The sequence below is a fragment of the Amphiprion ocellaris genome, chromosome 15 (genome assembly GCF_022539595.1).
Source record: "Amphiprion ocellaris isolate individual 3 ecotype Okinawa chromosome 15, ASM2253959v1, whole genome shotgun sequence".
In the NCBI taxonomy this organism is placed as follows: Eukaryota; Metazoa; Chordata; class Actinopteri; family Pomacentridae; genus Amphiprion; species Amphiprion ocellaris.
This window is the reverse complement of record NC_072780.1, coordinates 16729417-16801505: the sequence shown is the minus strand read 5'-3', so window position 1 is coordinate 16801505 and position 72089 is coordinate 16729417. Positions and strand designations below refer to the sequence as shown.

The 72089-nt window shown below is 41.0% G+C and overlaps 1 protein-coding gene and 1 long non-coding RNA gene across 2 annotated transcripts; one reads left to right on the top strand and one right to left on the bottom strand.

Annotated features, from left to right (window-relative positions):
* Positions 1–26566: 26566 nt before the first annotated feature.
* LOC118471300 (uncharacterized) lies at positions 26567–56471 on the bottom strand. Its single transcript, XR_008604161.1, has 6 exons — positions 56345–56471; positions 55121–55250; positions 53345–53422; positions 34249–40482; positions 31789–34154; positions 26567–27004 (listed from the first exon to the last, which is right to left on the bottom strand). It is a non-coding gene; the product is annotated as an uncharacterized LOC118471300 (long non-coding RNA).
* On the top strand, positions 51683–61021 carry nrsn1l (neurensin 1-like). Its single transcript, XM_023285251.3, has 4 exons — positions 51683–51833; positions 55398–55473; positions 56361–56513; positions 59383–61021. The coding sequence occupies exons 2-4, from the start codon at positions 55414–55416 to the stop codon at positions 59794–59796; spliced, it is 627 nt and encodes a 208-aa protein (XP_023141019.2). The 5' UTR covers positions 51683–51833; positions 55398–55413; the 3' UTR covers positions 59797–61021.
* Positions 61022–72089: the final 11068 nt, after the last annotated feature.

Sequence of the window (72089 nt, the reverse complement as noted above, 5' to 3'; positions counted from 1 at the left end):
TTGCTCCTCCTGTCGACAGTTGCAGCAGTGGCGGGACTCCTGATGAGGCGGTTGGGTCACTGCTGGTCCCGTGGCAGTGGCCCTCCGTCGTTTCCCTGCAGCAGACGTGAAGCACGGCATCCTCTGGAGATGTGACCCGACTGGCCACACTTGAAGCAGTGGGTGCAGCTGTCTCCCTCACCGTTGTTCTGGCAGGTCCTGCAGCCTCTCCTCCTCCGGGCGCGGGCGTCCTCTGGAAGCTTCTTTGGTGGCTGGGACTTGCTTGCATTCAGAGAAGCGAGAACCATCTGCTTCACTTCGGCCACCTCAGCTTTAAGTTCTGATACAAGGGCATGTACTTCTGGGGGAGCCCGAGCAGTCTTTGTGTTCTCTTTGGCTGGGGCTGAAGCTGTGGTGGTTTGTGGGTTGCTGCGAGGCTCATCTGGTGTCTGCAGTTCATTTATCTTTGTAGTTTTATTGTTGTTCCGCTTTAACTTGTTCAGCCTTTCTGTCTCAAGATTGGCCGCTTCATTTAGTCTCTCTATTAAAGCTTCATCAGTCACATCCGGTGTGTCGAGAAGTGGTTTCAGCTGAAACTTGATGTTGTCATTCAAAAGTCCTGTACCAACTGACCTCAAAAATTTCCTCTTGATCAGGTCTGCTCCGTAGTGCTCCGTTTCTTTTCCCTTTGAAGCATACAGCAGCCTATCTTTAAGCTCAATAGCCCTGAAGAGAAAATCTTGTGGGGACTCTTTGTGATCCTGAGAAATGTTGATCAGCTTTTGATACAAGTCTGATGTATCATCTTCTCTGTAATGTCCTTTCAATATTGTCCTTAGCTGGGTTAGAGTCAAATCAGTTTTTAGTTCAAGCATGTCTCTGAGTTTGAGTCCAGGACTGATGGCTCTAATCACTGCCTCAATCACTTCTGACTCACTGTGGCCTTTGCGGAGTCCGCTTTCCGTTTGGTGGAGCAGGTTAGTGTAAGACAGTTTATCACGCTGCCCGCCTTCACCTATTTGCCCACTGATGCGAAACTCTCTACGAATACTCACTTCAGGGACGCTCCCAAGCTGAGAGCTTTGGGTCGGGACCGCTGCGCCCGCCATTTTGAGCTTCTCCTCTAGCGCTCTGATCTCCTGCTGCAGCTCCTCACATTTTTCTGAAGAGCGGGAAAAGTCGCGCCCCTCACTAGCATCGCCTTTTGGTCCTGTCACCGTTGAACCCAAAGCTGATAAAAGATCCCTCACATACTGGACAGTGTCTTCAGGCTTATAACTTTCCTCCACTTCATCCAGTTTGTGCTCAATCACTTTCATTAGCTCACGACGGTTAGCTTTCTTCAGTGATTCTTCTGTCTCTTCATCAGTATTACATTTCAACAGAAAACTGACCTCCACAAGCCGATCCTTGTTCTGGCGGCACAGGGCAGTAGTAACTTGGTCCCTCAGTTCTTCCAAATCCATTTTTGTACTCACAAGTTGTTTTATTTGATAGTCCGGTTCCAGGTTTGTTGTAGGAGAAGGGGTATCCTCCGGCGCGAGAGCTACCGTTAGCCGCTAACGTTGCTAACAGGCTAACTGAAAAACTTTTTCTCTCGCTCATTAAAAGTCACTTTTTACCCGATCTCCTGGCTGGCTCGCCAAGATGTTGCAGCTGCTCCGAGGCACAGAGAGCAAAACGGGGTGAATTGCATCAAAGTCTTTATTTGGCCAACAATGATCAAAATTAGCCTCTCCTTCTGGCCCGTGCCTCCGCTGCAGAGAATCTGCTGCGTCTCCGGTCTAGCTCCACTACAAACTCTGTGAGGCGTTCAGGGGCACTCAGTAAATTACAACACCACAATATTAACATTCACAATAATAACAATGGCACCAAAGACAATACAAAAAAATGTTGTGGGGTGTCTGTGAACCATTTATAATTAATTAACTCTTACTTAAACTGTACATTTGTCTAATTGGAAACTACTAAACCTCAAAATTGTCAAATTCTCTCACATATGGCTATGTTGTTAATCTCAATGAGCATGCATCACATAGCTCATCTGGCTTCAGGACATATGACATCTGGATTTGAGGTCTTGTGTTTGGTTCAAGGTTAAACTACAGAGTTTTTAATTGAAAAACAAAATCTTTGAATTAGAAGCATGGCAGCGGGTGTGGTTGCAGTAAAGGCAATCAGTCACATAATAAATGAGTTTTAATGTGTAAGCATATATACACGCATTCATGCTGATATTATAAAGTCTTTTTATATCACTTAATCAAGCAGTCATGTTAATTGTGTAATAGGCTTGTATATTTCCATGCTGTCTCATCTCATTTACATATTTACGCCCGTGTTAATGAGGACGGCTAGATTAAAGAGGGGGAGGAGGGGTACGTAAGTGGCTCCTCCCTCAATATCACTGATTTATTTATGCTCATTAAGCTGCGCTGCACAGATCGACATTCCTCTCTGTAAAAAGGAAAGAATTGTACTGAAGCACATGATGCCAAGCTGTACTGTCACAAACGATATAAGTGGCCTTTGTGCATACTTGAAATTAATAAATTATCAAAACAGATGGAGATGGAATGAGTGGGTTCTTGGAAATTATAAACGGATGGAGTAAAGTCTCCTTTATTGGGACGTCATTGCCACAGGGCCGCCAGTAGTAGCGAGCCTGTTCTCTCCAGGCTGTAGCAGCGATGCAGAATAATGAAAATAAGTGTGTCCATTAGACCAGTTAATCTTATTTGGCCTGTAACATTGGTCTATGTTTTCATCCCAGACTATAGTACCCTTGTTCTCTGCTCTTTTTATACGCATGTGTACTGTAGAGGGTCACACACACCACGCACACACACACACACGCATGCACGCACACACATAGAAACGCACGCACAATCCCAGCCTTCATGCAGACACAGTGATTTAGCGGTCGCACACAGACAGTGGCTTCACTCCTCTGTTCTCTTGCCTCTCCGCTCCTCCCTTCTCCTCCTCCTGCTTTTCACAAAACAACACAGGACTCTTCTGAGCCCCCGAGGAGAAAGAGCAAAATTTACAAGAGGAGCACAGGGGATCAGTGGTGCCGTTGTATGCTGGTGAACAGCACCCCTTTGACTGGGAACCAGAGGTCAGGGCATGGCTCCCAAAGCCTGCTGGGTTTCTTTGGTGCCCGTGTGTGTGTCCGTGCGCAAGTGTTTGTGCATGCATGCATTTGTGTTCTTTGAATGTGTGTGTTGGCATTTGAATGTGTGCTAGCCTTAGGGTGCATGAAAGCCCGCCTGCTAATGTTACGGGAAAGTCACAAACTGTTTTTGTGGCAAACTGAAGTCACATGACAGCGCAGCATGTGCGTAATCTTTTTATACACACTGTAAACTATAGTATTTGGCTTGTGTTGATGTGTGATGTGCGAGCACGGCACTGGGATGAACAGTGTGCTTATGTATGGTGAGTGACATTGAGAGATATTCCCACTACCGAGTCTGACTTTATTCCCCACTACTCCGTAAGTAGCTTATCCTCTTTAACACCAGTAAATAGTGGCAACACTCAGAGTTTAATAAGATTAGACCCATAATTTTCTCCAAAGTGCCCCCTGAAGACTGGGTATTTTTGGACTTTTTTTTAACATCCCACACAATTATTTTCTTATGGAGGATTGGTTCTTTTTGGAGAGCATTCGACTACAGTGGTGGTGTGCTTTATGGTGGCAAAAACTGTAGGTAGAAGGCAAAAACAGTCTACTTCCTACATATGGGGATTGCACTCAGATGTAAGGGCAAAATATGTACTGTAGATCATCCATCCGCTTGTGATATGAAATACAGGATGTAATATGTAGAAAGCACGATCCAGATTGTCACTCGTGGGATTTGTGAGTGGCAGGATGAAGGATCTCTAGATATTGTGTGCAGAGTGAACAATGGAGGATGAAGACTTTAGGGTAGAGATAAGATGTCTCACATTGGGCGTAGTGGAGAATATAGAAGATAGTTTTTGTAACTGTGTAGGATATAGGATGAACATTGGTCAGGAAGTATATGTTCATGTAGGACAATTGGAGGATATAAACTGAACACACCTCGCCAAATGTACCAGATAAGACATTTGATGCAAGGATGTAAAGCAAGGGGGCTATGGAGCTCCCCATAGGATGTATGTTTAATCATAAGGGGATGTTGAAGCATAAGATATAAGGTCATTTTTTTGGATTTCGCTAATTTTGCATTCAGTATAGAGCACACAGCAGAGCCTTTGTGCATAGAGTGAGGGCCTTGGGATGGAGCATGAATAGCTGAGTTTCCATAATATATTTTTGTGTGCATTTTGAACTATCACAACAGAAAGGATAATGGAAATAGCACAATTCCAAGAAACTTCAATTATTTTCAAAAAGATTTTAACCTGAGTTTGGTTTTTGACCTTTTTGAATGAGAGATTCAAACGCATTTTTCTGATATCGGGACAGCATGAAACACCTCCAGTACCAGCCTACATGAAAGAATAAGGACTACTTCCCAGTTTGAAAACTGTTCCTAAAGAGCTAGCTAAAGACTTATTAGTGTCTTCTTCTTGTTTGAGTTTTTTTTTTTTTTGTTTGTTTTGTTTTTTTTTTTAAGTATTTGCAAACTAATGGTCTGCACTCCACGGTACTACACAGTACACCAGAAAAACATTTAATGTGTCCCAATACATAGCATGTCAAATGCAGTACACCAAAATGACCAGAATGTTTGACAACATCCGGTCAGATTTTGCAATATGCAAGCCAGCATGCTTCCCTTGCCATTCTGACCTCCAATCCTCTGTGCAGTTACGTCACATACCACCATGTCTCCAATCAGTATAAACAGTGTGAGCCACAGAGAGCGCACAGATAACAGCTCATTCTGCAGTACAGACTGCAACAGTCAAAGTTTAAGGCGAAAAACTGTGACGAAGTTGTGGCTGCCAGTTGTACGCATATTGCATAAAACAGTATGTTCTTTGTAAGGAAAGCTGCATTACGTACTTAGAGTAACAAGAATTTGGAACACAGCCCTGGCGTGTTTTTGGATTCTTATGCTGTTTTTGTTACGGTCATGTGTAACGCAGTCTAAACCAACAGCTTAGCTTAATTGCTCAGAAGAAGTTAATAGAAACAAGCTTAATTTGCATTCTCATTTCAAATTTTCTTCAAAAGTATGTATAGATTCAGTTGAGAAGTATATGGAAAGTACTGCATGTGTCATAAACAATCTATAACACATGATGTATTTCACATAAAATAACTTATAGAGAACTTTAGAGATTAGTTTTGGACATCGTAATTGAATTTGGGATACAGAAAACAGGGTTTCAAAAGTAAATCTGACAGAACTGATTGGTGCTGGTGTTACGGTTTAGTGGAATTTTAGCGAACCCAAAGTGAGAATTCACAGAGAGGTACACAGGTAAGTATAATCAGATCTCCTCTGTTCTTAAACGATAAACCAATAATTAGCCACTAAGGCCAGGAACTCACTAAAGCAGAGCTGGGGGAGGAAGGCAGACAGGCTCCAGAGGCTCGGCAGCGGGGCAGAGCCGGTCGGTGCAGTCCAGGGGGGCAAGTGCAGATCCAGGACCTCTATCTGGAGGTCCTCCTGGAGAAGGCAGGCCACTCCATCATTCAGTTCCCAAACAAGCTCAAGTCACTCACGGTGCACTCCGTGACTTGTAACAGTCCTCATTCAGAGCCACAGAGCAAACGGTGTTCAAACAGTATGATCCCGCACTACATGCAGTGTGGGACTCCTTCTTAAAGCCCTGGTAATGATGGTGATCATCCACAGGTGAGGACAGCCACAGCTGCTCTCACTCTGTGCTGATCACCAACCAAGCAGGGAGATGAGGGCAAAAGCTGATGAGCCAACCACAGGAAGTGGGGGTGGGGGGTCACACGCTGTCCATGACAGCTGGGCTTCAGGATCTATTACAGAATACTGTTTACTTACACAAGGAATGAACAAAATGGATCAGTGAGAGGATATCAATAAAGACGATGCTTCCATCAGGTCCCCAAATGATGAGGGAGACTGACGATTTCAAAATGCATCAACACAGGGTGGAGAGGACATCAGAACTCCATTTAGAGTCTCAGCTAGGACTTAAAGCAGGGGGAAAACCTCCATAACGGCTCAGTGGATGAAGGGATGGATGAGGCAGCGGAGTATCAGTGCGTGGAAGTGTTTCATCTCCTGCCTGTACTCCAGAAGGTGTAAGTAAGTAATGGGTGCTAGCTGCCTTCTAACATCCCCATCATCACTGTAGTCAACACCTGCTCTTGAGATCGCACAACATACACACCCTCACCTGCACGCACACACACGCAAGCCTAAAAGCACTTTCATGACACAAGGAGGCAAGTGTTAAAGGCAAGAGCCTGTGGGGTCAGATGTCAACAGCTAAGGGGCCCGAAATCATGTCAGAATGCACTTATCCTATTCCAAACCCTCACAGCACATATCTCAAACAGATGTGCAGGCCTCTTTCTTTTTTTTATTACTCTCGACGTGCCTCAGAAATGGTATTCAGGAAACTCTCACTGATATATGCCCAGTGGCAAGGTGATAGTCCCTGTCCCTGCTTAATTCAGTCCTCGCAGCCATACTGGTTGCTTGAGTGCCACCAGCCGAGCAGTGATGGATGACGCAAGGCTCATTAGGATAAGACAACAAAATCAATAGACCGAGCGCCGAGGTGTCAGCGCCTCACACATGCCAGTAAGAACCACACTGATAGTCTATTCGCCGGCAGTGAAGTGTGTCTGAGTTTTGGTGTTTGGGTGTGCGTGTGCGCACCTGAGCATGTGTGGAGCTGTGGACGGGGAGCAGTTATGGGCTGAGTGATTGATGCTGATGGATATGGATAATGGATAAACTCAAATATAAGAGCTCTCGATGGGGGGTTTGTGTGTCCGTGTTTGTGTGTGAGATGAAAAGCAGGAAAGAGCCCCATTAAGGCAGATAAAAGACAGGTTTGGTGCCTCGCGTTGCCACACAAACAATATCTTCTTTTTTAAAACCGTGATATTAAAAAAGTTAGTGAAGTCATTGTTGCTGTTCTGGATATAGATACGGTGCCATCAACAGCCCATTGTCTCAAATCTACATCAGCTCTTATCTGTGACAGAAACTGTCTTCTCCCCTGTCTGGGAACTTCCTTTATGCTCCAAGGTATATTACCATACTGCATACTGCAAGAAATATCCACCGACACAAGTCATTTTGTCTACCCTAGCTTTCATAAAAATGTCTACACATTTAATTTGTAAGGTGTGTAAACCTTGTACAGGTCTGTGAAAGACCAGGGAAATCTGTGCAAGCCCCTGTAAAAAATGTGACTTAATTTGCAGTTAATTATAGGCAAAATGTGATCAACTGGTTCATTAATTAACTGCATTTAATTTCTAATGTAACCCAGAAGGTCTTTCAGTCAGTGCAGCAATTTACTTGAACGTGCAAAAATATAAATTTGCTCTACAGACGTCCAATTTAGCTTCTATGACATCTCCCATTAATGATTCTTTTTTTTTCCTTGAAAGCAGCTCTTTTGATTGCTTACAGGTTTTTCCTTTTTTTTTTGTAATTGGTACTAAATTATACAGTTATTTCAGGATACTGGAAGGAAACTGCAATTTTTTGTTCTTTTTTTTTTTTTTTTTTACAAAAAGCTGTGGCCTTCAGGCTAAAATTAAGACAAAACACAAGGTTATGAGATTCCACATTTTTTGCAGTGGACATGAAGCGATAGCGGCCTCTTATCTTCAGGAGGTAGTAATTTATGGTTGCACACGCTGCCACCAAGATGCGTTAGAGCTTATCTGTTGTTCTTGCAGTCGCAGGGCTGCGCACACATGTGCAGATATACACACACACACAGTGAGGGAGGTTGTGGGGGTAGATGGTTGTTGACAGTTTGCTGTTTGTGGTCTCACATGCAGCAGATGTCTTCCTGTGTGAGGCTCTGCAGTTTCTGTTCAACCAGAGCCTTAATGATTTCCCTGTTTGACTAGAAGCCTCGCTGCGGCAGGCAGCACGCTGTGGACGGTTACTACTCCGCTTCATTCCGAGGGAAATGGCGAGGGTTAATATCAACCTCTCCTCTACTACCCTATTCCCATCCAGATTATGGACTTGAATGACTTTCTCAGTAGTAATGGAATTCCCAAGTAAAGTTCATTCAATGGATCTCCACTCTACTCCCCTAACAGTCCAGTAATTGAATTGAAATCAAACCTAATTGGATTGCTGCAGGAATGCCACTGAACAGTGTGTCTTTTCCTGGGAAGAAGTTGTACAGCGCAGGACGCTGTGTGTGCGTCTCTGTGAATGAGGACAGAGATGGAGATGAGGCGGCGCTCGGACGATGAATTAGATTAGACTAATCATTTTCACTACGAGAGCTCAGATTTGGTGGTTTGGCGCAGAGGATGGTTCTCAGCGTGCCGGTAACATGCTGACAGTCAGCAGAAGCCAGAGCTCACTCCACCCTGCCGTCACATCACACAAACAAATGAACTGAACATCCTGTACAAGACACAGTGTGTGCAGCAGCACTTTTATACACTGTGCTATGAAAACACAGCCTGCCTCTGATCTGCTGCACAACATGTCTACTGTACTCTGATCTGCTGGACAGCTTATTGTAGTCTTCTCCTCTGGACTCAGTTTTAGTCCACTCCTCCAAACTCTAACACAATCTATTCTAATTCCCTGCACTTTACAGTGTTTTACTCTAGCATCTTCTAAACTCTCCTCTCAGCTCTGTACCTCACTACTAGTTTCTTCGCTGTTCTACTTTTCTGTTTTTTTCTACACTGCACTCTTCTGCTCTGCTCCAGTCTACTATACTTTACCCATTTGTACCACAGTATAGTCTACTCTAGTTCTCCCTCCACTCCTTTGTACGTGACTCATTTATTCCATACTCAGATCTTCCCAAATTCTATTCTTCACTCCACGCTATTACTCTCTACTTTACTCTTTTCTACTCTACTGTAACCAAGCCTCTGTGCTTGTATCACTCTGCACTTTTCTCTGCTTGACTTCTCTTTAAGCCCAGCTCAGCTTTCCTCCATTACTCCTTTTTAACTTTACTGTAATTTACACCATTCAGTTCTATTTGATTTCTCTATACTCTGGTCTGCTGCTCTCTACCTAACTCCAGTCTCTCTACAGCCATTCATTTAAACCCTGAAAAACTCTTTTCTGTGAATCAAAATTACACATTTAGAAGTTTTTTGCTTTTTTCATGAAAGTAATCTCCTCCTTCTGTGAAATGGCTTGAATGTGCCTTTACACTGTCAGTTGGTCTATAATGTACTTATCTACAGGGATTCTTAAAATGGTTCTTGGCCTCACCTGGAAGCAAGGGCTCTAACTTCCACTCTGGGACATAACTGTATACTACATGGCCTTATATCACTGTCCACAAAGACTCAGATGGTCATGGATGACAGACGAATTACTGTCCAGCACATAGTGGACGCCATGGACATCAGTGTTGTCCCAGTTCCTGCTGTTTTGACTGACATCCTGGGTGTGAATGAACTGTCTGCAAGATGGGTGCTTTGAATGTTGACACCAAATCATAAGTTGAAAACAATTCAAATTTCAGTGATACTTTTGGCTTGTTTTCATTCCCATCCAGCCAAATTCTTCAGGAGATTTGTGACCCAGCATGAGTGTTGTGTCAATCAAGCATGTGAAAGTTAGACTCTGTTCAAAAATAATGAAAGAACAATCATTCTCCTGTGATGTTTTCAGGTGAGGCTGAGAACTTTGCAAAGTATCTTCATATGAAGTCCCCACCAGCTCACCTACAACTCTGCTCAAACACTGTCAAACTGCTGTAGATGACATAATGGCAAGTCGTAAGATTAGAGTCATTTAACCACACATGTTCGAACTGGAAACCCATTCTGATGAAAAATCACAATACCCGAAGTCCCAGGTGGCAGGATTAGTTCCTTGCATTTGTTACATATGAAACCCTGGAAGTCTGTGCAGTTTGTATGTCAAAGGTACACTGTTGTTTTAAGGTGGACATGCTCAGCCATGACACTGAGCGCTTCCTTCACTCCTGATGTGCCTTCCAGCATATAAAAAACACCATATGGACAATTTAACAAGGTCAAAAACTTGGTTTTCACTGGAGGGGATCTTTAATAATTCTCTCCTCGACGCAACCCTCCTCTATTGTACTTTAATATCTCCTCCTTTCCTTCACACAGTTGTCTTGTTTATTTGGTTGTGCTTGTTTTCCTTGTTCAGCTCAGTTTCCTTTAATTTGTGGTCTGGCTTTTGGGTTTGATCACAGCCATAATGAAAGACAAAGCCTTGATGCACTGATGCCATTATAACCAGAGTCGCCTATGATGCCACATTTGTTATGACTGAGACTTTGGGGTGGGGCTCTGATATGCATCCAGGGAAATTGTAATTACCCCAAAATGCATGTTTGTGCCTCTCTTTTGCTTATCTCTACCTCACGTAACAAGGATTTTATAGCTGTGCAAAGATTTATCTTGAAATGTATCTCTACTCTTTAATGAAACAAACTTTATTATTCATTTAAGGTAAATCTTCTTCTTTCTTTTGTTCTTCAACAGGAAGGTCAGAGTGTTAGATGCAGAACTATATACATGCTGCCTCCTTTTCTTGCTTTAATACTCTGACATAATTTCCTGCACTGAACATTTCCATGTGTAGACTTTTAATGCAAAAAGCAGCGTGATGGTGTATTTGCGATGAAAATCCCTTTATATCTTCTGCTTCACTTCAGTTTGAAAGATTAGAAAGTTCAGGTAGGCTTCTAGTCTCATTATTTAGAATGAATGCCATCCAGTTTTAATCCAACCGAGGGAGTTTGGGGCGTCCCAAGGGTGTGTATTGTACATGAAGTCTTGATTTTGCCCAAGGTTGTTCTCTAGATATGAGTAGCTCCAACTTTTTCCCCCCTCACATCTTTTTTTTTTTTTCTTTCTCATTAGAACTCGTTTCGGACTTCATTTTAGCTGTAGGGTCCAACAGGGCTCCAATTAGATGGACGACAGAATTAATGAAGTCTATCTCCATCTCTCTATCTCTCTCACTCTTCCTCTCTCTCTTTCACTCCTCCTCCTCCTTTTCCCTTGCTCTATTTATCCCAGTGCTCAGGGGGACACTCGGTCTGGATTCAGTCAGTGTGGCGGCGTTTCTTCTCTTACTAAATTAAATATGTGTAATTGATGGTTTCATAAACAGAGCTAACCTTGCCAGCAGCGATCGGGAGCTGCTGCTGAGGAGGTCCATGTGAATATGCATTGTGTCAGCGAAGAGCCCGCAACTACATCCACAAGTCCTCAGGTTCTTCACTCACAGTCAGGGAGAGAAAGAGAGAGCGGAATGCACGCAGCGAGATATTGACTACAACAGTTTCTCGCCTTCGCAGGCGTAACACATGACATAATGTCTCCTGCAGACAGCCTCAGCTGAAGGCAGACAGCATTGTTCTTGGGTAAACTCTCACTTACAGGATGTTCTCTCTTTCTTTCTCACTCTTTCTGCCTCTCTCTCGTTCTTTATCTTGCCTTTTACCACCATGAAACTAGACAGATGAAAGTAAGGTGAACTACACAGACAGGCAGATAAAGGCTGCTCAACATAAATGTCAGTTACAGTGAAGTACAGTGAAAAGCATGTATGTACAGTCGCTTTGTGCAAACACAGTCTGACAACATGAACAAGGAGGAATGTGCCACTACAGTAGTGCTTGTTAAAGGACACCGCCAGCTTCAGCTTTTGACTTGAATAGAAAACACATGTACTCTACAGTTTTGTTATTTTACAGCTGTGTGCATTAACACACTGGTGAGATGAGCAAACATCTGTGCTTGCATGTCAGAAAACTAAATACTCATTTTAGCAACATCTGTGTCTCTTACATTTTGTCTTTTGGGTCTGAAACTACAGAACATAAATGCAACACGGTTTCACACATACCACAGGAACACGCCTCAGTTTCTGTACATTTCTGGTAAATGTGTATAATCTTACAATTATTCAACACAGAAAACAAAAATGACTTCAGTTAACATTACCTAACATTTACTGATTTTTTTGGCCACATGAAGGCAGCAACACGGGCGATAAACACAACATTGGCCCAGTAAACTCAAACACTTTGGCTAGCACTTAATTAAACATGCATCATACAAGGAGTGACATTACAGCTCATTTGGAGTAATGTTTTTGGTCACCAATTAAATTAAAGTCCAATTTTCAATATTCATTTAACTCTGTTTCGGTCCCCACTAACTGACTCGCTCTTTGCTAAATGCTCAACCATGTTCACCGGCTATTTGTTAACTTTTTTTCTGTCATTTGGTGCTTTACAGGTAGCATACATTGAGTTTGTCAGATGTAACTGGAAATGTGAACAACCAGAAGAGAGTTGTTGCAGACTTGAACATCAAAACTCAGCTCAAAGACAATTCAACACTCTGTGGACCCAAGAAGAACTACAAATTCAGTTTGTGATAATTCTCTATAGGATCATCATTATGAGCACCGCATCACATGCAATTATTCGATCAATTAATTTCATACAAATAATGAGTAGAGCACCTTTAATGTCCTCCTTTTAGTGGCAGATGTGCCTGAGATGAGGCTTTGACACATTGGGATTGATGTGTATGTCTTTTCCTGTTGGTATAAAAGATTTCCTGCCAGTGTTCACACCTGAAACTACAGTTTCATTCGGTTGCATTTGGTCAAGTCTTAAAGGGGATTTGAAACTCTCCTCTGGTGCAGCCCAACCGTCTGCTTGAGGATGATATTATGGGTTTACTTTTCATAAATTTCCAACTAACAGTAGTTTTAGTGTAGACCAGAATTTAACATCTCTTTTCATGCTACAACTGTAAGCTATGATACAAAGATCTCACCTACAAGGGCAACGAGATGTCACCCTTTATGGCCACAATATAATGAATGCATAAAAAAGCTTAAATACATTTTTTTTCTACAGTCCTACTATCAATAACGCAGACATATCCATTAGTGCGAGAGAGGCTAGTCCGGGGCAAACACTCCCTCTAGCATTTAAACAAACCTCCACTGGGACTCATTCTCCCAGACTCCCCTGGGGCTGGGACACACCAGTGCCAGACCATACCGTACTGCTGGGATCTGTCTCCTTCGCGCCTGCAGTGCTTATAGCAGCAGAGAAGGAGGCTGACACACAAAGACAGAGAGAAAGAGAGAAAAACACACATCAGGGAGCACGCTCCTTTCTGCTGCTACTGTTGTGTTTGCCTGGAACCGCTCGGCTGGGGTTGGGATATTCAAATTAATGAATGAGAGTGAGGAAAGTGAAAGATGAAAAATGTGCTTGGAGAGACTCTGACTTTGAGTAATGCTGGTAATTGGAGGGAAACATATAGAAATGCAGTGGGCATGTATTAGCAAATGAATGTAGGGAGGAAAAAAAAAAACCTTTCCGAGTGTGTGTCTCATTACTTATTGCATCTTTGTAGTCGGGACAAAGAAAGTTGCAGTGCAAACACAAAATTGTCCCCACAATCCAATGCTTTTGGAATTGGGAAAGGAGCCAGCTGCTTATAGCTTACTGCTGTATTGTCAATTTATCAAGTGAGTTAAAGCTGCACTGCAGCTGATATCTTCTGTTAGAGTGTTACGATCTTATAGCCTTGTCTGATTTATCTGCTGTCTGGATTCAGCACTCTCCTGTGTGTTTAGGTGCTAATTAGAGTACAACACACACACTCTGTGGCTCACACACACACAGACAGACCACAGACCACAGTCTTATTGGTGATATAGACAGTGTTTTATCACAAGAGAAAGGTGGGTGTTGCACCAAAAGAGAGCCTTAAATTACTAGTGACATCCCAAGAAAGGCTCACCCACACACACACACACACACATAACCACACACACAACCACACACACACACACACACACACATAACCACACACATAGGGGCACCTATATACTGTACATTCTGGGAGAAATAAAATCTTCCTGTATTGGCCAAAAACAATCTTGATTCTTCATGCGATCTTCCCATCCTCCATCTGTCTTTTCATCACTCATTTATAGATTTAAAGATCCTCCTGTCCTCCCCTCTTTCAACTGGCAGCCCCCTCCTCCTTCAACCTCCGATGCCCCTCCACACCCCGAACCCCCCCGACTCTGCTCGCCACAGTTCAGTATGTGCAGTAATCCTGGATGCCTTGGAGGGAGAACTGCACCGAATCACTCCATAAATGTATGAGTGTCCAAAATGAAGAGGAGCTGAGAAATGTGTGGGCAGCGGGCTGGGAAGCATGTCCAAGCTTACTAACAGGATGGGGGGAGGTGGGTGGAGCTGCAAGTGGGCGGTTGTGGGGTGTTGCAGGGACGGGGAGATAGAAGGATGCTGGTGTTGAATGTCTGAGGGGAGGCTCAGCAGCAGGAATACTTTTTTTTTTGCAATATTTATTTTGAGATGTGGACCAAATGTGAACAAGATTTTGGCCTTCATCAGTATTTTTTCCTTAAATTTTCATCCATCCAGCCTCAGCACCATATTGTCTTTCAGCTGAGTGTTTCAGTCAGGGCAGCAGTTGGGATTGAGTGGTCTTGTCTTGCTTAAATTCTCCTTCTCCAAGTCAAAAGGATGTTGCACACATTTATTGTAAATTCACTTGGATGTATAACCTTCACTGTACAGAATGAATGGTGTTCAGGGTTTCACTCTTGAAGGCTGCTTTCACTCTTCAAGGAAAAGTTTCTCTGCACTATTTTAAATTAAACTGGTACACGTGAGAAAAATTTTGTAACTTCGCAACTGCTCTGCAACAATATTGAAAACGTCTACCTACCTATGACCCTTGGAGGTGTCATGTGGTGTCTGGAACTGGGACATTGTCAGTTGATCATTTGCCTTCATGGATGAGGCTTGTTCCAGTACATCCAATGGACACTTATTAAGATTAGGATCTAGGGAGGTTGTTCCTTTGAGCCCTGTGTTCCTCAAGCTCTTCCTGAGCAGTTTTTATGCTATGATGAGATGGATTTACCTGCTGAGGAAGGCCGCTGCAGCTGCCATGATAAGGGTGCACTTGGTCTTCAACAATGTTTTGGTACCTATCAAAGTATTATCTACACAAATGCCAAGATCTAAGGTTTCCCAGAAGAACATTGTGATGAGGTGATTAATGTCATTCACATCACCTGTCAGCAGTTTTAGTGTTGTGTCTAATCAGTGTAGTTTGTAACGATCTAGTATGAAACTTTCACCCCTCCATCCATCATTTATGTATCGCTTAATCGTCTGTCAAGTTGCGGCGGGGGGCTGGAGTCTATCCCAGCTGACTTAGGGTAAAGGCAGGGGATACCCTGGACAGGTCACCAGTCTATCATAGGGCTACACATAGCACAAGCTCAAGCACACTCACATTTACACCTACGGACAATTTAGAATCCCCAATTAACCTCAGCTTGTTTCTGGACTGTGAGAGGAAGCTGGAGAACCCAGTGAGAACCCACAATGCACAGGGAGAACATGCAAACTCGACACAGAAGGATCCCAGGCCCAGGCCGGGATCTTCTAGCTGTGACGTGACAGTGATAACCACCAATCCACTGTGCAGCCTGTTTTTCCACAGACAGAAAAAGTTCAATTATCTTGCCAAAAACTAAAATTACAACTGGTCGTTCTATTCATATTATGAACTTGGAGTTAATTTTTGCCTTAAAAATTTAATTATGTGATGTCTTCTGTGTCACTGCAAAATCTGTCCTCAGCATATTTGCACTGGAAACTTCGATTACTTCGTCACATATGTGTAAGTTGCATATTTGATCCATGATGGCTTGTGGCTGTGAGGCGATAGCAAACGTGCTGCCCCAGTATGCAACGTGCACAAGAATAATGTGAAAACTTCCTACTTTTATCACAAATAATATACACTGAAAACAGACTATTTCCAGTGAAGTAGGAGGCATCTTAGTTAAAGTTAAATAAGCATATTCATAGATTTTGCATTTTTCCACACAGGACAAGAAGTAAATGTAGTTTAAACTTTTCTTCGTTGCAAGTTTATTAGAAATATTTTCAGTCCACTCATTTTTGGCTTTAAGTCAGAGCCAGCTGATGATATGGCTTGTTTACACTTGTCTGATCAGTAGTTTTTGTTGCCATGTTTTACAAGAATATCAATTTAGACAGTAATGCAAAATCTGGAATTACATCACATAATCTAATGCAGGTCTCAGCCCCTCAACCCTACACACCCTTACATACCATGCAAGTACATAAATGACACACCATTTACTGCACTGAAGTAGTTTAATGTTCTTGGCAGTGGAAGTACCAAGAACATTAAAACCATTGACAGGTGAAGCACACAATACTGATCATCTTGCACAAGCATAAACAGTGTAATAGTCTTCTGGGAAACCTGGGCTCCTGTCATCTATGTTGACATTACTTTGGCAAGTAGCACCTGACAAGTACACCCCAATGGCAGCAGCCACACCCCCAAAACTGATCAGGAATGGCTCAAAGAACGTAACAAAGAGCCCGAGGCATTTGGCCAGCCTCCCCAAGTCTCAGTCAGTCATCATCTTAGTCAATCATCAGCGTGATGCACTGGAACAAGCCAGATTCACAAGGCCCCACCCCGACACCCACAGGACCAGAACGAACCGCTGCCAACATCCCAGTTCCAGAAACCACAGGACACCCCCAGAGGTCTCGTGTCGACAGTTCAGAGCTGTTTTGGCCTCAAAAAGGGAACCTACACTTTACTGGACAGGTGGTTTAAACGTTGTGGCTGATCGGTAGAACTTGTTGAATATAGACGCTATTTCCAGGCGCTCCAGGCTCAGTAGTGGAGCTTAGTGGATGTTGATAGCTGTTGGGCAAATAGAGAGCACTACATATTTACTCACAACAACTATTTTCTGCACTGATCCAGGCATTTGACCCGACAACCTTTCAGTCCCAAGCCTACTCTATCACATCTACACCTCCACTTCCCCAGTTCTGTGATGACTCACTTTCCTCCTAAGAAGGATACTTAAGGGTCACAGGTGAAGTAATTTACTTGGGTTCAATTATTCATATTGAATCGGATGGAATCAATACATATTAATAATAATAGTGCAAGTGGGAAATCATGTGAGCACATGTAGAAATCCATATATGTTGGATACCACACATCAATAGAGTATATACAGCTTGTGGTTGAGAAGAAGAGACTTGTGGAGTTGCACTTCAATGCCAAAGTCTTGAATTATAAAGGGTCAAGTTGAGCAAAGAAGAGAGCCTGAGGAGCATTTCATGGAAGGCCTGTGCACTTATTCTTCCCTTGGCGTCTATCTCTTCTTTCTGCCTGCCTCTAGTCCACTTTCTCGCCCTCTACTCGTCCTCTCTTCCATCCTTTTGGAATGATGCACATTTGTTCCCACTGTCACATCTTTGCCACTCTTTCCCTCCTTATTCTCTCTGTTGTCTCCTCCTCAGTCCCCTACACCCCCCCACCTCCCCCTCTCACTCCCTAGATGACTTTAAATGACTTCAGGGAAAGTTATTTGGAGTTCGGGTAGAGTTCAGACGCAGACCTGGTAGCCTCTCTCTATTCTCCCCCGTCTAAGCCGACACGTGAAAGTCCCCCCTGGCTTCCTCTTGACATGGGATCAGCCTCGAAGCTCAAAGCCCCCAGAATGGCAATCGTAATTCAGTCCCTTGTGGCTCGGACTTTGTGTTTGATCAAATAGGCTGCTGTGTCTACGTTTGACATTGGGCTCACTTGTGTTTAATGGAATTTTCTTTTGCTTTTAGCATGGACAGATTATGAGACAATGGGCCCCTGAGCAACATGTAAAAGGCTCCCTACCTCCTACATGAGAACAAGACTCCCAGGCTGAAGGAGATGCTGTTGTCATTTTTGTGCCTCCTTTCAATCACTTTGCATCTCTTTGTTGTTCTTCTAATGTATTGTCACACTCATTTTGCGTCTGTGGATCTTTTGTCTCTTTTTAATCATTTTACATGTCTTTGTGATTGTTCTGTGTCCCTTTATAGTTGTTCTGAATCTCTTTTTAGTGGTTTGCATTATTTGGTAGTCATTCTGATTGTCTGTGTAGTTGTTTTTGTGTCTCTTCGATGTCATTTTACCATTTCTTTGTAGTCTTTCTGTATCTCTTTTTAGTTTTTCTTGTTGTAGTAATTTTGTGCATCTGTATACCTGTTCTGTGTCTCTGCTTAGTTGTGTTGTATCTCTTTGCAATTGCTTTCGTGTTTTTATTTTAATTGTTTGTACCTCTTTGTAGTCTCTTTAAATCCGTGTGGATTTTTTTTTTTTGTTTCTATATAGTTTGCTATGAATGGCTTCTAGTTTGTTCTAGCTTCTTTGTTGTCATTTTTTGTCTCTTTGAGCCTGTTCTGTACCTCTTTTTGCTCATTTGCATCTCTTTGCAGCTGTTTTGTGCATGTGTAGTGGGTTTTCTTCTCTTAGCGATTGGACATTGTCTCCTTGTCATTTTCTGTTTCTTTGTAGTTGTTCTGTATCATTTTTGAGTCTTTTTCATCTCTTTCTAGTTGTTTAGGGTCTCTGTGTTGTTATTTTACATCTCTTTGTGGTTGTATTGTATCTCATTGTAGTCATTTTGTATCTTTTTTTTGCATTCCGCGTCTCTTTGTAGTCATTTTGTGTATCTATCCTGTTTTATGTCCCTGTGCAGTTATGCTGAATCTCTTTGTTACTTCTTTTTGTGGTTGTTTTGTGTCTCTCTGTAGTCATTTTTGTCTTTTTGTGGTGATTTTATGTGTCTTTGTTGGATAGTTGAAAAAGTGCAGCAAAACTTCAGAATTTAGTTGATACTGTAGACAAAGTGAGGCAAAGATTCCTGTCAAAGCCGATAACTGACATTCAGACATTAAATTAGATACTTAAACACACACTACAGTATGTCATGGGAATCCATCAAAGCAAGCCTGGGAAACAAACTCACCTTCCTTAAATCAGAGCTACTCTGCTGTCAAACTCATTTTAAAGACCTTTACTAATGTGACTGAATTCTGACTGTATTCTGCTAAAATGTTGAAGGAGATCAGAAGTGAAAAACAGAATCAAGATACCCCTGAATTGGTTTAGCTGAACTCTTTGACTTCTCGATGTTAACACAGCATACAGCAGCACTGGTGTATGAACCCATTGACCACTTGGAAAGAGCGTAATCTGGAATTCAAAGGCCAGTTTAATAATGAAACTTTATTACAGCAAAGTGCTGACAATAAGGACTAATATACAGTACATATGCAGAACATGATCTGTTGCTCAGTAGAACAACATGACAATGGGATAAGTCATGTGTGTAATTGAAGATCCAGCATTTCAACCTGTTACAAGGAGCTCCAGTGGCTTTTTGTCTGCATTTGGCAAAGCTCACCCTTGCCTCCTAGTGGTCAATGCGGCGATTACACCTCTTGAAGAGCGCTCTACTTGAAGATGAGCGTTGTGTGTTTGCATGTGTCAGGGTGGGTGTGTCGCTGCCAAGGACCTGTCCGTCTAGTCCACAGCCGTCCTGTAATCTGCCTGACACGCACGGGGCCCCCAGTGACTCTTTGTTATTAGGCCCATTAGACAGCCCAGGATGAAGCTGAATTTTCATTAGCTCAAGTGAATGCGTGCGCGGGCGTGTGCGCTTGCACGCGTGTGTGTGATGAGTATGTAATCTGTCTGACACCAGCCAGCCAAGAGGGAGAGACACTCGAGGGATGACGGATAATAACTCGGCATTCACAGGACGGAGAGAGCAACCCGGAGTGACTGGAAGGCAGCAGTGCCTGATGTATTTTACAGAGTCTTGTTGCTAAATTACAGTATGGACGGGTAATGTGTGGCTGCCACATCTAAGTGTATCAGTTTGACCTTTGAGGTTTCTGAAACCACCACTCTGATCACAAATGTAGAACTCAAACTGCAACCTAACTTTATTTGCCACATTTCCTATTCAAGTCAGGCCTCTAATTCCACAATGCTCTCTTCTCTCTCAGCCATATCGTCCCATTCCATACTCATTTGTTGCCCCTCTATCATATCACAGTGCATTTCCCAACCAATAAACGGAGGCACTCTTCTGTAGAAATGTATTTATCTTTCACATAAACTCCGTTCTGGCTCCACTGGTCTCTCTCCAGTAGCTCTCGCTGGCACTTAATTTCTATTAATGGTTCTGCAACTGGCGCTCGAATCCAATCCACCGCTAGTCAGGGTGAGCAGAGAGCGCACACGAGGAAATATGCATAGGCAATTATCCTCCGTAATGTGCATAGACCCATCCGCTAATGCATCTGTGCTCATTGTGTGTTGCAGGAAACACTGTGAATCGGAGGCTGCATGTATGCATACATTAAATGATGCCAAGGCTGGCGTGGAGGGTGAAAAGTATGTATGTAAAAGTGATTTTAGTCAGGTCACATTATTGTTACCAGTGTAATAGCTTTCTGGACAAACAAACAGAGGTATTGGTTGCACACTTGCACAGAAACACGCACACAGTCAGTGTCTATCAGCGCAGCACAGCAGCAAACCGACTTGCAGTAATAATCATCATCAGCATTGTCCGCTGAGTAGCTTGTAAAGCCTTGTCTTTTTACTTTGTGATAGCAACAGTGTTTCTCTTGCTCTATCATTGTTCCTGGAGAGTCCTCCAATATCTTCTCAGCTGTCAGCTGGTTATAGATTTAACACAGCTCGCTGGGACAGTGACAGGAGGCCAATAACAGGCTCCTGGGCTTGTAAAGCCTCCATCTGCAGAGGAAACACAGAGCAAATAAACCCTGAGGAGCGCACGCACATGCACAACCCTATTAGAGCTGCTGTAATGACACTGTGGAGTGTGTTCACGCACACCAAGGTGTGTTAAAGTTTTATAGTGTGAGGTCAGTGATGAGGTGGACTCATATGATGGGATGAGGCCTAATAGGGTGTTTTATAGATGCTGTGCGTGTGTGATTGTGTGTCTACGTGTGTGATGGCTGTCTTTGTGTGTGTTTGTATGTGGGCACATGTGTATAAACATTTCTTATAGATGCCTGCCACAACTTTGTGTGTATGTGTGTGCACGTGTGTGTGTCCTCAGCAGTACAGTAATATTTTTCTACCATGCTGTCATGCTTATCAGCTGCCTTCAGATCTCTGCAGTTCACTTAAATGTTAAATGTTATGGATGGGAGCTGAGCCCCTGCGTTGTATCCTCTTCTGAATATGCCGAGATAGAACGCACACACACACACACACACACACACACACACACACACACACACACACACACACACACACTCACACTCACACATGTACCAACCCCCTGACCCTGCCTGATATGAAGGTTTACCAGCCATCTCTCTCTGGTGGAACTCATCTACCTTGAAACCTGAATTCCTGCCACACTTTCCGCTTGATCAGCTTGTGTTTCTTTTACTAGACACCCATCAAGTCTTGTAAAACCCTAAACACCTACACAATCTCTTGTTTTTCACTCCAGTTTGCTCACAAGGACAGCAGAGTGCGAGAGAGGGAAGTGCCTTTTGTGGCCAAGGCAATAGAGACAGGTAGGCTTTCCTGCAGCGAACGCAAGGACTCTGACAATAGACTTGTCTATCAGAATCTGGCAACCAGAGGAGAGAAAAAAAGGCGCCTTTTGCTGTGTTGAGTGCAACAATAATAAATGTAGCAACTATAGAGGAGTCGGTAAAAAGAAGTGTGAAGAAACGAATGAGTAAAGGAGAGATGAATAGATTGAACAGGCCTTGCAAAGATAAGTGGAATGCAGCACATTAATTAATTACAATGGCTTAGTTTTTTTAAAGCCTGTATGTACTCTGTGCATTTGTGCATGGAAGTGTGTTTTAAAAACAGGCTAAAGGAGAAGGAAATTCTAGCCAGTGAGCTCCATCCCAAAGCTAAATTACACAAGCCAGCCATGATTTCATGCTTCACTACATTACTTCTCCTTTTTCCTCTGCTCTCTGCACTCTCCCCTCCTCTCTCTGTCTCATTTACCTCTGCTTTAACCCCGCATGGATCTTATCTGGTTAAAGAGCAAAAAGAGGTGAACCACACAGCCATGCGGCATGAATATTTCATCTGTGTTTGGATTACCATTTTCTCCAAAGATTCATTGTTCTATGTATAATACATGCAGCGTCGCACCTCGGCTCCTAGATCATAACCCCTGCCCTTCTAATCACAGGCGAAGCATGCCCTCACCTAGCCAGGCATGCCAACATTGTGTGCATGTGTGCATGTGTGTGTCTGTGTTTGTCTGTGTGTGTGTATTAACATGTCCATGTTTGAGTCAGGAGGGCAACTTCTGTGTAGGTGGAGGTCCCGTGCATGAAGTGCATGTATGCTGACGGACCTGTATTTTTCTAAACGCGCACATTTCAGTGTGTGTGTGTGTGTGTGTGTGTGTGTGTGTGTGTGTGTGTGTGTGTGTGTGTGTGTGTGTGTGTGTGTGTGTGTGCAGGGAGCCAGGGGTTACAGCAAGGCTAAGACCGGCTCATCTTTCACACACATACACACACACACACACACACACTCACACGCACTCCTCTACCCTCAGGCTGGATTAGATGATGAGGTGGGAGAGTGAGTGAGATAGGAAAGGAAAGAAAAAATGTGTTGGTAGGAGGGAGAAAGAGAGTGAGTAACAGATTAAGAGTGAAATTCGAGTCTTTTGGCTGCTGGCTCGACTCCAGCTTTAAGTTGCAGCTGTAATTTTCTTTGAAATGATCTACCTCCTTTTGGATACACTGTCATGTGTGTGATCTTGTCAGCCCACACCATTTGGCTGCCTGACGGCTCGCTTTTCCCTTCATCCCCTCCCATCTTTCTATCACTAAATGAGCACTGAATAGAGAAGTGGGCGAGGCTGTATAGATTTGAATGGCTCACTCGGTGGGTGTTTGATGGAGAAAATGGGTGCATGCTATTCTGACCTAAACCGCCCGTATCTCTTCAGAGCCTTAGAAATGGGCTCTTTTAAATGTATAGTTTCTCCAATATTACCATACAAGTAATTCAAAACAGTGAAGCAGTGAATATATCAAGAGCGTTTGACCCGAGTGTATCTGAAAAATCTCGAGGCATTTACCTTTAGCACATTTGTGTGCATGCATGCGTGTGCGTGTGTGTGTGTGTGTGTGTGTGTGTGTGTGTGTGTGTGTTTGTGTGTGCCTAAAAATTATGTAATCTTACTATCTTGCAAATGCATGAATATATTGGTCTGTCAGATTTAAGCAAAAGCTCATCAAAGAGAAAATTATTCCTATTTAGCCTATATCGAGAAATAATCACAAATATCTAAGGTCACACACGCAAACAGTCCTCTTTCCATTACCTCAGAGATTACTCTGACTTATATTCATATTATGGAGACTTACCCAAGCCAAAACCTCTACATAATAAGTTCAGTCCTTAGCCTAACCTTATCTTAACCTTTTAATTCTGAATTTCCACCTGCAAAAAACATCCCCACATTTTGCCCCCAGTTGCAAAACCATGAGACCAAAATGAACAATTTGCACTGTAAAAAAAAGGAAGAAAAAAAACACTGATAATCGGACAGCAGGGGAGCCAGAATGAGTAATCTACAAAACTGTAGAATACTGTAACATTCAAGTACAACTAAACAAAAAAAGAAAGAAAATTGGGCATCACTGCTGACAGATAAATGGTACCTAATCGAAAAACTGTTTAAAAAAATTACTGTTATAGTAGTAACTGTTACTTAAGAGTTAGACCTTCTATCCTAAGATGAATATTATAATTTTATTTAAAATAAATGTACAAAAAAACATAAAAAATGTTATTCATAAAATAGCAACTACCTTTATTTACAATAGGAGATTACAGATTATTAATTGATGAATAATGTCAAAGTAACATAAACATATTACCACTTGTATGAAAAAGAGCATAAATTCTGCAATTTAATATTACAAAAACATTTCCAGAAATATTGATAAAGTTAACATAAATATATGTTTAAAAAAATCTTTGTTTTATTTAAATGCTGCAATTGTGGAGTAAACAATATTCACTGAAAGGACGTCTTTTTTAATTTGAAAATGATTATAAAAAACAAAGCATATAATATGACATTGTTGTATGGTACACTACCATTCAAAAGTTTGGAGTCACTAAAAAATGTGATTATTTTGGAAAGAAAAGAATTGTTTAATTAAGATAACATTAATCAGAAATAGAGTCTAGACATTGTTCATGTGATAAACAGCTGATTTTTAATGGAATATCTCCATAGGGGTACAGAGGAACATTTCCAGCAACCATCACTCCTGTGTTCTAATGCTACATTGTGTTAGCTAATGGTGTGAAAGGCTAATTGATGATTAGAAAACCCTTGTGCAATTATGTTAGCACATTAATAAAAGCGTGAGTTTTCATGGAAAACATGAAATTGTCTGGGTGACCCCAAACTTTTAAACCATAGTGTATGTATAAGAGACACTTGGAAGAATCTTGAAATACAAATAGTTTCTTTGTCCTCACGAGGCCAGTATCAGGAAAAATTAACATTTTCTACTTTAACTAATGAGTAAGTGACTTTGGTGTTAGTGAACTCTTAACTGCAACTCTGTCAAATTTCCTTAAGCCGACAAGTAAAGTAGAACAAATTCTACATGTATTTTAGTCATTGTAGCATTACATGCTTGGTAACATCCTGGCTGCATTTTTAGGACAGATATGGGTCGGTACCAGTACAGGGCCATCAAGACTTAAACCTTAAACCAGATCTCTATCCTGAAATGCAAGTCACTATGTAAACCAGAGGTGTCAAACATATGGCCCGCGGGCCAAAACCGGCCCACCAGAGGCTCCAATCCGGCCCATGGGATGACTTTGAAAAGTGTAAATATTACAGAGAAGACATAAAGTTTATTAAATTTTAAATAATTTCTACAACTTGACAAGTTGTTTTGATCATAAAGTAAAATACTACATTGTTCAATTCCAGTTACCTGTGACTAAATGTCTTGTATTTTTACAATATAATACACACTGTGATGTGTAAGTTGTAAAGCACATGTGTAAATGATAAACTGAGGCAAAATATTGATGAAACTGAACTTTTTGGAAAATAAAAAAGTTTTTCAGGTTGTTCATAATGTTTTGCCACTGTCACTTTTGCAGTGCTCTGGTCTTTTGTTATATGCTGCCACTTGCACATTTTTTTGTACATTTTTTTGCATTTTTATTTACATCTTTTACTCCACTATTTAGTCATTTTTTATTCTCATTTTATTTTCTAAACTTATTTATCTTGTATGTTTAAAAGGGAGAAAGTCATCTGGAATTTCATTGTACACTGTGTATAATGACAATAAAGTTTTCTTAACTTAAAAAGATAGTTCATGAAATGTGAACCTTTTCAGAATGCACTTTTTTTTCGCACTAAAACAAAGGGAAAATTTTGGGGCTGTGGTTATTTATAGGTTATTATGCTGTCATTTTACTGATCTGGCCCCCTTGAGATCAAATTGGACTGTATGTGGCCCCTGAAATGAGTTTAACGCCCCTGATGTAAACAGATGTAGGTCCCCACAACATGGGTAATACAATTACACACACACACACACACACACACACACACACACACACACACACACACACACACACACACACACACACACACTGTGTGGGTGTGATGAGAGCTGTGATCCCACACCTCATCCTCAAGCTCAGTCACATTTCTACAAATTCCACTGAGATTCAAAGAGATCCATACTTGATTGCACTTATTAGTCACACATATGGATTTAAATGTAATGTGTCTCACATGTTTCGCTGCATCCTGTGACAGAAATAAACTGCAGCCTCGGAGACATCACATTTCAATTTATCAAGCAGAACTGTTACACTTCCGTCAGGCAGTTCTTAAACAAACGGCACATTTCATTTTGGAGCTTTGTCACCGTCCGCAATTAGCACAATTTATCTGTTATGTCGAAGCAAAAAGAAAAAAAAGATGTAGGGAACAGAGAACATTGGTAGCGTTAATGCCTCAAGAACCAAAGTATTTACCTTTTTGCCCATCAAATGCTGGGGAAGGCTGCAGAAGATGAAAGTTAGTGTCTTGTTTTACTTTGAATTACACTCCGTCTTTGAACTGATTGTTGTTTGTTTGTGATGGTGAAAAGCTTACAGAATTTGTAATCAAACCCCTCGGGGCGGCCTGTCTTGCTTTGGCTCTTCAAACTGCCGCGTGCATCTCATTGTGTTTATACTTTGCTCTTCTTCTTTTCCTTTGTGCGCATCATGAAGACTATCGGGCTGGGCTCTGACTGCTCAGTACCCTCTTGGTATGAACGAATAACACGCGGCACTTTTAGAAACTTGCGACACGCTGAGAGCTGCTGTTGTGCAGTTGAAACTAAGTCATAAAAGACAGCCAATCCACATGGGAAATATCCATTTAAAGCGGCAGAATTGTGGTCCTCCAGTGGCCTTGAGTACACCTTCAAGTTTGTTGATCTTCATCTCTCTTTGCTGCACTCATCTCAAATGTCAGCACAGCAAAATCAATAAAAAAGAGCGCCATTTAAGAGGGAAAATATCCTTTATTTTGATTGTTCACACATGGCAGGAAAAAGGGATTATTATTTTTAGCCACATCATACAAAACTGGTTTTGTAGTGCTGGAAATTGCAATAAAGCAACCATTAGCTTCACTGTTAATGACTGCAGAGGCGAGTATCTCATTGTGTCAACTCTTCTTCTTAATCATCCTCCTGTTCCTGTCAGACCTAAATGCTCCTGTATTTTCTCCTCTTCCTCTGCCATGTGGACGAGTTCAAGCTCCAGGTGTTTGCTCTTCGTTTTATGTCAAAGCACAACATCACTTGTGTCCCTGTTTTCATCCTTTGGTTTTGGAGTGGAGGTCTCTGTCACATCTCCTCCTTTTAAACTGTAGCCAGCCTGGGTTCCACTCTGTTGCCAGCAAAAGAGAGAAGAAATGTTGGTTTGAACTCTTTTTTAAAAGCCACTCTCTGATGAAAATCAAGCTGTTTACCTTGTTAAAATGTCCATATGGTATTTTTTTTATATATTGGAAGTCACATCAATGGACACAATAAGCAGTGAGTACCATGGCTTAGCATTTCCCCCCCAAAAAAACTGCTGCATTCTGATAAGAGTCTCAAACATATGAACTCATGTTGTACATTATAAATCTGAGATATGAAACAGAACTCTGATCTTCCATATTCTTCTTCCTCTACAGAATCAGTTTCCGTTTTAGAAATGCATGGCTGAATTACTGCAATACTACAACTGGCCATTGTGTTTTAGCAGTTAGAGATGAGCTGGTGTGCTCCACCTGCAACAAATTGGGTCTAGTGCATGGAAAGGGACGTCATAGATCCAGGTGTTCTTGAGGAAGCAACAGCATGGAGTTTAATCTAAGCCATTCTAAGGAAGGAAGGGACTTTTTTCATGGAGGAAACTTACACAGAGATGAGTTTTTAGGGTTTAATCAAAGACCAGAGAAGAGCTTTAACCGAGAATGTCTGATCGATATGGTCAACCACATTTTTCAAGAGAGACTTGGAAACTGAAACTGAGTTTTGGTTTCATAAAAAATCCTTCAGGCAAAACATTTCCTCAATTAGGGTAAGGTAATAAAGAAGGAGAAGAATTGACAGTGTAAGGAAGCCACACATTTACTGTAATCTTGTGGTATTTGTATTCCGTCTTGAGAATTTTCAGCTTTAGAGGAAGTGTAGACCACAGCCTTGTCTGGGTGCACAGATGAATTCAAAGTAGGGATCATTTGCTTTCATTTTTCTTTCTACCAGCTCTGAATACAGATCACAACATAGAAAGAATGGTTTTCCATTTTAGAAAAACACTTTTTTTCTTTGCTGTCTTCATGTAAATTAGACAAAGAGACTGACACGACTGTAATGCCCGTGAGTTTGTACACATTCACATCATATCAGTGTAACAACATTATCTGTTACCCATTAGTAGACAGTGTTCACATTCACATCCAGGGCTCAAATATTCAGAAAGATTAATGTGCATTGGTGATCCAGATTTTGAAATCTCAAGTTTTTGTAGGACCAAATAGTCCATCTTGCTTTTGTGCAGGATTTTCAGAGCAACATGGGACTAGATCACTCTGATCTAGGTACAAACTTTTCAAGAAATCCAGATTACCAGTGCTCTAAATGGACTAGTATACATATATCAATGTACACTACTTACCATCCATCCATTTTCTTCCACTCACCCTGAGTTTGATGGCAGTGACAGGATAAGGTCATCATTCAAGATATCTCTTTCTAGTGCAACATTTTCCAATTCCTCCTGGGGGATTCCAAGGAATTCCTAGGCCAGCTGAGATATACAATCCCTCCAATCAGCTCTGGGTCTGTGATGGGGTCTCCTCCCAGTTGGACCTACCTAGAAAACCTCCAAAGGAAAGTGCCCTGGAGGCATCCTAATCAAAAGCCTGAACCACCTCAGCTGGCTCCTTTTTATGCAAAGGAGCAGTGACTCCTTTCCAAACTCCCCCTGGATGTCCAAGTTCCTCGCCCTATCTCTAAAGCTGAGTCCACCCAACCAATGGAGGAAATTGATTTGGGCTGTTTGTATTTGCTTTCATTTAGTCTCTACCCAGAGCCAATGACCATAGGTGAGGGATAGAACAAAGAGTAACTGGTAAAGCAAGAACTTTACCTTCTGGCAAAGCGCCATCTTTATCTCAGTTGCTTGCTAGATACTAAGAGGTTATTTGTAAAAATTTACCCAACATTTATCACTTTCTTTTGCAGTCTTTCATTAGGTGAATTAGGTGTGGCTCTAGAACCTTAAAGTTCAGATAGTATTGAAGGTTTTTAGAAATCACCCAAATTCGCCTTTGCTTTGTTACCTTAGCAGACATTTTTCCAATGCAACTATGGTCTCAGTTTCAAGTCTTCTTTATATTGCAGAATGATGTTTATTTAGTTAAACATTTTCTTATTTAGTGTAAAACAGATGATTAAGTAAGGCAGGGTTTTGAGCAGGGCTACTTTGTGGTTGACAGTTTGCTATCGTATCAGTGTTCTCGAGTTCTCACTCAGATCCACGCCTCACTCACTATGTCCAGTATGACCAATATAGCGTTGACCAAATGCCAAGCAAAACAGATGTCAAAGAAACCAATGAATGACTTCCTGGTCACTGATCCATGGCTACACACAGAAATAGCAAATTTCTGTGTTTCTGTGCAAACAAACAAACAAACAAACAAATACAATGTGCTGTGCAGAGAACAGATTTCTGTAACTTTGGACAGAGCCAGTTATGCTGAGCTAAGCTGCTTCCTGTAACATTATATTACGCATAGTCTCAATCTGGTTCACAGAAAACATCAAATAAGTGTATTTCCCAAATTTTAAATGATTCTAAAGCTTCATCTAAAGTGCTGCAGATGACAGATATAAGTAAAAGAACAGAGGATGAATCAAGACTTTCAGCATGTGTGAGAAGGCAGTAATAAATTACCTACGGTGTCAATATGACAATAAACGCCTCTTTTCACTCTTCACCGTTCCCACCAAATCAATTTATTTCAGAATATTTCCAGTTTTGGCCTGCTGTTATGTGGCTTTTAGTCAAAGCACAGGCTTAAATAGTCATTAAACAACACCACATTTGAAATAATCTCTCAGTTAATTCTTACTCTTATAGATGCATTTCAGATTCAAGGATGCAGCTTAAGGGTAACATAAGGGCCTTTTCTACAGGGTTTTACTCTAAGCCTGTTCTAAACCAGGTATTGTAGGATAACTTAGCGCTGAAATCACTCTCTGCTACAGACGGCGATATATCCATTTATATCATTAGACACATGGACGGATTAGCCTGTAATTACAATTTTATATACATACCTTCTTTGGAACTTGACGTAGTGACAGCATGGGCTGCATTACATTGATGATAACATAAGCTTACCTCACAAAGTGATTTACCTCTCTGATAATAGTTGTAATACACGTCTGCCCACAATTATACACACACACTCTCACACACACGCTCACATCTTCCCACACTCAATACTTCACCCTGCCTGCCACAACTGGTGCGGTCTATCAATCAGTGTAAGCTGACAGCTATGGCTAATGTTCCCCTTTTATTTAATCGTGCTTCATAATTTACCATAAGACGACTGGGTTTAGATCATATACAGCATCTGTGGTGCTGTTTGTGGCGCGCTTTTACTGTGACGCGTCCTTTGAGCCGCCAAATGCTGTCATTTTCTGACATTTTTAAGCATTTACTGAGAACACAAACCTTCTACACTTTGACATTAACAGGTTCAATATTAGATGGTGAACCATGAAAATGTGCTAATGATGCTGCTGATTCGAACAACTGAGCAAAAAGCTAAATGTAACCTGAAAGTCAAATACAATGCACATGTAGATTTACGCAATATTAATCGTTATACATCACATAATGATTTGCCACAACATCTGTGCATAGACATGTTAACAACTTTGACAGTCACACTCCATAATTGGCAGACCAAGGCTTGCTTAGTTATTCAGTGATAATGAGAATAGCTCTCTCTCCTTCCGCCTCTCTCTCTCTTACAAACACACACACACACGCACGCACGCATGCACACACACACACACACACACACACACACACACACACACACACACACACACACACACACACACACACACACACACACACACAGTCGTGTTTTCATCACTTCAGAGGACATCATATTGACTTGTAGTGATTCTTAATTAATCATTGACATTTCGGAGACCTGCTCTTTGGCCACAAAGAGAAGCTGAGTCGCTGCATTAGTGTGAAGCACACCATTCACAATATAAATAGATGGACGTAGCCGCTGTGACATCACCCATTGGTGTGTGTACTAATGTTCTGAAGCCTTGAGTCTGGAATTTGGTCTATCTTGGTCTTTTAAAACTGGATGTGAAGCCTGAGAGGTGGATGTGACTGAGACCTTGAAGACACTACACCAACCTGTACAGTGGCAACCACTGATCACAAGATAACTCTGCTATAAAACACACCCTCTTTTATCATCTATTGTATTCTCAATGGGACCATGCAGTATTGAAGGGGTCTTGAAAATAGCAATTGAGGCCATAAACTCATTTGGAAAATTTTCACTGAAATAACAAATGATCTAAGAAGTCAAGCAATTTCCTCATAGATTTGTATACAATCAGGGCTGCACAGTGGTGTAGTGGTTAGCACTTTCGCCTTGCAGTGAGAAGATCCCTGGTTCGCGTCCCGGCTTTCCCGGAATCTTTCTGCATGGAGTTTGCATGTTCTCTCTGTGCATGCGTGGGTTTTCTCCGGGTTCTCCGGCTTCCTCCCACAGTCCAAAAATATGCTGAGGCTAATTGATTATTCTAGATTTCCCGTGGGTGTGAATGCGAGTGTGAGTGTTTGTCTGTATGTAGCCCTGCGACAGACTGGTGACCTGTCTAGGGTGTCCCCTGCCTTCGCCTAAGTCAGCTGGGATAGACTCCACCCCCCCACGAACCTAATGAGGATTAAGCGGTGTATCGATAATGGATGGATGGATGGGCTTGTATACAATCAGACTTTTTCTTTCGCCCCCTGCTTGCTGCTAGAAAGAATGCCGGTTTAAGACACTTGCACATTTGCTTCACTTTTCAGACCTGGAGGCTACATCCATCTTTTATGTACAGTCTAGGAGACACACCCACACTCACCCATATCTTCCAGATGTTAAACAGCAACAGTTAAGACAGCTCTGCCCAGTCTGCTGACCATACACTTGAACGTCCCTCAGTGAGACAACAGTACCCGCCTGTGGAAATGTCATTATTGTCATCAGCAGAATATCTGACTTGAGGGAAAGCACAATGCAAGTTTAAATCCACAGCCGTGAACTTTAATCGACCTCTCAGCGAGCTCTGATCTATCATCTTAACTGAGGCGATCTGCAGATGACAGCCCTGCACATCCATCATTAGAACTGCTCAGGCCTGACACACACAAAGGCTGAAACAGCACAGAGTCAGACTCAATAGAACAGAAAAGAAGTTAAAATTTGTTCAGTGCTAGAGTCCAACTCTTTCCACTCTTTCAGGAAATAAATCAAACCTGCATGACTTTGCTCTGACTTTCATAATCATACACACCCAATACATATATATGGAAATATGCTGTCCCTGTGTAGTGCCCTCTGTTAAACTTCATTTTACATTTTAATACTTCTCTCAATTCTAGCAGCTCTATTTCTTTGTTAAATCACCTCTGTTCTGGCTGCTGTATCCCTCCATATAGAAAGGTTAAACACACCTAAGCAGAGGCAGTGTGACTGATGCCGGGGCTGTTTCTAAATGTTAATGACACCCTCCGGGCAGAGCGCCGTACACCGCAGTATCCTACTGTAGAGTTATAGCGTGGCGGTTATGCTATAGTGGCTCCATCTGTGCACGCACACGTCACAATGTGTGTGTGAGTGCAGACACACACACCAGCGACGGTCCACTGTACAGCTGGCACGCAGCCAGGAGTCCTTCCACTGAGTGGTCAGGGAGAGAAATCAATCAAACATGGCTTGTCAGGCCCCTGAATCCATTATGGCAGAGAGAGTGGTGAGGCTTGAGTAAACAGGGATGACAAGAAGAGACAATTAGCAAGAATTCAGACTGTTGTCAGTGGCAAGCTTGGGGATTTGGTAGTCCTGCATGGCCTAGTTTGGCCCACCTAGGCTTAGCGCCGTCAACAGGCACAGCTCGCAGCTTTATTGCTGGTAATTCACTAGCCCTCAGTGTTTTATGTCCTCTCTCTTTACAGCCTAAGCAGGCCAGATCCATTTAAATAAACACCAGCGCTGCAGAATGATGGCTGAGGTGTTTAAAAGCACTGATGCAGGACTAGCACATACACTGCATCACAGCTGGGGCCATTACAGCATTTCAGGTCAATATAGTGTACAAGTATTAGATCAGGCACTGGAGATCTCACTGAAACTGAGAGCCTCTTTTTATTAATCAAATTTATATACCGTAAAGTAGTGGCGTACATGAAACTGTACCTATGCATGATTCACACACACCAATCTCCACGTTTTTTGCTCAATATCACTAGCTAACCTCCAAAATTAGCCGCAACATTTGCCAGGAGATTCTGGAGAAACTGATTCCGAAACAATGTGAAGAGAGCTCTCTGTGCAAGTAAGTGCGCAGCCATTACTCATACGTAAACTCATTACATTGGTCTAATAGCGCTGTCTTGTGACTCTGCCTGTGCCTGCCTATATGGAAAGAACATTAGAGCAGCCTATGTATGGAACACAGCGTTGGAGTTCATTCATTCTTCTCTATGGTATGGATCAGACAGATAATTAACTGCAGAGACATGAAGTCATTGTTCAGTTAGAGATATGGGCCCGGTCTAATAACAGCTCTCACCGTGGAGTGTCGAGGAGAGAAAGGGTTGAAATGAAAAGGAAACCTGCACTGTCTCTTTGCACTGTGGTGTATCTAATATCCTCTGGTCCCTATTCTGCAGCATTACTTTTTAAATTTAAAGGGACCATCCTTTTAAAAATGTATTTTCCATATTGCTTTTTCAGTTGGATGTTTGAGCTCCACAGTGTCAACTGTGGGATTCATCTACTGAAAGAGGAAAGTTTCTGTCTGGTAAATGAGGATCAAGATGTGAACATATCACTGAGCATGACGTTATGTCATCTCAACCACATTGTAACCATTTTTGTTCCAATATGCAAATTATAGAAGCGTGATGGAGAACCGTGAAGCAGATAGTACTTCAATTTAGCGCAGGAGGCGAATGATGTGTGCAGCAGTTAAAGCTGCCCTGTAAGCTTGTTTCTCGTCAAAACATAATGTGTGGATCTTTGAGATTTTATTTGAACATTATTAAATTTTGCATTTAAGACTGTCTCCATTGCATTTGTTGGTGCATCAGTGTTCATCAGCATGTAACTAACATAAAGGCCGTGCATTACACCACCTGCCTGCTTCAGCAGAAAATGGATTGACGACTGATTTCATTGCTCCACAGCTCTGCTCGTGATCAGGAACTCCACAGGACATCTTTAAACCTTTGAAATGAAAACATTAACATATGAATTTTTCATTGAAAGAGAATGAGTACAAACAGGGTAACAAATTAAAGGAAAAACCTGAATGATTTACCTCGACAGCAAAGGGATCCGGTGGTTCTTTTATGCTGTAGGGGGGCAATTTTGCTGTCATGGTTTAGGCCCAGGGGGCTGCACAGTGGTGTAGTGGTTAGCACTTTCACCTTGCAGCGAGAACATCCCTGGTTCGCGTCCCGGCTTTCCCGGGATCTTTCTGCATGGAGTTTGCATGTTCTCCCTGTGCATGCGTGGGTTTTCTCCGGGTACTCCGGCTTCCTCCCACAGTCCAAAAATATGCTGAGGTTAATTGGTGTGTATGTAAATTACATTACATACACAATATCTGAATATTACTTTGTAATATCACTGCAGATCTGCAATAAGATATGACTTTCAAAACTCATTTGCCATTTGTACTCTATTGATGACTGTTCAATTTTTTTTATCATTGCTAGATCATACCATCTTGATGTTGATGTACATAATGACTTTAAGAGAGATGATGTGAGTGTCTTAAACAGTGAGGCAGCAAATAAATCTCAGAGGTATATAATTATGTTCTGCCTTGAATGGAGATTTAGTTTTTTAGGGCTGAGTGAGCTCCCTTCATAAAATCAAATTTATGTCCTCTGCTCGGGTGTTGTCTGGGTCTCTCACAAAAGGCCAGTCTGTGCTCCGTCAGGCCCGTAAATCCTAACTTTTGAATCTTTGAATGGGCCTCTGTGCAGGACCCTGGAGCTCCTGTCTATGGGGGTGTGGATGGAGGGTCCCAAGTTAGAGAACACAACCTCTGCAAGCGACCCAGTAGGAAAACAACTGTGAAGTTTAGCACGTCATTCCAAGAACTGCAGGGAACCCTCATACTACAGGTCATAGGGGAGAGGCATCAAGGTTTATTTGCTATTTAAGTGTGTTTGGTGTGTATGTGGTGACACTGAAAGTCTGAAAATCCCCTGCAGTTGAATGCCTCAGAGTGCATGACTGCTACATTCGATCTGTCCCTGTGGGATAGCATGTGGATGTCAGTGGAATAGCTAATGCATTGTATATATACTGTACATGTCTCTGGGTTTGCGTGCCTATGCTAGAATATTTATCAAAGGGCAACTGCATGCACTAAGAGCATAAAATAACCAAAGCTTTTGCACGCATGTACTGTTCTGATACTGGTCCCACTGATTCCCATCCTATGCTCAGAGCTTGAGGCCAACACAAGAAGACAGAGACAGGGCCAAGTGGATGATTATTCAGAATAACATATAGCTCTCTGTGGGAGTCCTGCAAAAAGTGAATGACAGCAACAGAACAAATTGTGATGAAATGGTTGCATCACTCTGTCTGATAACCATCGCTATACTCGGTATCCTCTCTACTCACATGTATGATTCATATAGATGCATGGAGGATTTCTTCAAAGCTCCTCCATGTTTATGAGTCCATAACATCTGACGCGTTCATGTTTACGCTCCCAAGCCACATTTGACATTTTCTGGATATGATGAATCATTAATGATGACCTCAATAGGCCTTCACATCTTTGGCCCACAGATCAATAAAGTGGTTAGGGGAGTAGGTCAGCGGCTCTCCAGAGGTGTTTCTCAGTGTGTGCTTCTCTCTCTCTGTGTGTGTGTGTGTGTGTGTATGTGTGTGTGTGTGTGTGTGTGTGTGTGTGTGTGTGTGTGTGTGTGTGTGTGCTTGTGTCTTTGAGCGTGCCTCCAAACAGTCGCACCCAGCGAGTGGCTGTAAAATGTTGGTGCTAATTGGCGGCCAAGCGCGGCCCTGTCTCCGATGCGATGCTCTGGGGCTGGCAGAATTGCGGATGGTTTTCCAAGTTTTTTTCCAAGCAATCCCTGCCTGTCAGGCTGTGGGAGTTCCATTCATTATTGATCACATCCAAGGATGAAAGCAGAAACGCTCAGTGGGGACTGAGCATCTTTGGCCCCACACAGGAAAAAAGAAAAAAGAGAAAGAGAGAAGAAACCCAGCCTTGACCGTTAACTCGGTGTGGAAAGAGACGAGGAAATATCTTTTTTAAGTCATATTAAACTGTGACTGAGAACCAGACAGTTTGGAAAGCAAAAGTAAATACAGCAAATTCATGTTAAATCAAATAAAACGTGTCATATAATGTGAATCTTTACTCACCCATAACATTTAGCAGCAAAATCCTCACTGAGATTTTTTGTACCCAGATGATGACATTGTGTTATGCGCTGCTTTGCCAGCCTTGGAAGCGACTCAGCTCAGTGCTGTTCAATGATTCAGCTGTGTAGAATTGACCTCCACCTCACCTTGGCAATACTCCCCAACCAAATGGACGTTTGGCAGCCAGAACACACACTGGATATACAAGCATGCATGCGCGCCAGTGATAACACGCACACGACTCCCAGAAACACACACACACACACACACACACACACACACACACACACACACACACAGGGAAAGGTTACAATGCTGCTTGAAACAAAGGGGCAGATGGTTGACAATGATACAGTGCCAGCAGTGGGAAGGTGGTTAAAATATGCATTTCTGTTTGTGTGTGTTCAAGAATATGTCCATATACATCTCTCTGAGGTAGTTTTTACTTGGCTAATGTTCACCCAACATCAGTCCAAACTTCTCCCAACAGATTGCAGATCTGTGTATTTGTTTTGGACTGTTAGTGTGTCTCTCCAGTCTTGCAGCAAAGAGCTTTGCCAGAAGTTGCTGTAATAGACTTTGAAATTTTATAGCACGCTATGATCTCAACCACTGCTGGTATTGAATCATCATTTAAGGAATTAAGAACTATTTTTGAGATATGAAGCAGTTTGGGGGAAGCGGAAAAGGCAAAATAAATGTCTAAGAGGGAGATTCTCTCTCGTGTTTCTTCTAATTGCTCCCATTGAGTTTTGTCAATGAGTTTTTGGAATGCAAACATTTAAGTTAAAGCCCTTATGAATTAAATTTTGGATGATTTCATGTTGGTTTATTACTACAGTAGGTAGCACAGAAGTTAGTAAACATCCCTTCAGCTGCTATGGGGTGCAATCAAGAAGACTATGCCTATAAAAAGCAATACCAATGCCGGATTTAACTTTGTTGTTATATCCTTTGAGGCCTTCTTGTACAATGACACATTGCTCCCAAGGCTCCTACCATGTTTTAAATGGTCCCTGGAAGTCCTGTTTAGACCACTTTCTGAATTCACTGTGGCCTTCAAATTTGCACAGAGAACAAATGTGAAATTCTGTGGGACGTAGAATTGTGCCAACAAGCACCCGCTCACAGTGTTTTGAAAAAAAGTTCTTTGGCCACACTAAAAATATTTGGCTGCAACTTCTTGCTTTGCGTGAAAATGTAATTCAGGTTGAGGGGTTACTGTTTTGACATAGTGGAGAAGATCTTTTACACAGACGGTGCTTGATGTGAGTACAAAACAGGACTTAGGGAGCAGTCCACAAGTGGCAGGAGCACTGGGAACAGTATATTGCTGTGCAAGAAGACAATTTCAAAGAGTACGGTTCAGCTTTTTGTAGGCTCAGTCTTGGAATTTCTTGATTGTACCTTGTGCTTCATCAGAAACACAGCAGAAGAGCAACACTCATGGTGCTTTGATGAAGAAATAAGTCAGTAATTATACATGACATAACAGCCACATATAAATGCATTTCTGGTGACTGCTGAGCAATCAAAGCCATGCTTTTAATGCGAAGCAGTATGAAATAGCATTAGCAGTAACCTAATGCAGCTGTGAACTGCAGGAGATTAAACAGTAAACAGTCAGGGTGCCATCAATAGGAGAAACCTGTAGTTACTGTGGAACTATATGAAGCACTATACAGATATTTAATGAATGGTTAAACAAACAGCACCTATGGACAAATGTATTACTCATATAAACTTGATACTAAGTACGGTAAGTGGGAAAAACCTCACATCAAATCAGCACAGCAGCAGTTCTCCTCAGCACTGTCACACAGTTTCTGGGGGTTCTTGGCAGGTAAGTTGTTCCAGGCATCTTGGAGAACTCGTCTCACTTCTTATATGGATTCAGTCCTTCTCAGTGTCTTCTGTCTGTTCATGTAATCCCAGACTGAGTCCATGGTGCTGAGATCAGGACTCTGTGGGGGCCACACCATCTGTTGCAGGACTCTTTGTTCTGCTGGTCTTTATGACTGTGGCCCCCTGATGATCTTGCGTGATGGACAAGAATTTAAACAACTCAAGTGCTTTAAACCTTTGCACAGTTGTCTGTTTGTCTACAACTACATTATAGTAGCGTTTAAACAATTTAGCAAATGGTTACTAAGCAGCGTACAAGAGGGGACAAGTGGATTGTTAAAGTGTACTGCGTCATCAAGCAAATCAATTTACATACTCTGCCACAAACAATGAAAATTACTGCGGAGAGAGGTAATTACTGAATGCAAATACACTGGATGGCTATTGATGTAAGTGGTATCAAGAGCAGGATTTACAATGATAAAATCCTAAGGTTTGTGCTTTAAACAAGGTGTCACTGGCCAAAACCAAACCCTCTCGTCTCTACTCCCGACTTCTTCTTCATGTGAATGAGTCTGTCCACTCCATGTCATTGGCATATTCAATGGCCATCCAGTCTAATCCATCGCAGGTCGTTAGCCCTGTCTGTGAGGCTAATCATCATCTCCTCTGGCTCAAGTTAGCCAAAGAGAGAGCATCACCAGAATGAGACAGTTAAATATTCATGTCCCACTGCGGTGTAATATCCTCCTCAATGATGTTTGAACCTTTTGACCCGAGGTAATCAGCAGTAATCACACGGTCACAGTGAACAGTGATAAATTTGATCTGTAGATGGTTGAGCTTTTGACACCTCTGAGCGGCTGCATCAGGCAAAAACTCAAACTGTGATCGCCACTTCCAGCACACACACACACACACACACACACACACACACACCCGACACCGAAGGCAGCGTTCCCGGTGACAGACAGTTCATTTCACCCCCAGGCGTGTAGGTATGACATCACTCGATTAATAATGGAGCAATTAATTATGACCTATTAGACTGATGAATTAGATTAGATAGAGAGGAGGAATGTAGCCATGTGATAATATTACACCAGGATACATTAATGACTTCTTGGGGAGCAAGGTGGGGGGGGACTATAGGATAGAATTTATATGTGCCAGTACAAACTGACATGCAGTCAGCTATCTAATTAGATCAATGATAAATGGTGTTATTGATATGATAATTATTCCTTATCCCAACATGGTAATATTCTCCCGCTGTAATGTGATTACACTGAAACTCCTGGATCTATATTGTTAGACTTTGATGTCTGGTAATGTGACAGCAGACACCATCGTAGATGAAAGTTTCATACTGCTGACACACTTAGCCTCATGGAACCACTGATGCATTCAAGGTATCTTTGAAGCAGCTGCATGGTGGGAATTTAATGCTTTAAGATGTTATATGACGTTTAAATATGTATGTAGTTGTTGCATGCCACCAGCAAAACAAAGATGTTTGCAACAATAGACATGAAGATTTAACTTTAATCACTATCAGTGTGACAGCATTCAAAGAGAGTACATCTCTCTTGTGTATTTGACCTTTTAAATCTTACCTCTTAAATCATTTCATAAAAATTACTAATTTATCATGAGTTGTGTGTGTGTGAAAGAAAAATGCAGGACTTTGACTAGTCAAGCAAACTGGCTTTTTTTTTTAAAATCACCATTACTTCATGGAAGTCACTGATGCACTTAAATTCTAGCAACATAGAGCAGCTGCATGTAAAAAAAAAAAAAAAAAAGCACATATGGATTTAAATATGTATGCTGTTATTGCACTGAGTGATGACTAAAGAAACAAAGGAACTTGCACTGATGAACTCGAGCACACACAAGGCCCTGAGCTGCATTCCACTGACATCTAGTGTCAGATTGGGGAACTGAGATAACACACTGTGTCTGACCCCGTGCAGGTGTGTGTCTGCCACCCCCGCCTTAAACCCCCCACAACCCAGAGACACACACACACACACACACACACACACACACACACGTTATCCACTTCCCCATACATCAGTGTAGTCTTATTGATCTGCTCGATATGACCTTGAATGATCAGACAAGTGGAAGCGCCGCGTCGGAATGAAACCCATCCATCCCCTCTGTCTGCTATCTGCTGCCGCTGTAATGACTTGAGGGAAGACGGGGAGGCGAAGAAGCCCGCTGAGATGGACTCCTGAACCAGTCAGCTCTGCAGCAGCCTTATGTCGTGGACAGCCTCCCCTCCAGGCACAGTCTGTTCCGGGTAGAAGGAAGAGAAGTGGGTCAGTCGGTCTGAGATGTGAGAGATGAGACGTGAGCTGGGTAACTCTGTATATCCAGTCATATAGGTAGACACATAGATGGATAGATAGAGCTCAATCCTTAGCAGGATTACGTAAGTAGATTTGTTCCCAGGATAGCCCCACATCTGAATATGGAATATAGTGTATTAAAATGATAATCAGTAGACGAATGATGAAATTTATCCTCTTGGGGCCAAAGATGAAGAGGAGCCATGCTTTAGGGCCTAATGGAGGAGAGTTTCACTTGGTTGTGTTTCATCCTCTAACATGCAGAATCTAAGAGTATATGTAAAACATTTTCCCTGCAGCTGAAACATGACTGAAATTAATAATGATCATTTTACCCTAATTTCAAATCATACATGACTACTGAACTCTGTATGTGAAGTTAAAATGTCGATCTGTGTCTATTTTTATCTGCTTTTTCCTGACAGTTACCTATGATGTAAAGGATCACTGATAGCATTGGAAGTAGTGAAATGTAACTAAATACCTGAACTCAAGTATTGCATTTACAGTTACAATAATACGGTACTTTGGGGACCTGGAGACCCCAGGCCTGTCTGAAATATTCATAAATTTGCTTAATATTCTTACATTGCCTTCATATTTCATGACTTTTTATAATTTCACATGAATTATAGACATGATTTTAAAGACATCTTTTGGATGTTCAGTTCAAAATATTGCTTTTTTTGCAGAGCTATGGATAACCCAGCTGTAAAACTGAAAAAATATAAAGGATTTTCATTCGCACTATACATGTGGTTGCTATGATGATCTGCTTTGACAAAAACATACATATGGAACATTTGTATTTGAAACAGGTTGCTCATTGTAACTAACACAGACAGAAGTAGCATTCAGCTCAGCTCCCCTCAACATGGTGGAGAATTCTAGCATCTTTTAGCTCACAGTTTGATTTTCCACTGCCCAACTTTACTGTTTTGGTCCACCCTCAGTGCTCTGATAGTGTTGGTTTTCGTCACAGTAGGCTGCCGCATTCATTAAGTTAAAAAAATAAATAAAAAACTCTTCTCCTTACACTACCAGCAGTAAACAGCAGCTACGGAGCAAAATTTCCTTCAGGAGTTGGTGGAAACAAGACTACTCCAGATGAATGCTAATGTGCCTCTGTGTTAGCTGGATGTGTTTGCTAACAACTGTGCCATATCACGAAACATACGATCAGCCTATGAAATACATGCAGCAGCCTACAGGTTGAAATATTGCAAATTATCATGCATTGCAGTTTCTTGCATGTCCACTTGAGGCTGGCTCCATAAACATGTTAATCCCCATAGACGCCCATGTAAAAACGCAGAACTTTACAGCAGAAATAAACATGTTTACAGTCCGGTACAAAAACATTCCCCATTCATGACAACTTTACATGGAGGGATTTTTCTTCTGTAATTGTAATAAGGCTTACAATTATCTATAATTAAGGGAACAACCACTTTGAGTGACAGGTTGATGCTGTTCCAGGACAATCCATGACCCAAAGATGTTTGCATGGCTGATCTCAGCTGTACTCTCAACTCCGTCATTTTGCTCATTTTTGGATTAGCTGGGAGTTAAGGCCAATTCATGGGTTTTGCACCTCCATGTGCAGACTGATGCAGACTATGAAAGCGGAGAGTGGAAATGCACAACACTCCAATCATACTACAATAGCCAGATGTTGACTATTATTTTCAACACAGACAACATGCATGGCTTCTGTGGAAGAGGCTGTGACTATACACTTTGGAGAGTTTTAGAATGACTATTTCTGAGGTGTAGCTGGAGAATTTAGAACCTCACACTGAGTTTGGGCACCACTGATGGAAAAAATGTGGAAGCCAATGTATCTTCTATGTGCAGCAGCAGCATCAGCAGAGGGATCAACACCTCAGCATGTTTTTGGACTGTGGGAGGCAGCCGGAGTACACGGAGAAAACCCACACATGCACAGGCAGAACATACAAACTCAATGCAAAAAGATCCCAGGAAGGCCGAGACGCGAACCGGGGATCTGCAAGGCGAAAGTGCTAATCACTGAGCCACTGTGCAGCCCTATTCATACATATAGTTCATAATAGATAGTAAAATGTATCAATTGAACAATAAAGCAGTGCATAAATTGTTCAAATTAGCTCCATCTATAGAACGTACAACATTGAAACACTAAAATGTGCCTGCACGATAAGCACTATGTTTAGTTGTGCTTTAACTTATTTAACATTTTGTTACCATTAATAGAGGATTTTTGCTTTTACTGGAGTATTTTAAACTGTGTTATACTTTTCTGAATGGTATTTCACTTCTAACCACCAAACAACAAATCTATGAAACTCTCAAAATGTTTTTCAGTGGAAGTAACTGTCTGAAAAACCAGCTTTGTTTTTCACTGTTTATCAACTGCAGAGTTTCACCTTCTGGAAATCTAATTATTGTGAATATAGCACATGCACTGCTTACAGTATTTTCAAAAACAGACTTTTCCTTCCTGACAAACACAGGCGAGGAGCATGAAGCCGAAAACGAGAATGCATTTTAAAAGGTTTTTTTTTTTTTTTTTTTTGGGAGAAAGGTTTTATAGCCCATATTGAACAATAATGAGCAGTGCGGTCATGCAAGCGCACATCAACACATTCACGAGCACACAGACACATACACACACTCCTCTGCCTCTTCATCATAGGATGTGACACCTGACGGCCCATTAGTTCCCAAAGTGCTATTCTATTCTATGAATTCCTCTCCTTATAGAATATTTAGACTCTGTGTGTTTCCCTCCGCTTGTCAACATGGGATGCATTATTCATGTTAATGTGCCATTATCTGACGCTCTGCGTGATGTAACGCAGCTATTCCCTGGCCCCGCACCCACAAACACATCCTGTGACCTTCTGAACTGTGCACTGCCATCACCCTGCCTGCAGCCTTGCAGCGGCTCCGCTTCATATAATACAAAAAGCGGAAAGGAAATTTGTGCTTTACAGAGGCTTTATTGTGCAATTAAAATGTGTACTTGCTAAAAGCACAGCCACACAGGAGATAACAAAAGATTTGAGGTTTTAACACAGCTTGGGTGCATGCACAACTGTGCGCCTGCAATACCTGCTTTTAAGCAAAGAGATAGAGAGCAGCAGAGTGAGTTTAACCAGCTTTTAATTATGCAATTAAAAAAGGTATGCCTGTATTTGAGATAGAGTGATCCGGACTGTATGTCTGAATTGAAGAGAGATATAACACAAGAGAGAAAAGAGAAGGAATTTGAGTTACCAAGCCTTTAGTGCAATTAAAAGATAAGTCAAACCCTGCTTTCATTTGAGATAGAATGAGGGAATGATTTTGAGCTTTAATATGTCTTTTGTGAAACCATGAGGTTCACTTGTGTGTGAAATAGAAGGAAGAAAAGGAAAATAGGAAGAGTTTTAACTCGTTGCAGAAAGGTAAGCTTACGAAACATGTTTAAGATGGGGAGAGAAAACGGTATGGAGGAAGTGAATTTAAAGCTTTCTGCTTCCTTTCTAAATTAGATGAAAAGATTGTACCACTGATGTAGCTGCCGACTCCAGCTACATTAAATTTACAGCAAAATTCACCTAAGAGCAAAATTTGAAGTTCACTAATTAACATGTCACATGGTGGCTTAGTAAAGAAACTGATTCATCGTTTTCCAGGGGGTCATGTGCCAAATCTTTCCAGGCAAAAAGCAGTACATCAGCCCAATGCATAGACTGTATTTAAAGATGGATGAACTCTCTGTGATGCCACCCATAGGTTTCTTAAATAGCGGTTTTGAAGCTTAGTTTGTTGGCTCTAGCTGTTACTATCTTGGCAGTGCATGACTCTTCTTAACTACCAGCTAATCTAAAAATGGGCTAAGAGGTGGAACAGGAGAGCAGCTGCAGTAGGCCATGGATTGTCCTATGGCAGCACACACATAATTATGCATAACTTTAAGCCCTTAAGACACAATTTAGTGTAAAACAAGTAGAGTTTTTTTGTTAGCATGTCCATATGATGCTTTTTTATGCAAGAAGACATCAAAGGCAAAGTGAGCAGTCAATAGCATGGCTGAGCATTTCTGCTTTAAAACTGCAATGCACTGATAACATTGTCAAATCTACAGATTCAGACTCTTAGGATTTGATGAAACAAACTTTAGGAACAAATCTTGTCAGCTTCCAGAGTGTGATTTTCTTCTTTTTCAGAATCCGTTTCCAGTTCAAACATGTATGGCTGAATTACTCCACTATTACAGCCTACCAGTGGGTAGTTTAGATAGATTTATAGTGTTTGAGCAAAGTCACAAGTGAGCTCGTGTGCTGGAGCTCACTGGCATGCTTATACCTGTGGCCCACATCCAATGAGTCAGATAATACAACTTGATGGAACTATACAGCTCTCACAAATGGAAAAAAAATCTTTTTTGTACCAGGCTGCAGCCATGTTTATTTCTGCTGTAAAGTAGGACATTTTAACATGGGGGTCTATAGGGATTGACTCACTTTTGGAGCTAGCCTCAAGTGGACATTTGAGGAAGTTTTTGGCACTTTCACATTGGCTTAATTTTTCAGCCCGATAGTCTCTGGGAGGCCCTCCATGTGTTTGGGTTTTTTTTGCATTTATTACACCGCCAAAGAACGTGATTCTGAGACATTCAGTGTACATTTGTCCGTCTGTTTGTCTGTCTGTTAGCAACATTACTCAAAAACGGACTAACGGATTTGGATGAAATTGCCAGGGAAGGTCAGAAATGACACGAGGACCAAGTGATTTGATTTGGGCAGTGATGCAGCTTGTAGTCTGAATCCGTGGATTTGTTAAAAATTTCTGTAATGCGAAATAGCAGCATGGCGTCATTGTAACTATGACTACAAATGAACGCTACATCAGCTGCCTGCTGACGATCACATGATCGCGATTCTACTAAAAATCAACTGCTGCGGACTTATCGGGATCTATCCATCAGAAATCATACAAGGGGCAATTGATTAAAATGTGGATGTGTTTCCGAGTCTTATCAATTCCTGGTGCGCGCTACATATTTAGGTCACATGATTCCATGTCCATACATAACGTACACATGCATAACACACACCTGTGCTCACCGCAAGGTCATTTTTCATTAAAGATTTCATGAAATGACACAATGAGCTAGGTGGAGTACTGTGCTCTCGGAGTGCTTTTCTTGTTTTATGTAGATATTATGTAGTATATTTTGATTAAGAAACATGATAGAATATGTAAAATTTGGGTGAATTGTGACACCTACAACCAAGCTTTCTTTTTACCCTTGATTCCAGTCAGCAGGCTCTGGTGCCACACAGGCTGCTGTTCTACATTATCAAAATGTCTTGGCCTTCTCATTTACTTGTCTGCAAAAAAAAAAAAAAAAGGAATCAGTATGCATGTATGAGTTGTAGTAGCAATAATAATTTAATGCTCTCAAATCTGGTGTTTGAAAATTAAGTAAAAAGAAATTCAGAGGAAGAAGATGTCCATAATGTGTCTATATTTTCATTAGCACGCCACTAAACTGCCAACTTGTCAAAAGTGTCTTCCAATGTGTGCTGGAACAGCTGCCACCATCCCTACCGCCCCAAAAAGGATTAGACAGGTGGAGAAAATGAAATACTGAAACTGCCATAGCAGTCATCAAACCTAAATATTGTGGCTTTGGAAAACGCTTTGCCTTTTCTCTTTGACGAGCCAATAAATGAAAGGCTTTTCACTAGTAATTAACATGATTGCTCGGCTGTTCCATGATATTGACAGTGGCTTTATGGGCTGGTGTGGGTTGATGCACAGGTTATTTTTAAGATACCAGACAAGCACAATGCATAATTTATCACAGCAAAGAATAACCCTCCCGAGCTGGTGAATAAAGGAAGTAATAAGGGCAGGAAGGCATACAGCTGAAATGACTGATAATACTTCACAACAGCTTCTAAATAGAGCAGATGGGGGGAAAATCCTGTTTGCACATCATCTTAAAGGAAAGTGTAATTATCTATCAGCCAATCAACACCTAGCACTCACTTCCTGTGCCTGACCTTGCTGGACTCGTAACCATGGAAATTTTTTTTCTCCCTCTGGTAGAGCACAGCTTGGTCATACAAAAACCTCTATGTGTGTGTGGAGATGAATGACAAACAAGACCAGTTTTCTATGTCTTTCTCTCACTGGGGCACCTTGGAAACAGTCTTATCCTGCTTTTATGGCTTACCGTACTGTGTCTAAATAACAAATATGTAGGGATGATGAAGAGATACCCCCCACGCACAAACACAAAAACCACACACACTTATTCTGCTTGGTAGCAAATGTTCTATTCACACGCAGATCGGATAAATATGCGAAAATGACAGCATTTGTTTTCTTTTCATTTGGGATCTGTTATGACAGTCTGCATAAATACTGCATCTCCAGGACACACTGAAATATTTGCAGAACACATATTGGCGTATATTTGACTGTGTGTGAGGTTCTTTCTTTTAAAACATTATTTCAGCTATGGACCGTGTCTTGAAATGAGCCCACCTTTAATGAGAGCTACTGCTTACAGAGGCAGCAATGCTTCTACAGTTTGAGTTCCCAGAGGCATTATCAGCCACTGACAGCCGGTTGAATGCAGCACTCAATTTAAGTAGACTATCCTGTCAAGATTGGCATTTGATGGACGGAGTTGTACAAAAACTCACATTACCTTAGAATATTTATCTCATTGTTGGTAAAGAGTTAAAAGGATTCCATGAAGTCAAAGAACCACCGCATGGAGAGGAAGGTACAGGCATAGATAAACGTCTGCTTTCTTTCTCTTCCTGTGCTCAGAACAGAATAAAAAATTCCCCAGTCTGATTAATTTTGTTATGTGAACCTTTCCTGCACTTTTTAGAGAGAAAAAAAAAAAAAAAAAAAAAACAACTTTGTTCATGAATGAAAAACCAATATGGTATTTCTGTAACAGTTGTAGAAGAGGTTCTACTTATGTTAAAATACTCTGGGATGATGAAATAGCAGGAAATTAACAAAAAGTAGCTGGACAGAAATAAGAGTTCCACTAAATATCTTCTGCTTATTTTGACACACTGTGCAGAATTACGTGCAGTATGTGCAAAGTTTGACTGTTTGTCCGAGTGCACCTTCAATCTGAGATTAAATCCCTGATTTTGCATCAGAGTTACATATTTGAAGTTTGTTTTCATGAAAATAATCCCTTACTGTTTCAAAATAGCTTAGATGTAACTATATAAGTTGCTGCCACTATCTGCAGCCCACCTTCACCGATCACTGCAGCTTGAGCACAGCAGTTCACCAATACTATAAAACTGCTTTATACTACAGTGGCAAGTTGTAATACTGGAGTAATCCAGGCACATACACTACCGTTCAAAAGTCTGGGGTCACCCAGACAATTTCATGTTTTCCATGAAAACTCACACTTCTATTCATGTACTAGCATAACTGCGCAAGGGCTTTCTAATCATCAGTTAGACTTTCAACACCATTAGCAAACATAATGTAGCATTAGAACACAGGAATGATGGTTGCTGGAAATGTTCCTCTGTACCCCTATGGAGATGTTCCATTAAAAATCTGCCATTTTCTGTTACGGGGAAGGTTTGAGAACCCAGGCGAAGGCACAGATATGGCAGACAGGTGGCAACAGAAACAGGTCTTTATTTAGCCAAACAAAAAACTAAACCAATACAGGAAAGAGAACACAACTAGGAGAAACTAAACTAAATCTAATTCTAGAATAAACTACATTCCAAAACCTACAAAACCCACTGCTAAACTACAAAAACCAAACTGGGATAAACTAAACTATGCAACAAAAAGTACTTACAAAAACCAGTGTGGGACAGGACTAACGGGACAAGGTAGGCAGACACAGGGATCCAGCGGGGAGTGAATGAAAGGACAGAGCTTAAACAGGTGGAGGTGAGGTGGAGAACAGGTGAATGGAGTGAACTAATTACTGCAGCTCAAACTCATAGTAATCAGCAGGTAGCAGAATGCAGGCAGGTGAAACAAGGAGAGCAGGAGGGCGAGAGACAGGGAGAGAGAGAGAGACATGAGGAAGAGGTGACAGACAGACAGAGGCAGCCAAAGAGAGACAGGTCAAAACAGAAACAGATCAGGACCCCAGGGAGAAAGAAGGAAAAAGAGGAAGAAGGGGAAAACAGGGCAGGGGCTGGAGCAGGATCATAACATTTTCAGCTAGGCTAGAATAGTCATTTACCACATGAACAATGTCTAGACTGTGTTTCTGATGAATTTAATGTTATTTTCTTAGAAAAAAAAACTTGCTTTTTTCAAAAGTAAGGATATTTCTAAGTGGCCCCAAACTTTTGAATGGTAGTGTATGTTCGAATGAGAAACCAATTCTGAAGAAGAATAATGATACAGGAAGTCCCGACCTGCACACTGACAGCATTGGTTCCTCAGGTTTGCTACATGTGAAACTTTTTGATACTGTCATCAGAACACTGCAGTTCCAATACTACAATGCTGTTGACTGCTTATTTCACTTATGGTGGTCTTCCAGCATATACCAACACCATATATGAATGTGGTAAAACCAACAAGGTAAAACCAGTCCTACTTGATTTCCACTGTTGGCAGTCTTTGAGTTGAGTATGGGAATGATTTTGTGGTATTGTAACTACTTTCGAGGCCTTCATGGACCAAATATGCAACTTACACACATGACGCCGTAATCGCAGCTTCCAATGCACATACGCTGAGGATGGATTTTGTAGTGATATAGAAGACATCACATAATTAAACTTTTAAGGCAAAAATTATCTGCAAGTTCACAGTATTAATAGAATGAGCAGGTGTAATTATAGTCTGAGTTTTTAGTAAGATAATTTAACTTTTTCTGTCTGTGGAAAAACGGGCTGCACAGTGGCTGGTTTGCATCCCAGCCTTGGCCTTGGATCTTTCTGCATGGAGTTTACATGTTCTCCCTGTGCAGCGTGGGTTCTCACTCCAGATTCTGACTATTTAACCATAGAGTTTTCATTTTGCATTTTAGCCGACTGTAATGAGAAGAAGAAGCATTTTCCTTTTGTTGTCGACATTCCCTCCCACACAAAGCATGTGGACATCTGAATCTTGCACCGTTGTGGTTTTGAACATCTAAAGACTTTGAGCCTTAAAGGGTTACTCCAGCGATTTAGTAATGCACTTTTGTAAAGCTGTCAGGCCTAAGAAGAAACTGGTAAGACCTGGAGGGTGAAACTCTTTCTACTCTTGCAGTGAGAGTAATTAAAGAAACACTGCTGACTTGTACTTATGTTGTGCTTCTTGCCGCCAACTGGTTTCTTTTAAAGACTGTAAACCTTTCTCTGAACCTGAGCTTCTCTAGAGCATCAGAAATCTTTCTTGAACACTTCCTGGAATTTGTGCCATAGGCTCCTTCATACTCTTATTAGCTGTAGTCTGATCTGTCTCCATCCCTATGGTTACTCCCCACTTCAGCTGTGACCAGTGACTCACTGCTGGTTGATGTAAATTGAATCACTACTGGTGTACCAGTATGAGAATGAGGCCACAAACACTAGACACTAAAGAATGTTCAAAATCAAATCAACACAGGCCAGAATATCCTGACTTTTGAGTCAAGCTCCTAAAATTCTCTACCTGGTAAATAGCAAAGCAGTCTCAATCCAAACTGTGAACTAGCTACATTGGTCCACAGTGCAAAAACTATTGTGTCTCAACAATGGCTGCAAAATTTGGAAATGCATTTTTATCTATTGACCTGCATCCAAATCATGTGACTTTTAAGTTACACATTATGTGATTCGCAAATCACTGTTCACATAAAAAGAGCAACAAAGTCTATGTTAGGAGGTTTAAAGGGTGGCTTTCACCCAAGAGACGGCAGCACATGTCCTGCACATATTATTTTTTCATATAACTTTTACACCTTGTTACTTGTTGAGGTGCTGTGTCCTACGAAACTGTCATTTTCAGTAGCAGTTTCCTTTTAATTGTACTACTTAAGTGCTTGGTTAAGTTTAGGCACCAAAACTGCTTTGTTAGGTTTCGAAAAATATCAAGGTTTGGGTTTAAATATGGATGTACAAGTGTTAACCAGTTCTGGTCACAAGGATAGTCTGTAAAAAACATAAGCATCTCACATTTTATTGTGAAAATAATGCTTTGTGCCACTGTGTGAGACTGGGCTGTAAATGGCCTGCATCACTTTTGAGTCCCACACCTTCAGTTTGTAACACAGATAACCGACTTGTCTCCCAGATGAATGTGAATTAGCCCTGAAGACCACAGTGAGGTCAGCCACCTACGCTTGGTGATGCATTCAGTGTTCCTGTTCCTCCCAAAGGTCAAATTGTGTATTGTCATGTCGAAACAGATCACCACAGCAGCCCAGTTGGGAAAAGGTTGTTACTTAGAGGTAGTTTTTTAATGGACAGGGGTTCAAGATGAGGTCAATGGAGAGAAGTTTGAACCAATTCTAAAGTACCTCTGGCCAAAGCCCTTCAGACTAAACAAACTTTAAGGGGATAACATCTAGACAGGTTCAGAATGAGCCGGGGGGGAAACATTCAGACAGCTCATCCCAGCTGAACTGACAACAGTGTTGGACCTCGACTATGAGGTGGTGAGAAATATATAGAGGGTCTTAATCTGGTTTTCATCCTTTAGGCGAGTAGTGAATCTGTGGCACCTCACCAATAGAGTTTTGAGAGACTGATGCTTTAATCTCCTGTGTGTGTGTATATATACACACACACACACACACACACACACACACACACACACACACACACACACACACACACACACACACACACACACACACACGTTTTGTTAAAATTATAACTTGAGGGATAAAGTAAAATGTTGTTCACTTAAATTCACTTTTTGAAATCCCGTTTTATTTAATGGAGATGTAGGATTGTGTTCTTAGAATAAACTGACCTCTTTCACTAAACAGTCCAGAGACATGTTAGTGCTGTTTCACTGCTTTAGCAGATGTTGCCAGATGTTAGAGGATATTGAATTAACAACTGACAGACCATATTAGAAAACTTTCTCACTTAGCTGCATGGACAAAGATCAGAATTTGTCCGACAAATGACAGATCATGGCTTAACATTTGTCACATATTATTGAGAGTTTCCGTGTTTGTTTTTTCCCCATCCTTCTACACGCATGCTCAGTGTGTCCCCTCCGCTGATTCACATCAGCAGCAGCAGCAGCCAGGAGATCCACTGGTCCGACCGCACATGGAGCCCCAGTGAGACGAGCCAGCGCTCCGGCCAGCGGGGTAAGACAGAGCCCTTCACGGCTTCTAAACTCTGACAGAGTGAAAAGACGAGTGTGCAGATGGGAAGAGAGACGAAAAAGAGAAAGTGAATCGAGATTAAAGTGTGACTGAGCGGCTTCGCGATGACTCACTGATGTCCAGCGCTGATTAGTTTGTGTGTATTGAAAGGAGATGACCACCGGCCTGAATGTTTCTGTGTGTTTACAGGAGATGCCACCAGCTGCATCGAAATCCGACGTCTGTCTGTTTTATTCTGTGCGATCTAGAATCAGATCTCCTACAGTAGCGCGGGCCAGTGAAGAAACACTGTTGCAATTTCTGAGCGTCTGAGAATCCAATGAGATAAATGAGAGCTAGAATATGTTTTTAATGCGGGTTTTTAAGATGGTAAACTCGGGACCTAACCTGAATGAGCGTGTAGGGGAAAGTTAGGGGAAACTCAGGCCTACTAGCACCATGGACAGCTCTGATATGGACCTGAAATAACAGTATAAGGTGCGTAGGTAAGCCAGTATTCCATACTTTATAGTTAGTTATATGATCACTTATTTATGATCATGACCTTATTTGTAAACCATTTAAAATCGCATTACTATTTAAGTCCAGCCAAATCAATGTTATGTTTATAGCAAATTTAAAAATGCAATTAATCCAAAGTGCTTTGAGATTTTTTAAAAAAGAGGGCGAGAGAGACAGAAACAGAGATTGATGTTACTAATTCACCCAACTACTTATAAATCAAGTTAGGACCCTATGATATTGTTTATTATTGTTGGTCCTTAACCTTAATAGTTTAACAAGGTTAAAACCCAACAAAATTACACTTGAGTCTACTTCAGCAGGAAGAAACGTCGAGCAGAACCAGGTTCAGGGAGGGCAGACATTTGCCTCCACCAGTTGGGGTGAGGTTGATGGGGAGAGACATAAAGGACGGCAGAGACAGACAGATAAAAGACCAGGCCAATGAGATTGATAAAGGCCTGCCCATTTAACTTGAGAAATGTGCCTGTCAATTTTTTTCAGATTGGAGAACTCCCTAAATAGTTTCATTCTGTTATCACAGTAAGTGTTTTAGTTTGGCTTGATAGTAAAGTTAAGGAACTAAAATTGTTGTTTTGTAGATTTTTATTAGTATGTGAGTCTGACTGGTCCAAAATTATCCCCCTCTACTTTAAAGCTATTTGATTTCTTCCAGTGGGAAAGGCATGTTAGAGTCCAGTATCATTGGAAGAGCTCAAGCTGTTTCTGTGGAAGTCTGACCATGAAAAGGAAACTGTAAATGAATGAGTTACTAAGAACTTATGAATGTTTTTTTTGTTCTTGTTTTTTTAAGTGTCAGTGGTGAACACAGTAAGTAATTACCATTAGTGTTAGATTGTTGTTTCTTGCTGCAGTTAGAAGCTAGCTAAGTCAGTTTTTAATAGTTTGGTGGTCAGGTATCTTGAATGGCCTTGAAAATGTAGTTGATGAACTTTCCGTCAATGGATTTCACAAACTAGTTAGCAGCTTACCATGACGACACAGCTTGACTCCGCACCGCCGTCTGCTCAGCTGTGATTCACACTCTGCTACATGTGCTGCAGACAGTGCTGAAAGAAATGTGAACAATTCTGTCAGAGCCACTGGAAGGATTTTGTAGTGACACCATTTCAAAACAGCCCAGGCATCTTTTTCTGTGGATTGTTTTGTAAAAAAAATAAATAAATAAAAAAATGTATCAGCTAATATTAACATAAACACTGATACCAAAATGTCTTTGGTTGAAAACATCGGCACATTAATATGTTTGGCTTTTATTACTTGTAATGGTTGCTCATCTTCTGTATCCTATTTTAGTACTGCACCAGAGGAGAGGCATTTTTTTTTTACTCTTTAGGAAGAGTCAAGAGTTAAATAGTGTCAGTAAAAACAGTAGAGATCTTATATTCAGATTAATCCAGCTCAATAATTAAACATGAAGAGGGAATAAACTGTATTCTATGCTGCAAGTAAATCAGTATGATGAATTCCAATTTTTAAAATAAATTGTGATGATACTGTATTTTTAGAGCTTAACCATGAGTCACTATGAGTCAAAATGTTCTGCTCCACATTTATATTTGAAAGTATAGCTGGATATTGAGCTGGGTTGAGGGAAGATCTCAGATCCTTTACATAAATAAAAGTACGACTACCTAATTAAAATTCTTTATGACAAGTAAAAGTCTTGCAATCAAAATCTTACTTATGTAAAGGGACACAAGTCTCAGAAGCCAAATGTATTTAAAGTATCAAAAGTAAAAATATAACTCTACAAATAGTATGTTAATTTATACAGTTGTTAGCGTGTTAATACTGATGCATCAACTTATAGCATTTTATTGTAGTAGCTGATTAAAATATCCAGTAGTTTAATCTGTAATAATGCAACATATTTCATATAGTATCCAGAAACTATAATGGCCAAATACATGTAGTGGAGTAAAAGTATAATGCAGACAAATGTCCGCAAATGTGAAATACAGGACCACAGTACATGAAGTTGCTCTCCACCAGTGGAGTCCCTAGTCAGTGTTCCACAAATTCATTTAAAAGCATAATTGGAAAAGAAAATTATATTAGTTATGTATGCTCCGACTTCATTTTCTTTTGGTTTCATTCCTCTAATTGTCTTGACTTTCCCATGAACACAACCAGAAAGGTCAGATCATTTCCTTCATAAGGAGAAACTAACCCAGACACAAATAAAATGGGATATTAAAGCCATAAAAACAAGGCTTTCAGCTAATGGAGTCTTGCTTTCATCAGTTATACTTTGTAAATGCTGCTTCTCAAAGTTTACTCAAGATAAAAAGAAAAATTGCATCCGGTTATTTAGATAATTTAGTCCATTTACACTGACATTTTTTATCAGCTTAACTAAGCTTTCTTGAACAGTTTTCTTTCCTGCGTTGGGCATTTACTTTGTTTATGTCTGAAATTTACAGTCAAGGGCTTGTAAAGAAAACTGACTCACAACAACCCAGTTTATTGGACAGATTTTGGTAATATTTCATTTTTTGAAGCAAAGGAGAGTAAAAACATGTCATTAACTGAGCTGCATGTTCTCTGCTTGTGCCTCTTCAGTGTTAATTTGGTCATCAGGATTACAGTTTATACTGCAGTTGGGTTAAACTATATGCTACAGAGTGAGTGCAGGCATGTGTTTGCAGCTTAGAGAAACAGTTTCAAGGTAAAGAATGAAGTAAATCAACCAAACAGCCTTAGGAGAATAATAACAGAGTAACATGAATACAGTGTGCACGCACTTGCATATGTGTGACTCATCCGTGGGTGGTGATAGAGTCACCTCAGGGCCACGGTAGCCGTCAATCGTTCACATGCAGCAACAATAACTGGGGCAACCCGACGACACTGGCCAAGATTTATGATGAGTCTCTGTAGGGAGGGAGGCTTTTATGGAAGGAAATCCATATTCAGCAGATAAACAATGTTTGTGTTAACAGCCAAGCTGCTGATATGTACACATACCAATCTGTTGAGAACTATGGCTGCTAACAGTATGAATTTGTATCTGTGCTGTAGGTGTACAAGGTGTGTGATGGCGCTGTGCTCTGAGGCCTGTGTTTCTGGCTCAGGAGGAGAATCCTCCAGCAGTGAGGTGAGCTTCGGTTTCTCTGTGTGATCATCTAGTTTTATTCGATTTTATCACAGATAAAGAATCATCAACATTAAGAGGGCATCTTTGGTAACCCTCAAAATTCAGTGCACATATTTGGTATGTTCGGGGCACCACTGCACACTAACTGGCGATGTTTTGTACTACAGCCCCCATAACCCCAACTGACCTCATAATAACAGCCCCCACTCTACAGTAATCTTAATTATGTCCGCTAGAAATTACAGGACCTCACATAAAATCTGTTCCAGTTAATCAAACATCAGACTTAGTTTTTCTCCAGCACTCACTCATGTCATTCAGGTTCGGTCACATCTGATTTGAAAAGATGGTGACGATCAAATGCCAAATTTGAGGCTTACAACAGTAATGCACACACCATTTTCTCAGTACAATACAGACAGATTCCAAATGCCACTGGCATGTCCAATAATGTTATTGCTATAATTAGTACGTATGTACTGTTTGTCCTGTTTTTTGGGGTTATTTTTTATTTTTGTATTACATTTCCTTACTGTTTGCACTATCTTTGCTGCTGGAACAATGCAAATCCCCCCACTGTGGGATTTATAAAGGGTTATCTTATCTTATCTTGTCTTATCTTATCTTATTTTACCAATGGGTGACATTATGGTGGCTACCTTCACTTTCTGATTGGAATCTATACTTCTTCCTTTGCGCCACATATCACTTCCAGTGTAGGATCCAATAAATATTTTATTGATGTCCCCTGTGCTCTGAAAGTGGACACTGTATTTTGTAATCTAAATTGTCAACTATGCTTTCTTCAAACTTGAAAGACAACAGCAGCTGTGAGGGGTTTTATTCTCTCCCTTAATTCAATTGTTTTTACCACAACAATGTTCCAGCGAGGTTCTAGCTGCCTTCAGTTTGGAGTTCGTTCCTATTTACACCACTTCTATGAAGAGTGCTCGTCTTCTATGTGGGACAGAGACCCGGAGGATCGAGGGTTCGTCCAGAGCCAGAGGTCAGCCTTGCGGTGGAACTCAGCAGTCTGGAAGGTAAAACCACTGCATCTCTACGTACCAGGACTGTTTTCCAATGAATATGTACAGAGAAAACTTAAGTACAATAAACATGCAGTTTGGAAGGTCACATTCTCTTTTCAGTTTATATATACATGTACTGATCAGGCATAACATTATGACCACTGACAGGTGAAGTGAATAACACTGATTTTCTCTTCATCATGGCACCTGTTAGTGGGTTGGATATATTAGGCAGCAAGGGAACATTTTGTCCACAAGTTGATGTGTTAGAAGCAGAAAAAAATGGAGTTTGACAAATGGTGATGGCTAGATGACTGGATCAGAGCGTCTCTAAAACTACAGCTCTTGTGAGGCGTTTCTGGTCTGCAGTGGTCAGTATTTATCACAAATGGTCCCATGAAGGAACACTGGTGAACCGACGACAAGGTCATAGGCTCACTGATGCATGTGGGGAGCAAATGCTGGCCTGTGTGCAACAGACGACCTACTGTTGCTCAGATTGCTGAGAAGCTAATGTTGGTTCTGACTGAAAGGTGTCAGAATACACAGTGCATCACAGTTTGTTGAGTTTGGGGCTGCATAGCTGCAGACCAGTCAGAGTGCCCATAATGACCTCTGTGCACTGCTAAAAGCGCCAACAAGGGCACATGAGCATCAGAACTGGACCATGGAGCAATGGAAGAGGATGGCCTGGTCTGATGAACCACATTTTCTTTTACATCACTTGGATGGCCAGATACGTGTGCATCACTTACCTGGGGAACACATGACACCAGGATGCAGTATGGGAAGAAGGCAAACTGGAGGAGGCAGTGTGATGCTTTGGGCAATGTTCTGCTGGGAAACCTTGGGTCCTAGATAGATAGATAGATAGATAGATAGATCCTTTAATAATCCTTTACAGGAAATTACAGTGCCACAGCAGTTTCAGAACAGACGTAACACCACACATTTCCTCAATGTGTCCTTGAGGAAATGTGTCCTTCCATCCTTGTGGATGTTACTTTGACACGTACCACCTACCTAAGCATTGTTGCAGACCATGTACACGCTTTCATGGAGACGGGATTCCCTGATGGCTGTGACCTCTTTCAGCAGGATAATACGTTGAGCCACAAAGCAAAAATGTTCAGGAATGCTTTGAGGAACACAGCAATGAGTTTGAGGTGTTGACTTGGCCTCTAAATTCCCCAGATCTCAATCCAATCAAGTCTCTGTGGGATATGCTGAACAAACAAGGTCCCACCTTGCAACTTACAGGACTTAAAGGATCTGCTGCTAACTTGGTGACAGATACCGCAGCACACCTTCAGGGGTCTAGTGGAGTACATGCCTTGACGGGTCGGGGCTGTTTTGGCAGCATAACGGGGACCAACACAATATTAGGCAGGTGGTCATAATATTATGCCTGACGTGTCTGTATATATACACACCGATCAGTCATAACATTAAGACCACCTGCCTAATATTCTGTTGGCCCCCTTTATGCTGTTAAAACTCTTCTGACCCAGTGGGGCATGGACACAGGACCTCTGGGGATGTCCTGTGGCACTGGGATGGTGACAATGAATTCTGTGGGTCCTGTGGGCTGCAGTGTGGGACCTACCTAGATCAGCTTTATCCTGACACATCCCACAGATGCTCAATAAGACTTGAATCTGAGGAATATGGAACCCCGGTGAACACCTTAGCTCTGTTGTGTTCCCCGGGCCACTGCTGAGCAGTTTTTGCGGTGTGTTGGGGTACATTGTCCTGCCGAGGGTGGCAACTGGCATCAAGGACTGCTGCTGACATAGAGGGTGGAGAGTTGCTTGACCTGCAATGGTTAGGAGGGTGGTACATGTCAAACATCCACATGAATGTCAGGACTAAAGGTTTCCCAGCAGAACACTGCATTTTTATATATATATATATATATATATATATATATATATATATATATATATATATATATACATATATATATATACATATATATATATATATATATATGTATATATGTATATATGTATATATATATATGTATATATATATATATATGTATATATATATATGTATATATATATATATATATATATATATATATATATATATATATATATATATATATATATATATACATATATATATATACATATATATATATATACATATATATATACATATATACATATATACATATATATATATATATATATATGTATATATATATATGTATATATATATATATATATATATATATATATATATATATATATATATATATATATATACACACCTTCAAGCATAAAAAATCTCAGTTCAGACTTGTACAGCTCTATTGATTATATGTCATAATAAGGCTTACTATGTTAAAAGGAAGTCCTTAATGCACTCCCATTTCAACTAAATACAAAAGCGATGTAGTAATAGAAAGTATCTACCGCTATATTCAGAGGATTGGGGATTTGAATTTTTTCCTCATTTTCTCCTAAATTGGACTGTCCATGTCCCTGCACACTGATGTCCTTGTCCCTGCCAGCCCCAGACAGACGGAGACAAGCAGCTAGTATGACACTTGGTGTCTCCTGCTGGTTGTTTTCACTAGCGATGAGCTTCACCCCTGAAAATATTCTCTGTGACATACTCCTGTGAAATAGTGCATACAATGCTTTTTAAAACTGTCTCTGCATGATGAACAGGCAGTGGGGTGGTGGTATTTCTAAAGGCATGGGATTATACACAAGCCCCCTGCCTATTTGGCAATTTCATTCTGCATTACAAACAACAAGATGACCTTTCCTAAGAAGAAATAAAGATACCGAGAAAATAGAACCACCTATACAAAAAAACGACCAAGTCTGCACAAATAACCAGCTCAGCTTTGTGTGTGTCTCTCCAGGTGTCCTTGGCCCTGGGTCTGCTGATCCTGACTGCGGGTATTGTCACCCTGTCAGTCGGTTACTGCACTCCTCACAAAATTGAGTCATTCGGAGAGGGAGACCTGTTCTTCGTGGATGCCCAGGCTGTCAGCTTTAACAGGGGGCTTCACGCTAGCGCTGCGGCCGGGATCGGGCTCTCCTGCCTCGGCTCTGCCCTGGCAGCGATGGGGGCGGTCGTTTGGATCCTCAACAGGGCAAACTTGAAAGAGAAGCTGTTCCACAGACCAGGGGAGGGGGACCGGAGAGGAGAGTCCGGTTCAAAGTGGAGGGGATGTAGGGATCTGGGGGATGTGGTCACTAAACCGCCAGGTTCAGAGGAGGGAAAGATGCCCTTCACTTTGTCGAAAGTGGAAAATGTGCAGCCCACTTCATAAAAAAGCTGATGAGCTACAGGGTGTTCTGGCTTTTGTTGTAGTCCAGCGGCATTGTGTACTTGCTCTCTGATCTGTTTTTAAGAAAACAAGTGTCATTTTGGCATGAAAATTGTTCCCATGGAGGCTGTTTTGAGACAGTCGGATATTAGACATCAGCAAGTTACTTTACAGACCTACAAGGCTTAAAGGGAACAATTTGAACTGAAGAGTTTCTTAAAACATCCAAATTAAAAATATGAGGCCCCAAGACTATGAACTAGAGACCTTGTAGCTCTCAGAGTGCAGCATAGGGACATAGCTGTTGACCGTAGACTGTGTTTGTGCAGTGCACTTGTGTTATATCTGAAAAATACACAGAGTATTGCCTCAACACTCGAAGAGAGCAGAATTCTTGTGACCGATGATAGAAGTTCATGTTTTATCCTCTCACTTGATAGTGTTTGTTGTAATTTTGCTCCTTCTTTTCTATCAGTTGTTTTTTTTTTTTCAAATAGCAGCGGTATCAGCCTTCCAAGTAGACAAGGTGGTAATATTGCATGAATCCATGTGAAAACCTGCATTTCCAATCACACAGCGACGTTACAGATGTAAAGACTCATTAACATTTCTGTGTCTACATTTTCACACATCTACACTAATGCTCGGCCCGCTGTGTTCAACGCATGTACAGTCACATGCTCCCTCGCTCACACACACACCCACACACATGCACAAATTGGTGCTCCATTGACAGTCTCACCTATTTTCACCCCACTGTAATCTGGCTCTGTAATTGCCTGCAATCTGTGTATCCAGGCAACAGTTAGGCTTCAAGTGCTCTATTTTGAACTCCGAACAAAGGCCCTTTTCTGATTGGTCCCTCACTTCTCCTCTCTTTATTTTCACGCCAATCAGATTTTTTGTTTACATGCACACACAGTAGTAACGAGTAAGTGGTGAAGGGGTGAGGCGAGAGGAATTTGCACTGGCACCTTAGAGGCCACCTTTGTGATTGGGTCCTCCAATTCATTATAATAGAGAGTACAAGTGAGAGAAAAAACTGTGGAAAACAGCAGAACAACCATGATCTTCTGGTATGACGGCACTGGTCCCGCTGTATGTTATTATTGGTGTTTTGCTGTTTTGTTGTGTTATCGGTTATTATTAAGATAATGGAGTGAAAAGGGGTTTAGTGTCACTGGTGCAAAGCAAATGGCCAAAATAAACTTGTGATCTGCAAACCTAATTTTTAGACGTGTTTGGATCCATTTAATGAATCTGTTCCACAGTAGCAGGAATATAAATCTAATTTTAACATGGAGTAATTACTATTTTTTCATATTTTGCTGAATAAAATGAGTCCTGCAATGTTACAGCTCATAAACATGAAACTGGTGATAGGGATGTCTTTATACTGAAGGTATATTGAGGAGTTTTTCACCACTATTATGCTAAGACGCCGTGTTTTTTTCTTTTTTCTTTCTGTTCTTTTTTTTTTTTTGATGCGACACCCTCCTGTCAACACTGTTACACTGATCCACACGAGGCAGTAAAGGCAGTAAGGTAGAAGCTGTTGAAAAAGGGTGTTATAAAATACAGATTTTAGAGTGGTTAACTTCGATTAAGCTTTTAGCTGCTTTTAATAAATTGTTCTGGTTCTCAAAGCTGTATGCAAACTGTTCATACAGATACATTATCTCTCACAGTTCAAATAAAATGAAATTAGATATTTTTTTTATCTGCTACAGTATGGAAAAAATCAGGAACCAAAAGCAAAATATTCACATTTTAGAATATTTTTTTTATTGATGACAGCCACTAGCTTTTCCTTCACATGGATACCATACTTAATACCAATGAAATCTTCAATAAAAAAGCTGAGCCAGAGCAGTCTTCTCTTCAACACTGCTGACATTAATGCTTGTGTGTAATTTCGACACAACCTAACTGGCTTGTTCTCTTGTTCCCTACATTTCATATATGTAACCAATAATTCATATTTTGAAGTTATAATTATGTTTAACTACTCAGTACTGAGGAGGATTCAATAGAAATAGATTTAGAGGAAAAAAATCTCAGTAATAACAAGTAAAACACTCAGAGAGGGCAGTACTCCTCCAAGGCTGCTCAGTCGTTGTATGATTTCCAACGGCTGAAGTCTTGAAAAAATTCATAGCTGAAATCACGGCACTATAGAATGTGGCCATTTAATATAGATGTATCCACAAACAAAATGAGCACAGGTGGGGGAATTGATGGGACTCAGAAACACCCCCACAATTTAATTAATTGCTCCTTGTATCATTTCCAATGGATAAGTTCTGATAAGTCTGCAGCGGTCGATTTTTAGTGGTATATCTACTGATAATGCTGTAGCTTCAGCACACCAGCTCACCTATGATTCTGCTCAAACACTATAAAACTATTCTACGCTAAACAGTAAACAAGTTGTGACATTGAGGTAATTTAACCAGAAACAAATTCTGAGGAAAAAATTTTGATGCAGGAAGTCCAACACTGCAAATTGAAAAGGTTGATGCTTTCCATTTGTTACATATGAAACTCTGGAGATCTGAATTCATGTTTATGATCATCAGTACACTTCAGTTGCAAGGTGGAAATACTCAACCATGACACTGACTGTTTACTTTGCTCAACATCCCAGTGTACAATAAGCATCACATGGAAGTGTTAACAAGGTAGCAGGTCACCAGATGGAGTCTTTAAGCTACTAAACTGTGATACCAGCATTTCTACATTTAAGTCGCCATCATCCCCTTTGTTTAACAAGCTTCATGCCATTTACTGTTCATTTTGTTACAGTGTCACTTGACTTTACTACTTTTGAACTTAGAAGCCATTTATGAATTATTTGTTTTATGTATAGTGACCATGTCTCTTGGAAAACTGCCGTGATAAGAACAATTTGAGAAGAAGATGAAGTTTGCTAAAAATCCCTCTGCACAACGTCTAATAGTGGAATAATGCTTCCACATTAAAATGTCTACATACAACTAGATCAATGTTATGTATTTTGCTGACTTGTTTACCTCCACTATCTCAAATGTTTCCAATAATGTTCAAACTCAGAGAAATAGGTCATTTCTTCTTTGTTACAGTTTTGGGTATGAGTCAGTGGTTATTTTGCCTGTACCTGCAGAGCATGATAAACAAGGTCATCACCAGAGGATATGTGAGAGAGTGAAGAAGGAAAAAGAAGTCTGCAAACTAGCTGGTTCTTTTTCATTCCATTGTTTCTGTCGATCACTTGTGATGGACAGCAGTTATTTTAGTATGATTAGTATGTTTAGTATAGTATTTTGACGACGGATTACAGCACAGGGTGTAGGATTGATCTGGAGCTGAATCATCGTACAGGTACAGGTACAGCACACAGTGTTCACATTTATCATAATAACACATTGGACTTTTGACTCAAACATACTAAAGTTTACTGAGAAGCTACATGCTGTTTCTAGTGGTTCTGTTGCCCTCTATTTAGGGACAGACAGACGTTGAGCTAAATGCTAGCGTCAGAATGCTCATAAATGCTTGTATGCTGATAGCTGTAACCCAGCTGGTTGTTAATTCTAGCTGAAAAATGTATCACATTACAACTTTTCTCTCAATTGATATTGATAGTTGTATGAAAACAATTCATTGTATGCACAAAAATAAAAAAACACAAATAAATTACTTAATTATAACTTTGGAAATAAAAATATCACAATGTGTGCCCTGACAAAATATACTGTAAATGCTGGGTGCCTGAAATTATACGGAGAGCGAACAGGGTGAAGCCATCTACTGATGTTAAAGAGTGAAGCTTTTTTTTTATTTACCCTGTCCATGTGGTGTTTTTTATTTGCTAGATACATCATAGTAGAACAAGAAAAATGTGTAAATATTGTATATTGACTTAATACATTTAGTATTCTATAGATTTGAAAATTAGAAATGTTTGCTTATAGTATTGAACAGCAAGTTGTTTTTTATTAGAGTATATACTAACCTTTATGTTACGCAATACAGATTTAAGGCAGTTCCACATTTCCTCACTTTCAGCTCCATCTTGTACATACAGTCTATGGGAGAAGGCTTGGGGTTTACTCATGCAGTTGAACTCTGTTACTTCTTGATGTGCTTCAATGGCAGTTCATATCTGTTGCATTTGAGTGCAACTATCTTCTAGCACACAGATTTCTTGTCGCTACTGAGGAAGTGTCTATCACCTGTTCCTATCGATACTATTCAGGCCAGTGTTTAGTTAGCATAATGTTAATGACCATCAAGATCAGAAGAACAAATTGTCTTCATGAATGTCTGTACAAAATTTTATGCCAGTCTAATTAGTAAACATGGATATTGCTCAGTCATCATGGAGTATCTTATTAGTATATGTTACAATAGTCAGTGCTATATCATACTGAGACATCCTCATGACGGCTGAACTCCACCTGCTGCTGAGGAGTCTTACAGCCAAAGTAAAAGACTGTAGAAGAAAAACTTAGTGTTAACCTATATGCACAGTACAGGATGTGTCCTTATGTAATGATTGTCAGATGTGGCATGTGAGGTAGCTCTGGGTATGTGCAGCGTGTGTGTTTGTAAGTTGCATTTATGTCCGTATGAGTACATCGTGTTATTTCGGTGAGATGAGTCACAGCTGTGAGTATTACTCATCTCGTCTTGTCTCCCAAGTCACATACTAACAAGAGACACCTAATGTTCGCCAGTGGAGACAGTACGTACCCACACACTTACACACAATGCACATTTAATGTAGGTCAAACGTGTCCTCAGAAATATGCTTGTTTTGCGGCTTATTCATGTTTAAAGCTTGTATTATTGGACTGATACACCTGTGTCATCCTGCACTATTCTGATTACAACTTTTTAAGAAAAAATTACACATATTCTATTATTAACATAGATCTTTTCCAGCTCTGTTATATGGAAACTTCCCTGACAGATAACAGTCTCAGTGTTTCTTAAAAATAGAAGCAACTGGAACAAAAGCAGAGTATGTTTGTGTGTATCGTGTCTCAATCTCTGTCCTCTTGTCTTCTTGCTGTAAAGTCATTAACACATCTTGCCTGCATTTGAGCTAACATCCGTGCCATTACCGGAGACTACTTTTTTGTCCTTGTCGACAGCATGATCCTTACACTTTGAGGGCATGTTTGCATGGCTGATTTGAGCGGGCTAGGTTTGTTAGCGAGTGTATGTATGAGCATAATGAGATAGAAAAGTGGAAGCGGTGCCAGCATTTCCTGTGAAGATGGAGGCTGATATGCTCCACTGACTGCAAAGCTCGGAGTGTGAGTCACACTGTTGTGGGAGAGAACCACACAGCCGAGGATTGGGCTGCAGTCTGCTCGGCTGATTGGCAGCCCCATCCATCCCAGTGTGTGTGTGCGTGTGTGTGTGTGTGTGTGTGTGTGTGTGTGTGTGTGTGTATTGCTGTATCTCTATGTCTGCTGCACTGATATAATACTGTAACAGCTCATCAACTGTGGACAACAGATACAAAGCTGGAAAGTCTCTCAGCTAGTGTAGGGTTTGGTGCAGTTTGGATTCCATGTTGCCATCTGGAAAAATAAATCAATCAAAGCTAGTTCTAAACTGATCATCATCACACTATAAAAGCTTGACTGAGATTTAAGATCTTGACATTTTAAAGGGAAGCACCAATGCTGTAAATAGCAGCTATGTTGGCCTAGTTTGTTGTTAGATGATGCATTTTTCCTATCACAGATGGAAATGCAGATTATGTGATACAAGGACATCATGTGATGCCAAAATCAGTGCAGACACAATCAAAAAGCTTCCTTTTGCACCTATGAAAAATATGTTTATGATTGTAGACACACCCAAAGATGACTGAATTATTGACAAAATAAGCTCATTTTACATGCATTTTGCAGACAGGGCTTAAAATGTGGGCACTATCTGACGGAGAAATACTAGCCAAATGTAACATGCTACTTAACCCTTATGTACCCTGAGGGGGTCATTGCTGGTCTTTTCCTTGTTATGGGGTTGAGTCTGCCGGGGGGTCGGTGGGAACTGGAGGTTCTTATGGGGGTTGATCTCATCTTGGTCTTAAAAATAGAGAGGGTGTCCGCCTCCCGAACCCAAACTGGGAGCTGGTTCCACAGGAGAGGTGCCTGATAACTGAAGGCTCTGCCTCCCATTCTACTTTTAGAGATTCTAGGAACAACAAGTAAGCCTGCAGTCTGAGAGCGAAGAGTTCTGCTAGGATAATATGGTACTATCAGGTCTTTAAGATATGATGGAGATTGGTTGTTAAGAGCTTTATATGTCAGAAGAAGGATTTTGAATTCTATTCTAGATTTAACAGGAAGCCAATGAAGAGAAACCAATATAGGAGAAATATGATCTCTCTTGCTAACTCCCGTCAGTACTCTGGCTGCAGCATTTTGGATCAGCTGTAGATATTTCAGAGAGCTATTGGGACAACCTGATAATAAGGAATTACAGTAGTCAAACCTAGAAGTAACAAATGCATGGACTAGTTTTTCTGCATCACTCTGAGACAGGATGTTCCTGATTTTCACAATATTTCTCAGGTGGAAAAAGGAAGTCCTACAGATTTGTTTTATGTGTGAGTTAAAGGTAATGTCCTGGTCAAAGATAACGCCGTGGTTCCTCACAGTAGTATTGGAGGCCAATGTAATGCCATCCAGAGTAACTATATGCTTTGAAAGCAATTTTCTAAGATGTTTGAGGCCGAATACAATGACTTCCTGTTTTTTGCCCACAGCTGCTGGTTGTCAGATTATTTTCTCTGGCTTTAACCCTCCTGTTGTCTTAATTTATGAGCACCAAAAAATATTGTTTCCTTGTCTGAAAAAAAATGCGTGTGTGTTTGTGTGTGTGTGTGTGTGTGTATGTATGTATGTAATCCCCTAAATTTGGCAAGATAATTCGTGTAAATATTTTTTAAAAATTTGTAAAAATCTTAACAAGAATCCTAAAAATATCTAAAGTGATTACATACAAATCAGTAAAATTTCTAATATTTTCTTTAAGAACACGCACAAAAAAATCAACCAAAATCCAGCAAAATTTGCTAGATTTTGGTTGACTTTTTGTGAATGTTCTAAAGAAACTTTTTTCCCCCACCAAAACATTTTCAAAAATTGCCCAAAAATGTTGACATCAGAAGTTTCACTGTGAAAATACTTTTTAAATCACATTTTCAAACTGTAAAACGTGTCAATTTAACCCACAGGACAACACGAGGGTTAATAAACACCTGCAGCATCCTGCAGCATCAGTGCTTCTCCACGCGCATTTACGCACGAGTTGGCACAGCAGCGGTGCCTTCATTAAGATGTGAAGATCAATAATATCCAGTCTCTGTTCCACACAGATTATAACGATTAATTATTTGTATTAAATCTTCTGTGGGTGAATCCTGAGTTCCATCAGAGCTGCCAGGAGACTTTTATTAAGGTAAGCGGCCATAACGAATAAAATTACGCAGCACTGCTTGAACTGTGTTACGAGAAGGACTATAAGATGATTTTAGTCCAGTCATTTGCTTTTCAGCATTTTTGTTCCCACTGAGATGCTTCAATCAGAGGCGGATCTTGTCTGAAAAGGTTCAGATAGCTTTGAGGCTCCGCACATTTCTGACAGGTGATGGAAACTCATGCACATACGTGGAAAAACGAACACAGAAATGGATTATAGATTTAGCTCCAGATCAGAACTGGTAGCACAGGCGCGAGCGTTCATCATTTAAGTCATGGCAACAGAAGGTGACGCTCACCTATAAGAGGCCTGCTGACCTTCAGACGTTCCCATTTTGCATTCGGACGTTTACTTGGCCCCTTGCAAAACTACAAGCCAGCTGCAGAGCTAGCAATTTTGGGAAAGTCGGAAACTTGGAAATCTTTGGACACTTCGGTCCTCAGCGGATTCACGCCGGTTAAGCCACAACACCTGAAGAAACACCTGAAGTCGGCAAGCTCGACCGTCATCATAAAGGTAAGAAGATTCACTTCATGTTTTTCTCATCAGCTGATCGTCTCTGAGCACTGCGTTTCACTGTCTAACTGTACAGGCAAATGTGTTGATAAAACTGTTGTTTTGTTTGAGATCATGAATTTTAGTCTAATTTAACATGGAAAGTTTGGTGGAAAATGGCTGCTGGTCCATTTTTCATGAAATGCTCCAAAAATAATGTGTGTGAAGCATTGAAGGCCCTCAGAGCCTTTTTTTAAAAAAAAGTTTCTGATTAAAATTTCAGTTTATTATGATGTGGATATTGATTTAAAAGTGCCGAGACCAGTAAAGTTAATGATTTGTGGGTTAACTGTGAAAAACGTCAAGACTCAGTATTTTTTAAATGGTTATTTGTTCTTTTACAATGTTTGAAAATTAGACATTTTTTGTGCACATTAAGGACTAAAAATGGGTAAATAATTTCTGAATAACTTGGTGTCAAAAAGAAACAAGATGGTAATTGGGCCTTGTTTCGTAAAATGCTCCAAATATAATCCCATATGTGAATCACTGAAGTTCCTCAGAGCCTCTTTTTAAACTTTCTGAAGCAAAATTCAGTTTATTTTATTGTGGATATTCATTTAAATGTGCTGTGAGCAGTAAAATGAATGATTTGTGTGTTAGCTAACTGAAAAAATGTCAAAGATCTGTATTTTATAAATGCATATTTGTTCTTTTACAGTGTTTGACTGTAAAATTAGACTTTTACTCATTTTTAAAATCATTTTTGTAGTGTATATTTAGTGAGAAATTATAAATAATTTCTCTATAATTTGGCACCAAAAGTTTAAAAAAAAAAAATACGGCGACTGGGCCATTTTTCATAAAATAGACCAAATGTGTATCTTTGGTAACCATGGAGACGAGGGAAGTATTAGCAGAAGCGTCAGGGGGGAAACGTCACGATGTCAGAACGTGCAGGTGTAAAGGAAGCAGCTTGTTCTTGTCAGTGGTACTCTGGTCAGCGGGCTTGTACAAAGTGTGAGTGGATCTGGGGGGGATCGTTTGAAACATCCAGCGGTCCCCCCCTTACAGTGAACCCCACTCAAACGGTGAACAGGATGCAGACATCATGTGATGAGGAACATGTGTCTGTATCCCACCCTGGACCCACAGTGGAGTCCACAGCGACAACGATCAGAGTTCAGGAGAGTCACACTGGGACGTTAGTGGGAGCGGGGGGTGGGGTTGGGTGCTGGGGGATGAAGGTCTCACCGCCTGAAGGAAGTCTCCAGAAAAACAGGTAAGAAATAAGTCAGGATCCCTGTGAATGCTGCTGCATGAGAAGGTGAGTTTGGGATTTTGATTTTGCATTCATGCATCTGATATTTTGAAATCTCAACAATGACAACACCTCGACGAGATTCTGCCGCGTTTTTCTTTTTGATTTCTTTCAGGCGGATGACCCCGGGACGCAAGACCAAGAGGAGGACGAACCTAAAAGATGACAAAAGATGAGACAGCGAAGGACAGTGAAGATGAGTGATCGAGCCCCGACAGAGACGCAGCCAGAGACGATGACCGACTTTACTGCGACTTTACTGGATGCACTGGTAATTTAAACCTGCTTGAGAAAGAGTGACCCTACACACACTGCATGTTTACACTGGGATTTAGCATGTAGCATGTCACAGTCTGAGAAAGTCTAGTTATTTCAGAATCAATTGAAAAATGCATCTGTATATGTTTTTTGTTTGTTTTAAATAGGTGCTTCATCGACTCCAAGCCATTTCAGACAGGATGTAACAGAGATGATGGGAGGCAGATCCAGGACCAGTGCATGACTCATGAGACCATTCAATTAACCCAAGGTAAGCTCATGAAACAAAATGTCTAATTAGATATTTTATGTTAATATGAGCATATGCAGTTATTTAGCTCAAACGTAAATAAAAGTTTTCTCTCTTTTTGCTGTCTTTAGAGCTCTCTCTCCAAGACCGCCAGACTAATGAAAGATCAAATCAAGAAACCAGACAAGGACCAGCCCATGGTGTGGAAGAGGGGATGATTATTATAGCGACACAAACGGTGAGACAAAGGCTAAATCTAGTTTTATTGTGCTTTTGTTTTGTGTGTGGTCAGTTTGGAATCACCGGTTAACCGTCCATGTGTCTGGATTGCAGGAGGAATTTGGAACACCCAGAGAAAACCCATGCAGTCGCAGAGAGAACATGAACAGAAAGAAGCAACTAAGCAGCAGGTTGGTACCGATGTAAATTCAATGTGCCTTGTGGTCGTGAATTCTTCCATGCTACTGCTGAATGTTAATCTCACACACACGCTTGTGTTTCTTTTCTTCCATCACTGCAACTTCAAAACCAAAGAAGACAAAGAAACAGTTGGAGGAGCCCCAAGATGACGGATCAACGACAAAAGAACCAGGCCAGGAAGATGAAGAAGATGAAGACCAGTCCCAAACAAAGAAGAAGATGACCAGTCCCACACGAAGAAGAAAATGAAGATTAGTCCCACACGAAGAAGAAGAACTCCAAATGTCACCAATGGTAAATCCCCCAAATTCATTGCTTCTACAGATACAGTCATTGAGGAGACATTGTGTCATGTTGCAGTGAGAGCTCCAGATAATGTGCATCACTCAATCAATATTATTCTATTGTTTCACACTAACATGGTAGACTAAAATACAATGTAGTCCCACAGTAGGATCTAAAAATATATGTGCTTCTCTTCAAATGCCTGGAAAGGTACAGAATTGAGATATGTGCTTACTATCAGTCAATCACAATTCTTCATGTTCACTTTTCTGTTCCATTTAGGTCATGTGTCTGTAGAAAACCCACATTAGGTTATATTTTGGGAAATTTCCTCTTAGTGTACTTCACAAATAAGGCCTAGATTTTATTCATGGAGATTCACGCTTCAAGTCGATGAGGTGGTATTTATCATCTGACAGTCATTCATGCTGCTGCTGATCTTTCTGTTTATACTGCAAACTACTCCACTGAATTCTCACTCCGCTGCCCTCCCGCCTCCTCCTCATTACCGTACTTACAATGGCATCTGCTGTGTTGTGCATTCCTGTGTCTCGGATATCTCAGCAATCTGTAGATCTGTGGGTATGATATTAAAACCAAAAATAAAGCAAAATATTAAGATTTCAGTTACAATTTTTTGCCATCAGTTCAGTGAATATGGAGAAGCAATGCCGAATATTACTATCACCTTGGCACTGAACTCGACACTGGCTTTAAAAGCAGATGTGCCCACTGTGAAGAGCAAAGAACTGAACAGGGAATGTGAGCACCACAAGAAAAGAGGAGGGAAAATGCAGGGATGCAGCAGCAAATAGAGTCTCGCTACCACTTTCATTTGTCATTACATGCCCTCAGGCTGAAATTAACATTTTCTTCTAAAAACTAAACATGCACCCGACTCTATTACAATTGAAGCAACAGCAGGCAATCACACTGCCAATGAACTCATCAAAATTCTAGAAATGGTTACGGTTGACCACGCTGATGTCTCACACATCATGACATGAAGAGATGTTATTTCCCTCCGCAAGCACAACTCAATCTAAGCATTTGCAATGGCCAAATTCTTATCTGAGCAGCGCAATATACAGTCCATCACCGTGAAATACTCGACTGCAGGCCACTGTATGCTGCAGGAGGCTGACAGTATGTACAGTGATATGGAGAAAGTCACTTCAGTTCATGGGCGTTTCTCTGCAGCATCGTTTACTGAAAGAAAAGTTTTTGCTCTCTTCTGTTCCAGTACAGCATGTACCGTTTTAGACAGAATCAGCCCTCAGATGTATGTTCAAGATGAAGTCCTCTGCAGCCCACAACCAATCGACCTTTGCTGAGCTGAAGTTAGAGGTTCTGAAGATGAAGCAAGCTCTGGTGGACAGACCAACACCCTGTTTCATCAGCCACAAGTCTCATTACAAGAGCTCAACCTCCCACATCAAAGAAAACGTGGGACAACGTGAATTTAAACATTTTGCAAAAGTGTCTCACCATTAAAGTGAAAGTCTGATTTCCAGCTCTTTTGAATACATCTTTTCATCACCCTTTAATGGAGTAGAGCAATTTGTGAAACAAAAGACATAAAAAAATGTTACTTTCAATTAGCATTCAAATATGAATAAATTACAACAGTTCAGCAACACCTTATTCATTTTAGATTTTTAAGAAATCCAAACTGCATCTACTGTTTTACGACCTGACCTCAGTCTGAAAATCAGATCTCCTTAATAAATATTCTGCATTAATATAGTACCTTTTAACCTTGGTGGTTACCATTGGGAGCAG

Excerpts from the sequence above, each read along its gene's own strand:
- nrsn1l (XM_023285251.3), top strand. The coding sequence starts at position 55,414 with ATGGCGCTGTGCTCTGAGGCCTGTGTTTCTGGCTCAGGAGGAGAATCC. Across the intron at positions 55,474-56,360 it reads GAGAATCCTCCAGCAGTGAG|CGAGGTTCTAGCTGCCTTCA; the intron begins GTGAGCTTCGGT and ends ACAATGTTCCAG. Across the intron at positions 56,514-59,382 it reads GGAACTCAGCAGTCTGGAAG|GTGTCCTTGGCCCTGGGTCT; the intron begins GTAAAACCACTG and ends GTGTCTCTCCAG.